Source organism: Pleurodeles waltl, chromosome 4_2 (assembly GCF_031143425.1).
Source record: "Pleurodeles waltl isolate 20211129_DDA chromosome 4_2, aPleWal1.hap1.20221129, whole genome shotgun sequence".
NCBI classification, from domain to species: Eukaryota; Metazoa; Chordata; class Amphibia; order Caudata; family Salamandridae; genus Pleurodeles; species Pleurodeles waltl.
The window spans coordinates 227839883-227911971 of NC_090443.1; positions in this window are offsets into that span (position 1 = coordinate 227839883).

Sequence of the window (72089 nt, forward strand, 5' to 3'; positions counted from 1 at the left end):
AATGATACAAGTGGGCCTGCAGCACTTATTGAGCCACCCACTTAAACTTATTCAGCACTTCAAAATATGTCCAAGGCTTGCCATTATAGCCTGAGTGCAGTATCCCACTGCCATGCAACTTGTCATTTAAAACCCCATCCCAAGCCTTAAACACCCCTTTTATTACATATGTCACCTATACAGTAGACCCTAGGTAGCCCATAGGACAGGGTGCTGTGTAATTAAAGGATAGGGCATATAATTTAAGTTTTACATTTCCTGGTAGTGAAAAAAACCCAGATTCATTTTTCACTACTGCGAGGCCTACACCTCTCATAGGATACCATTTGGATTTCTTATTACATTTAGTAAGCTGCAATTCCTAATTGACAGGAGGTGGATATATCATGTTTGGTACCTATGGAATTGTAATGATAAACCCTCTTTAATAGTAAAGTTGAATTTATCAATACAAATGTTGAAAATGCCACTTTTAAAAAGTTTGCATTTTCCTGCCCTTAGCACTTTGTGTCTGCAGCCTGTTTTGGCTCACATGCCTGGGTGTAGCTGAGAGTCAGACTTTGTGAATTCCTCTCAGACAGTCACATAATAGTCAGAATAGCTTAGCCTCAAAATGCCACCAGCTGGCTTTGAAGCGATCTGTGTCTGTCTCCTTACAACAGGCCTAATGACCTTGCACTGTCAGTGCAGTCAGCTTGGAGCCAGGGGAGGCAGGAAACTCCTTGAACCATTCTAAAACATCTCCTACTTTCTAGGAGCAGGGCACCATGGTTTAAAAATAGTACTCTCAGACCAGCTCTTCAGTTCACTACTGGACCTACGGAAGGACTCTTGGAGGCTTGCCTGCTGCTGTGACATGTTGTGCATTTTTCCACACTACTGCTGTCCCTGGAAGGACTACATTGCTGTCTGGAGCCTCCCTTGAGCTTTGAGAGTTCAGCCCTCCTGTCAAATCCTACATCTTCATCTGCACCCAGGACTTCTAGAAGTGACTCTTAGGGCTAGTTTGCTGGCCTCATGTTCAGAGCTGCAAGGACATAACAGGCTCCTAGCATCTTGAAATGTACACCTGGACCCAGAATGAGTGAGTCCTGAATTGCCAAGAGGTCTCCACACACTCCTGGACCCTAGATTGTGCTAAAGGTGACCATATGTCTGTGGTTGGTGCTTTCAATTTTTAGGTGCTATTTTTTAACCTTATATTTTTAAAACTCCAGTTCTATTGATTACATTTCTTCTTGTTTTTGCATCAAGTAATTATAATTTACTCTATTTTTCAAATCGGTTAAGATGTTTTCTAGTGTTGTGTTTTCACTTTATAACCATTTGTGTGCTACATAAATACTTTAAACAATGCCTCTAAGTTAATCCTCACTGCTTTTTGTGCCAGGCCACACAGGATTAAGCGCAGGTTAATTCAGTGACCTTTTGTGGTTCACGCTGAAAGGCATTGTGGCTCTTGATTGACTGGGGCTCACACAATCCATTTTTTCACAGTATATGTATTAAACAACAGCATATTTATTCTATTAACATAATTTAAATATTATACTTTTTATTGTTTTTAAATAAATTTAAAATAACAAATACTTCAACAATATATTACCAATGGCATTATAATGATCAACCTTCAAAAAAACAACAAAAGTATCATCAAATTTCCAATAAAAATGTTATAAAAGTGTATTATTCTAAAAACATATAATACAACTAACTTTACAAGTTATAACATTATTACATTTAAATTTAGTGTTGTTTCATATTTTCCAAAAATATCTAATTAAAACTATTCTTTTAATATTTACAATAAAAATCCATGTTCAGTGTAATAAAAGATAGCAATATAGTAAAATATGAATGAAACCTAATTCACAATTTATCATTATTAATTTTACAAAATGCATTTATTATTTTTGAATAATAATAAATGTTATCAATATATTACACATAATTATGCAATTATGAAATATTTATAATTTAAGATGAATATTTCAACAAAATGTCTGTTGTAGTTTTCAATATTAATTTGCATATCATACAATATTAGAATTATATATATATATATATATATATATATATATATATATATATATATATATATATATATATGTGTGAATACCAGTTTTTGCTTTGCTAATGACTGGTACCGTTTGACGAATCTTCACAAAATTTTCAGAACTAGTTTGCAACTCACTTCAGCTGCTGTCTTTAAAGTTGTGGTGTGATTTCTTGAGTGGGGTCTGAAAAAAAGGAGGGGTCCCAAAATGCAATTTTTCCCATGCAATTTCCCATAGTGATTTTAGACATGACTACACCTGAAACCGCTAAACGGAACTACACCAACTTTTAAGAAAGCTGGATCTTGGTCCAGAAAGATCTCTTCTTATAATTTGGTGTAAATCGGCTCAGTAGGTTTGGAGGTATTGAAGATTTTTTTTTTAGGTATATTTAGAGACACAAATGTATGTGCCAACAACAGTGCTGTAATTGGCAGTCCACAACTTGAGAGGAAATTGGCAGCTGCTATTTGTTTATCTGCACACAGTCCAAAGGTGGGCAAATAAAACTTACAACTGATAGAAGGGGTCAGGGTAGAGGTACCCTTGCCCCATGGGACTGATGAAGGTGTCTGTGAGGGACCCCTCATCGGCAAGACCTCACCCAAATACGTTTTTTATGGGGTGCACAAGGATCCACGGATCCTCAGCGGAGCTCAGCATGGACCTCGTTGAATAGGCAATGGATCCTTAAATCCAGATCCTAATTAAGAAAAATATGTCCACTCATAGACCTACTCACACTCACTCACACACACTAATCACACACTCACACCTATTCACAGACATACAAAACTACCACCACAGCCAGTCACAGACCCAAACAGCCATTCACACACCCACTCACACACTTACTCACACAGTCACACACCCACTTATATACTAAGACAATCACCCACAGACCCAAACAACCACTCATACACCCACTCAATCTCCCACTTACACACTCGATCACAGATCCACAAAACCACTATCACACCAATTCACATACCCACACAGCCACTCACACACCCCTCACAGACACACACACATACAGTCACTCACACACTCACTCAGACCCACAAACCACTCACAAACCTACTCACACCCACACAGCCACTCATGCATACACCTATATACCCACTCATAAACTTACACCCCCACTTATACACCTACACAACCACTCACACACCAACTCACAGACCCACAAAACCACTCACACCCACATAGCTATTCACACACCTACTCACACACAACCACTCCCACTCACAGACTCACACAGCCAGTCACACATGCACTCACACACCCACCACACACTCATCATGCACACTTACTCACCTACATAACTACTCACACACCCACTCACACATCCAGGTTACTCGGACATATAGTTAAAAAATAGCCATAGAAAGGCATTCAAAAACACAGGTTAAAGGGACATTATAGTCAGGAAATAAAATGTTAAAAACTTTAGAAATTCACTGTAAACATCAAAGGTTTAGTTAGGTTCAGATTTTACACACAGAAAATGATTTAAATTCAACAGTTATTCTTATAGTTATCTCAAGTAATTAAACCTCATGCCTTAAGTTAAATTTAACTTGTGCCCTCACCGTGCCCTGCTAATTATCCCCCATATATTACATCACTCATGACATCTTTTATGACATCATTGATAATATCACTGCAAAATCGAAGATGTAAGGGTTAAACCAGTGGACTTTATGGGCATATTTCTGGTAACTTCACTGCAGTTAGAAGGAAGAAGTCTACTTACATAATGCACAAAGGAAATGGACAGTTGAGATAGTAATCGTCAGGGTTATTTTTAATGAAATGAATACACAGATAAACAACAATAGTGCTAACAAGGCATAATAGAGTGCAGTTTCCTTCTTTATAATAGCAGACAAAAGAATGGCAGGAGCCCAAAGGGCAAGTGAACTTCTAAATAAGGCAAATAAATTGTGAAGGAATACAAGTGGCAAATGAACTGAAGAAAAATTGAGAACTCACAATAAATGTTTTAAAGTACTAGGAAGTACATGGTTATCTGAAGTAAATTACTGGTGGGAGATGACCAAACTGCAAAAATATATTGAACATAAAGGAATACCAAGGGGATTAAGGATTCCAATTATGTCCACCTTGAACAACCAAGATAACAATCTTGTGAAAAGTTGGCAAAATGATCAAACAGAATGCTTTTTCAAACTAATGAGAACTCTTATCACGCATTGTTAGAAATTGGGTCTCTAGGTGGCAGAGGTATGCATTCTGTCCAAGTAGGGATCAGAATCCTAGTCAGGGTAGATCAGGTACACTCACTAAATGAACCTGTGCTTAACCTCTGGTAGCTTGGCACCGAGCTGAGGCACTATGTAAAGAATTTGTGCAACACACTTAAATTACAATAATTCAATGAAAATACCACAAAAAGACTTCAAACAGGTTTGGAAAAATAGATAATATTTACCTGATTATAACAAGACCAAAACAACCAATATCCAATTAGTAGATGTTAAGATATTAATTTTTGAAGATGAAGGGAAATAATGGGATTTATATTTCGGCTCATGGGATATCCATCACCGTCTGGCAATATCTAAATCAGGCCCTTAATTTGAAAACAGTCCTTAGAAGTCAATGGGGTCAAAAGGTTACTTGAGGTCATGAGGGACCAGTGCAAAGTCAAAATCCAGGCCGACCGCGATGGAAGGTATTCCGCTACAGAACCCAAACAGGGTCTGCTGAAACAGTAACTTTGGAGGACCAAAGTATCGTCTACGAAGGTGTGATGTGTTGTTTTTTTAATTGCCGCACTCAGGGCAATGTGTCATCAGTGGACTCCATGAAAAGTTTATGTGCTGCATTGATTCCTTTGGTGCACTCAGAGCGATGCATCGTTTAACGGACCTTGCAGTGTATTGCCATCAGGCCACGCAGTCAATGAATCCACTGTTGTCAGACATTCACTGCGTCACCTGCAAAGATGCAATGTACTGCATTAATTTTTCTGCTGCACTCAGAGCAATGCACTGTTTTTAAAGATTTCAGCTGCACACCCCACTTCTGGGGCCCAGGACTGGAGAGGGGCACCTCAGGCAGGGGTAGGATTCACTAACCCAGCAGCACCAAGACAAGCAGTCTTTGATGTCCCTGAGACTGCACAAGACAAGGAGGCAAGCTAGCAAGCCCTTGGGCACACTCTGGTTCAGCAGGATAGGTCCAGTCTTTGTCCGTACAGCACAGAAGTCTACTTCAGCAGAGTTCTTACCAAGTCCATTAGGGAACTGATTTGTGGTTGTCAGAGACCCTGTTCTTTATACCCCAAAATGTCTTTTATGTGGAGGGTGACTTCAAAGGATCACAGCACAGGTCCCCTTTTCAGCCTAGACCTGGCTCCAGACTATCAGTGGGAGGTAATCAGCCTGTTTATGTGGGCTCAGGCCACTACGCTTTGAAGTGTAAGTGTGAGCCCTTCTTAACCTCCTTCTCAGGAAGACCCATTAGTATGCAGATGAATGCAGATGCAGTTGAGTATCCTTTGTTGTGTGTGTCTGAAGGGAAAGCACAAACATAGCTGTCACCTAGCCAGGTCACATGTGTATTGGAGACAGGCTGTAGGCACACAGGGCAGTGAGAGCAGAGAAGTTCCCACTTTCTAAAAGTGGCATTTCTAAAATACTAATAATAAATCCAACTTTACCAATAAACTGTGTTTACCATTTCAGTTCCACTGATATTAAACATGATCAGCTAGTCCTTTCTGATTAAGAATTACAGCCTAAAAATATGTTAAGATATTCCCAATGTGGCCTATGAAAGGAGCAGGCCTCGCAGTAATAAAAAATGACTTTGGGATATTTTTCATTACCAGGACATGTAAAACTTAAAGGTACATGTCCTGCCTTTTACTTGCATGGCACCTTGCCTCATGGGCTACTAGGGCCTGCCTTTCGGGGTGACTTATATGTAAGACCAGGAGAGTTTAAGGCTTAGCAAGAGGTTTTAAAGGCCAAGTCAAATTGGCAGTGAAATTGCACACAAAGGCTCTTCAGCGGCAGGCCTGATATAGGTTTACAGGGCTATGTAAGTAGGAGGTACAATCAGTGCAGCAGGCCCACTAGTAGCATTTAATATATAGGCCCTGGGTATACAGTACACCACTTTACAACAGACTTAACAGTAAATTAAGCATCCCAATTGTAGCTATACCACTGTTACCATGTTTTAGGGGAGTAGCACATGCCATTTAGCACTGGTTAGCAGTGGTAAAGTGCTCAGAGCCCTAAGGCCAACATAAAGATACAGCTAAATGGGAGATGAAAGGCAAAAAGACTGGGCTAAGACCACCATAAGGTTGTGAGGTCTAACACACATGCTGAAAAACAATTGGAAAAAGTGGTAGAAAAAAACAGAACTAGAACAAGAACTGCAGAAACATAAAACTAACGAAGAGCTAAGGGTGATGCTGGAACAGATGGAAAAGAAAGTGAATAAACATGAGACAGAGGTAAAAATGAGGAAAGCCAGAAAATTCAATAGAGACTGATTAGAATACGGAAATGGGAGGATATACACATTCACAAGGAAATATGACACCATGCGAAAAATATAGACAATGGATATGGCCCTTGCACAAAAGATGATCACGGAGATTGTTGATAGTTAAGAGGTAAGCTCTGCAGTTGAGGACCCCACAACCATCAACTTGGAATTTGCTGAGGAACTGCAGTTGATCCAGATGTGTACGAGACAGAGAGGGTGGGGGAGCAACCATAGGGTTGCAGAGAATGAGGGAGACTAAGAGATGGAGGTATAAGAAAAAGACCCGGAGGCAAAAAGAGAAAGAAAAAATTAATAAGTGAGAATCTTGTCATCAATCTCTCATCAAAGACTCTGAGTGAAGATCAAATGAAGGTGCTAAATAAGGGACTATCTTTTTGTTTCAATGCCTGGCAAACATATGGATAGTTTTTTTATAACTTCTCATAGAAACTCAAAGTTAAAGAATACTTTCTGACACATCCCAAAACAATTGAGAAAAAAAAGAGAAACATGTAAAATAATCCATATTGATGATGGTAAATCTACCAAGATTGAAAGCACTAGTAGGACTGTGAAGAGAACCGGAGGGACTGGAATAAGAAGAGTCCCCACAGGATAGATCAAATATAGAAGCAGCAAAACCTTGGGGAGCACAGCATGTAAGGTTGGAGATAACAGATGTAAACCACAATCAGACTTGGTCCACAAATGCCTGCAGGGAACAAGACTGACCTGTTTCAGGAAATAGTGGCAGGTGAAGTTTACAAAATAAATTAAAAAACAAAGCTGACATTTGCGGAAAAGAAGGTCAGAGGTGAACTTTGAGAAAACAAGGCAGATTGCAGAGGACCCCTAACTTTTTGCCCTAATTTTTCAATTTTTGCTGGTGTTTTCCTGACTCCAATGGTGCCCTGGGTACTGCTAACCTGTCCCAGGCCCTGTGCTCTGTGTAAAATGATTATGCAAATTAGGATAATTATAATTGTCTATGTCAATCTACAAATAGGTCCCTTGTATATAGTGGGGCATGTAGGTTTAGGGACCCCAGCATAGGTAGTGTACCCGTAGGTGCACTGCTGAGGTACCCAGGGTCATTTTGAAGGCAGGGCTGCCTTACTGGCTGCTTAAAATTAAAGTTATATGCAAATTCTACCTTAGAATTAAAAGTACTTCTAAAACTTAAACTACCTTATTTTCATATGTCACCCTAAAGGTGTGCCCTATGTGCCTCTAGGGTTTGTGTTTAACTATAAGCAGGGACCTTATAAAAATTGTTTCATACGTCCTGGTGATGTAAAACAGCCAAATTCATGTTTCCCTCACTGTAGTGAATGGCCTCCATAGGCTAAAACGGAGAGACTTCATTTTAATTAACAAAGTCCCCTTAATTGTCAGATACCTTGAGTTTGGTGTCAAAGTGATTGGTATAATAAACCCCACAACTTAAAACTGTTGGATTTAATATAAGTAGTTCAGGTAAATAGTTTTAAAGCTCTACCGGAAAGTTTCCAACTTCAGCTCTGGAGTTCCCTTCTCTGACTAGCCAGCCTTTGGCAGCCTGGCCAGACTGCCTCAATGAGTTGTGAAGTGGCCTGGGCTGAACACAAAGGATGTGCCTGGGGGAGGAGATCTGCCACAGCAGATGATGAAGCAGGAAGGGGGAGGGCAGCCAAGCTGGTCTCCAAAGGCAGGTGAGGGCATTTGGAGCAGCCCAGCACCTCCCTAACTTCCTGCAACCCCAGACAATTAGGTGCCCTCTTCATTAGATTAGAAGTGGGCAGGAGAGAGGTGTGTGTTTAGAATTTTAGCTACACCAATGTGTGGGCTCAGCCAGTTCTAACCTCCAAAAATCACTTTCATCCATGTTGGATTTTTGAAGAATGTTTCTCTGTTGGGTTTGATTTTTTGCCACACTTCCCAGGAAGTGGTCATCACGGGGGGAGGGAGCCTGCCTCTAATTGGACAACCAGGACCCCTCCTGTTTTCACCCAGGAGCAAGGATAAATAAGGCAGAGCTGCACCCACACCTCAAATCCCTACAGGGTACAAGACAAAGAAGAAAAAGGACTGCCCTTCTGGGCCCCTGACCTGCACCTGAACACTGCACTATGAAGAACTGCACCAGCTACACACTTGGGCTTCATTCAAAAAGGACTTTGCCTTGCTTCAACTGGTTCAACACGGGACTCCCTGTTTGCTACAGGTAGAGAATAGCTAACCAGAGTCCCCTGCATCAAATACTATAGAAACTGACCAGCCGCCCACTATCCAGTGGTTATTTCTGAGTTTGAACCAGGTGCATTATGGGAGTTGGAGTTCTAACTCTCACAGAGCAACTCAGAGCTTCTGGAACCTTGGGGCAAGTGGTGGACTCCTAAAGGACCTTCAAATACTGGAGAACTTATAGTAAAAAACTCCATAAAGGGACCGACCCGATGTCGTGAGTCAAGCTAGCTTACGGCGACCGCAACCCAGCCTGACTTGCAGGTTCGTCCAGCTGAAAAGCTCAAGAGCCCCTAAGTTCCAGGATTTCACTGGGGACTCCTGGAAAGGCAATCCGATGATGTTGACTCAAAATCGATTTGCTTTGGAGGGTCGTCCGGTGTCAGAGAGAAAAAGCTCCAAAAAAGTGACAAAGTCCGAAAGTAAAAAGGTGACCGGGACTTCCCATGCAGCACATTCGAGGAGGGTTCCAGGGACGTCAGATCCAATTTCAAGTTCAGCCTGGACGAATATTTCTGTCACGAAAAATCATCTAAGTCTGAAGGTAGAACTCTTCACCGAGGTCTCCTGTGACACGTATCTGAAGAGGGCTTGAAGGAGATTGGATCGGATTTGTGACTTCATCCCGGTGAGAAAAATCTTCAAAGAAAAGACTAAGGTGGTCATTATGATCCTGGCAGTCTCCTGCCTGGCAGGACAAAGGTGGCGGTTTCACCCGCAATAGGCTGGCTGCCAGGAAGGTTGGAGCCGCGTGGCTGGAGATGAGCATCTCTGACCCGGCGGTCCACAGAAAATCACTGGCGGTATTAGGAGCAACCTTTCCACCAGGGTTTTCGCTGCGGTAGCACCGCCACAAAAACCCTGGCAGAAAGGCTACCGGTGACAGGGAATTTCTTCCATGTCACCGGTAGATGACTCCCCCATCCCCCAGCAAGCACTAAACACCCCCCTTCAGGCAGAGCGCCCACTCCTCCCTCCCCTCTCCCATCTCCTCCCTTCTAGGTGCTGTGCCCCTCCCTCCTCCTCCTGCCCCCTCTAGGTACTGCATATGCCGCGCATACATGCACACACACACAGATAGCCACACGTACCACGCATCCACTCATTGTCCTACACTTACATACATGCATTCACTCACACACATCCATACTCACATTCATCTCAGCACTCATACATGCATTCAACCACGCATTGACACACCCATCTAAACATGCATACTCACACCATCCAAACATGCATACTCACACCCATCCAAACATGCATACTCACACCCATCTAAACACGCATACTCACACCCAACAAAACATGCATACCCACACGCAGACAAACATGCATTCCCCACAACACTCATACTTGCATATACACACACATACACACTTATATGCATACACACACACTCACTTCTACATTCAGACATGCATACAACCACACATTCACACATTCATGCACACACGCAGCCAACACCCACTCACACGCGCACACAGCACCTAATACCCTCCTGCTCCCCCTTCGCTGTTGGACTTACCTGGTCCAGGGAGGAGGTTGTCCGGCAGGGAACGGGAAAAGGCGCGTCCACCTCTGGCAGCGCCCCGCCATCAGGACACCACCAGCCATATTATTTCACATAATGCAGCGGGTGGTGCTCTTCTGGAGGGGCATGGACAGTGGTGGAACCACCAATGCGCCTCTGCCCGCAGCATTACTACTGCTGGATTTCCAGGCAAAGTGTGGCAGAAATCCAGCAGTACCCGTAATATGGTGAGTGGAAGACCCCCAGCACTGGCAGTCTTGCGGCACTTCTCGGCTTTGACGGTCTTCAAGGAAGACCGCCAAAGTCATAATGACCACCTAAGTCAGAAGGTAAACTTTTGACCAAGGCCTCCCGCTTGCTATAGCCAAGCAGGCCTCCATGAAGGCCAGCCTCAAATTTTGACTTTGCCCCATTCGAGTGCTACCAGATGTCCAGATTGGCACTTTTAATTTCTATGCGCTAAAAAACATAAATTCCTTAAAAAATCATATCTCTGGTTCCCCTTATTTGATTGTAATCATTTTGGAGTCATTTTAAAGATAAAAATATAATGTACTTTTATAAATTAGTGTTGGATTTCTATTGTGTTTTGTGTTTTACTTATTTACTGTTTTATGATTTTTAAATGCTTTTCACACCTGTCTCCTAAGTTAAGCATAACTGCTTGTTGCCAAGCTACCAAGGGTTGAGCTGTGATTAAGTTTTTTGAGATCTAACTGGATTTAGTGGGGGCTAGTGGCCTATTGCTAAGGGTAGATACTGACCTGCCCTTACCAATAATCCACTTTCCAACAGTATGAAATTTAATAATGAGGAAGTATATAAGTCTGATACACTAGTCACCAATCTCCAGAATTCTTTTCACCCCCTTTTTAATTATTGTATTAATTTCCTGCCATTTACTGGCAAAATAAGCTATCCTCTTTTCCCTTATGCATGCCTTGTACCTCATTCATTCTTATATTTCGTGTTAGCAGCCTTAGATATAATCATTTTTTACGTGTTGCCTTTTATGGATTGTTCTGTTAAACTCTTTTGCATAAAGTATTTGAATGGAGTCCAAATATGTACACAATCTTCTAGAACCTACAATCTCTAATGGGAGAACTTTATCCAACATGTGTGCCTTCTTACATAGGGCCTGATTTAGATTTTGGTGGAGGGGAATACTCCATCACGTATGTGACGGATTTCCCGTCTGTCCTATTATGATCCCTCTAGGATATAATGAGATCATAATACGGGGGGTGGTATATTAGTCACATTGATGATAGAGTATTCCCCTCCCCCAAGTTCTAAACCAGGCTCTTAGTCTTAGTGAGAGGGACACCTCTATTGCCTGCTGATCACTCCCCTCAGTATGAATGAATGTAATATATCCAATAAGATGTCATCAGTTGTTGTTATAGACAGCAGTTTAGTATTGAAAACCCCTGCCATTACTACAATTGATTCAGATATTCTAACTTTAACCGTTCAATAATTAATCCTGTTTCCTCCATTAGTGTAAATATTGCAGATGTCTGAATCTTATGCACGTAGATATTCAACAAAATCTGAGTTTCATATAACACTGCATTCCTATAAATTACAATTAACTGGGCATATTTTGTATTTACGTCCAACATTGTTAAATCCTTCGTAATTGTTGTTAAGGCAGCATGAGTAAACCTCTGGTCTTCTGCTACCAGACTGACAACCATTCACATAGAAAGCAGCAAAGCCTTCCACCTTGTCTTTCTCCTGCAACCAAGTTTCCTGGAGCAATAGAATGTGATATTGATTTAACATTTCTAATGTATTATGTTCCTTGATTATTTGCTCAAAAGCATGAACACTCCAGCTCACTAATTTATTATGGCATAGGTAGATAGTTGCAAGCAATCATTTTGTTGAGATAAAATATTATAACACTTGAAAGTAGGACACTTATGTGGTGACTCTATCCAAACATTATTAGTTTCATTACTCATTACTATGCAAAGTTGGTGTAAATCTGATAGTTCATTTGTCTAACTTGCCATTCATTCTTTCCCCTTGGATCAAAATTAAATCCACAAAAAGCTACTTGAACTGATATTCTGCAAACATTATGGCTCGCTGGGACTGTTCTTGATTTTTGCTGCCACTTCAAAACTCTGTTTTATTTCAAAATCAATCTCATTTAACGTATGTGATGCTTTTAAAACCCTATTATTTGCAAAAGGACAAAAAAGATAGAATTTAGTTACCTCTCCATCATTCGGAATGTTGATGAAATCTCATATCTTTTTTGTGTATTTCTGCAAAGTCAGGATTTGTTTGACTAGGTTACTGGAGCTGCCTTACTTGTTTCCCTTTTCTGGGAAATATCACAGTAGATGTCCAGGTATACACTACAAGCCCTTCCATTATGTTCAAATATGGTGGGTCACCCCCTTTCATTGAGATATTATACTTGTTACCTTGCTAGCTCACTGTATTACAACTCAATTGTTTTCCTTGTTCGTAACATACTTCTTGTCATCACTTTGTTTAACCAGCTAGTTGTTGCAAACATTCTCAGTTTTTAGGTGAATGTTTTGGTTTATCTTTGATTGTACTTTTCCTAATGACCAATTAGCTTTGCTTATTAGTAGATTAGTGGTGTTCTAGCAGCTTAGGCTGATAGAGGTAGCTATAGCAGAGCAGCTTAGGCTGAACTAGGAGACATGCAAAGCTCCTACTATACCACATATCACATAGCACTATATCATAAGAATCACAATACTCTGAGTTACAAAAAATAAATGTACTTTATTTTAGTGACAATGTGCCAAAAATATCTCTGAGGATATACTCCCTTAGGGGGTAAGTAAAATACACAACATATAGACACGAACCAAAATCAGGTAAGTAAACAGTTAGAAAAGTAGTGCAAGCACTGTAGAATCCAAAAGGATGCAATAGGCCTAGGGGCAAAACAAACCATATACTAAGAAAGTGGAATGCGAACCACTTAGGGACCCCAGGCCTAGTGTAGTGTGTAGAGGGTCGCTGGGAGTGTAAGAAAACACTAAGGGTGTCCAAGATACCCCCACCCCAAGACCCTGAAAAGTAGGAGAAAAGTGACCCTACTTCCCCTGAAAACACACTAAAGTCGTGATAGGAGATTCTGCAAAAGATCACAACTGACTGTAAAGCACTGAAGATGGAATCCTGGACCTGAGGACCTGTAAAGGAAGGGGACCAAGTCCAAGAGTCACAAAAGTGTCCAAGGGGGGGCAGGAGCCCACTAAACCCTGGATGAAGGTGCAAAATGGCTGCCTCCGGGTGGAAGAAGCTGAAGACTCTGCAACAACGGAAGAAGCCTGGAACCTCTCCTTTGCACAGAAGATGTCCCACGGTGCGCTGGAGGATGAAGAGTTATTTCTATGCAAAAAGATTACAAACAAGCCTTGCTAGCTGCAAAGATCACAGCTGAAGAAAAAGAGATCTGCCTGGGCCCAGGAAGGACCAGGAGGTCGCCACTTAGACGGGGAGACAGAAGGGGCGCTCAGCAGCACAGAGAGCCCACGCACAAGCAGACAGCACCCGCCAAAGTACTTGAACAAAGGTTCAAGAAAACTGTGCATGGTGGTCATCTCAAACCTACAAAAGAGGGACCCACGAAGTCGGTGGTCAACTCAGGGAGTAGAGCAATGCAGGACAGAGTGCTGGGAACCTGGGCTGTGCTGTGCATTAAGAATTCCTTGCAAAAGTGCTAAGAAGCTCTAGCAGCTGCAGTTCACGCAGTACACAGGATTACTGTCTGGTGTGGGGAGGCAAGGACTTACTTCCACCAAATTTTGACAGATGGACCACTGGACGGTCGGGGTCACTTGGATCCAGCTCCAATGACCCAGGGACCATGCTTGTCATGATGCGAGGGGACCCAGGAGATCGGTCAAGCAGAAGTTTGGTGCCTGCGTTAGCAGGGGGAAGATTCCGTCAACCCACAGGATATTTCTTCTTGGCTTCCAGCGCAGGGTGAAGGCAGACAGCCCCCAGAGCATGCCCCTCCAGGAAACATTCGAAAAAGCCAGCAGGATTAGGCGCTACGATGTCACTGGTATTCTTCTTGCTACTTTGTTGCAGTTTTGCAGGCGTCCTGGAGCAGTCAGCGGTCGATCCTTTGCAGATCCTTTGCAGAAGTCAAAGAGGGAGATGCAGAGGAACTTTCTGGTGAGCTCTTGCATTCGTTATCTGAAGAGAAGACCACAGGAGAGACCCTAAATAGCCCTCAGAGGAGGATTGGCCACCTAGTCAGGTAAGCATCTATCAGGAGGGGTCTCTGACATCACCTGCTGGCACGGGCCACTCAGAGGCCTCCATTGTGCCCTCACACCTCTGGATTCAAGATGGCAGAGGTCTGGGACACACTGGAGGAGCTCTGGGCACCACCAATGGGGTGGTGATGGACACGGGAGTGGCCACTCCCCTTTCTTTCGTCCAGTTTCACGCCAGAGCAGGGGCAGGGGGATCCCTGAACTGGTGTAGACTGTTTTATGCAAGGAGGGAACCATCTGTGCCCTTCAAAGCATTTCCAGAGGCCAGGAGAGGCTACTCTTCTCAGGCCCTTAACGCCTATTTCCAAACAACACCCTCTCTCAGAGGAAATCCTTTGTTCTGCCTTCCTGGGACTGGGCTGCCCAGACCCCAGGAGGGCAGAAGCCTGTCTGTGGGTTGGCAGCAGCGGTAGCTGCAGTGAAAACCCCAGAGAGCTGATTTGGCAGTACCCGGGGTCCATGCTGGAGCCCCGGGGATGCATGAGATTGGCACCCCAATACCATATTTGGCATGGGGGACAATTCCATCATCTTAGACATGTTACATGGCCATATTCGGAGTTACCTTTGTGAAGCTACATATAGGTATTGAGCTATATATAGTGCATGCGTGTAATGGGGTCCTCACACTCACAAAGTCTGGGGAAATTACCCTGACATATACGGGGTCATCTTGGCTAGTGCCAGGGTGCCCTCACACTTAGTAACTTTGCACCTAACCTTCACCAAGTGAGGGTTAGACACATAGATGACTTATAAGTTACTTAAGTGCAGTGTAAAATGGCTGTGAAATAATGTGGACGTTATTTAAGCAGGCTGCAGTGGCAGTCCTGTGTAAGATTTGTCTGAGCTCCCTATGGGTGGCAAAAGAAATGCACCAATACCTTGGGTACCTAGGTACCATATACTAGGGAATAATAATAAGGGTGTTCCAGTGTGCCAATTAGAATTGGTGAAAATGGTCACTAGCCTACAGTGACAATTTTAAAGGCAGAGAGAGCATAAGCACTGAGGTTCTGATTTGCACAGCCTCAGTGACACAGTTAGGCACTACAAAGGGATACACCTACAGGCCACAAACTATGAGCACTGGGGTCCTGGCTAGCAGGATCCCAGTGAGACATATAAAACACACTGACAAATAGCGTTTCCACTATGAGCACTGTGGTCCTGGCTACCAGGAATCCCAGTTAGACAGTAAAAACACCCTGACATTAACTCACAAACAGGCCAAAAGTGGGGGTAACAATGCTAGAAAGAGGCTACCTTCCGACAATCATAGTTTTGTGAAACCATAATTATATAATCTTCTCTTTATCATTGTTAGAAATGGGTCCTCTGGTTGACAGTCAGTTTGCTCTCTGTCCAAAGAGGAACCCTCACTATTGTCAGGGTAAGCTAGTTACGCACCTAGGATAACCACTGGTCACTCTCTTGGTAGCTTGGCACAAGCAGTCAGTCTTATCTCAAAGGTAATGTGTAGAGTATTTGTACCAACACACACAGTAACACAGTGAAAACATCACAAAAGGACTGAACACCTGCCTAGAAAAATAGGCAATATTTATCTAAATCAAACAAGACTGAAACAACAAAAAACTAACATAAACAAGCAAAGATATGGATTTTTAAATTAAAGAGTCTTAAATCATAGAAATCAATGGGTGCATTGTTTTCATTTTTACACAAAGCACCTGGTATGCATCAAAAATAAAGCTGCATGGGTGCGCGTGCATCAGAAAAGTAAGCAATGCATTGATTCCTGATTCACAAGTGAGGCTGTGCGTTGATTCTTCTCCGGTCGGGTAGGCAATGTGTTGTTTTCTCTCCCCTGCAAAAGACTGATGCATTGATTTCTGGACAAGCAGCCTCATGTCGGTGCAGGTTCACTGTGGTTTTGACTCCCAGTGACGATGCATGAGAATTCCAGATGCACAATGGTGAAGAGCTGCGCTGCGTGGGTGATGCATTGATTTTTCAACCATGAAGCAGGTGATGCATCGATTTTTCTCCCACTTTGCTCTGTTGCATGGATTTCAGTCTTGGTTTCACCAGCTTCACCTTTCAAGGGCCCACTTGGCATGGTAGGAGTCTCAGCAAGAGAGTCCAGATGCTGGCAGAGGAAGTCTTTGATGGCCCTGATACTTCAGAACAGGGATCAAACCCAGTCTAAGCCCTTGGAGACACTTCACAAGCAGGAAAACACAGCAAAGTCCAGTCTTTGTCCTCTGTAAGGCAGAAGCAGCAATTCCAGGTCCTCCCAGCAAAGCACACTCACAGGCAAAGGGGCAGTACTCCTCCTCCAGCTCTTCTGCTCTTCTCCTTGGCAAAGGTTCCTCCTGATCCAGAAGTAATCTAAAAGTCTGGGGTTTTGAGTTCACTACTTATATTCATTTCTGCATTTGAAGTAGACAAATTTTAAAGGAAAGTCTCTTTTGTTCACAAGATCCTGTCTTGCCCAGGCATGGCCGGAGTCACACAAAAGGGGGTTGGAGACTGCATTGTGTGAGGACAGGAACATCCCTTTCAGTTGTACGTGTCAGCTCCTCCCTCCCCACTCTAGCCCAGGAGACTCATCAGGATATGCAGGACACTCCTCAGCTCACTCTGTGTCACTGTCTAGAGGGAATTAACAAACCGTTATTCAGTCTGACCCATACATGTATTCCACAGGCAAGCAGATGTACAGAATGGTTAAGCATGAAAATGCCCACTTTCTAAAAGTGGCATTTTCAAACAGACAATCTTAAGACCAGCTCTACCAAAAGATGTATTTTTAAATTGTGAGTTCAGTGACTCCAAATTCCATATCTCTATCTGCTCCCAGTGTGAAACTGACCTTCAGGACATGTACTTCATGACATCAGGAAATGTAAAACACACAAGTATATGCCCTACCTTTAAAACACACTGCACCCTGCCCACTGTGCTACCTAGGGCCTACCTTAGGGGTGACTTACATGTAGTAAAAGGGAAGGTTTGGGCCTGGCAAGTGGGAACACTTGCCAGGTTGAATTGGCAGTGCCTTACTGCACACACAGACACTGCAGTGGCAGGTCTGAGACATGTTGACAGGTCTACTTATGTGAGTGACACAGTCAGTGCTACAGACCCACTAGTAGCATTTGATTTACAGGCCCTGGGCACCTCCAGTGCACTTTACTAGGGACTTACTAGTAAATCAAATATTCCAATCAGGGATAACCAATCACCAATAAAATTTAGACAGAGAGCATATGCACTTTAGCAGTAGTAAAGTGCCCAGAGTCCTAGAGCCAACAAAACTGGCCAGAAAAAAAATAGGAGGAAGGAGGCAGAAAGTTTGGGGATGACCCTGTAAAAAGGGCCAGAGCAGACAGTCATCATTAGTTTCCCTGAACTATAGGCCAATTGTGATTCTGGTGCCTCAGCTAAATCAGTTCAATATATTTTCCTTATATTTGTTTCAGGTTCGTACTGACATCTCCTGTGGGCTGACTTTGTAAGTTTCTCATACCTTCTTCATTCTTAATTGTGTCATTTTTCTTGGGTGACCACTGGAAGTGGACGGCATAGCACTTTTGGTAGACAACTGTGTACTTTTTGTAATTCCAAAGATTTATCCTTAAAATGACCAGATGGGTTCTGATGATTCTTGCCTTGCTTACCACAATAAGTGCTTCTAATAAGCTATGAAGTATTCTCTGCATCAAAAGTTGAACATCTAGCAGCTGTAAAGCGGAAGAAAGGCCAATATCCATATTTGTTGGGGATGTATTGCATTGCTGATCCTGTTCCCCATCATCTACATTGTCAATTGAGCTCAAAGTCTGACTACAGACATCATACTGACCCGAGGTATTACTTGATCTTTGATCTAATGGAGCATTTATCTTGACATGACTTTCCCCTGATTCAGGTATACAATCATTTGAATTTAAATAAAGAAATTCAGACGATATCCAAGATCCTATTTGATTTGGTGATTCTACTGGAGACTTATTTTGCAAAAACTTTCACTTCCTCTTGTTTTATGATTTACCATTCAAATGCCTAAATAGTTACCATTTTCACATTATCCTACTGTGCTGCCACGTTACCTTTTAAATATTTATTTACAGAGTTCCAAGTGGACTTTGATACTAGAAAAGATGTGATTTTTGTCTGAGTAAACTCTACTCCCAAGATGAGCTCTCTATCTTTATCTGTGCATCATGGCAGATTCAATTAAAATATATATATATATATATACAAAAAATGTTGTAAGTTGATATGTCTTTGTATATCCATGCCTAGAAGACACCCATTTCTTTTACATTTTGAAATATATGTGTAGAGAATCCAAACTATTTGTTTTACCCTTGCCTCTTAAATATAGAAATATATGCAGTGGCCCATTCTTCTTTGCATTTTACATATTTAAGGCTATCAAATCTGAAAAAAATATGTTTTGTTTGAGACTGTACATATCACTGCAGCTGTAATAACTAGAGGAACTAGCTATATGGTAAGATTGGTTTATTTATTTTGAAAGTTTATTAGTGCACTATGTAAATTAAGTGGTTTTAATTGTTCAGTAGAAAGGCCTGTGGATTAAAAGATGTACTTGCACTGTTTTGTAACAGATAAAATGTGGGCAAACATTGCTGTTCACTATTAGGATGTTATTATTTTAGCAGATTCTCTGTCACAATTTGGCAGATAGCCTGTCTTTGTATTACAAGGGTTGTAGGCTATAATGCACTTGTGATGCTGTGAATAGGGCATCCACCATGTTTGTGACAGAGTCTCTGGCTTTCCAAGTTTGCTTACCTATAGAAAATCTGAAGGAACTATATTTCTGATAGAGGAGAAGAACCCCACTCAGTTTACATGAAAACTCATTGCCACTCAGATTAGAGGTGCTTGTTTGGTGCACGGATAATGAGAAGGGGCCAAAATCTACAATTACAACTGGTATACTCCCCTAAATAACAGGTATTTTAAGTGATCAACACCATAATGGTGAATAACATGCAGACTTGGCATCACAAAGTACATTGCCACATGTCAAACCAGATTCTGGGGCCAAAAACAGGCTTGTTCCGGTCCCATTGACCACCTGCTCTTTGCAACTGGTAAATAGAATCAGGCAAACTGCTTTGGTCAGTGGCAGGAGGTTGGGGAGGTACTCAGCACAAGGGGACACATATATGAGAATTGTCTGTCTGTTTTCCCTGTGATGCTGAAGAGGGCAGTCAGGGTCCAAGATGGGTCTGTGCATGATGCTGCTGTCTGTCTCTCTGCATAGTTTTATCAAGTGAGGACGTGCACCTAATAAAATTAGGCCTTGTTTTTCTGGACCCCATAATTTCACACCTAGAAATACTAGGCTGCTCATAGTATGGCAGAACAGTATTCTTTCCCAGGATTTGTCTCCATTATACTCATAATGAGGCCCTGGGTATTTGGAAGTGAGACTCTTTTCCTTGTTGGCTGAAGTAGCTCTCTAAACATGAACATCAACATGGCTCTCAATGAACAATGTAGAGTAACTTACTCTCAGGGAAATTTCAGAGGGATTGATATGCTTGCTCATTTAATCAAAGGTTTGAAACTTAGTAGAGACACTGTTAGAAGCTCTGGAGGAAATTTAATATATAGAGATATGTTGTGGTTAAAAGAAGGAACACCAATAATCCTCTTTAAGATTTCGAGCTGGAACACACACACATAGGACCCGGCGATAATATGTATACCAAGCTTATCTTAAATCGGAGTATCAATCACAAGTTCCCTGGGATGCTCATAGCTGAGGCCAAGGAAATTATGGTGAACAATGTAAAAGGAGAATACTCAACTTTTTTCAGTGTTTAATCCAAGTGCCCTATTTTGCATTTAAGTCCAGATTGTCAATTGGCAAGGTATGTAGGGAAATAATAGGTCACAACACGAAAAAATAATTAAATGTAATGTAGAAGGGAGTGGTAACTGGAATGATAGCATTCATCTTTAAAACCAAAAAGGAGAGTGGGAAAATCGAACAAAAGCGAGCCCCTTCAAATTCTAAAGCACAACCTGCACTCTTCCAAGCCCACAAATAATTATCCAAAGGATGATAAGTACCATTTTTTTTTGCCTAAAGCAATTCGATGATTCAGTATAATTTTCCCAATTGACAGACAAAAGTCACTTTACTATCTAATAGCGGTTCAAAAAATCTTCTTAACTGATATAGTTAAATTATAATACAAAAAACATTTTATTAACCAAAAAGCCAAAAAAGAAACGCAAAATACCTGATCACAGTCATTCAATCAATTCTTTATTCAGCCAAAAGAAAAGGCCAGAAAAGAAACATCACAGTTTAAAATACGTGGTAGATACTATCATAATTACTTGTACTCGGTTACTCAGACCCAACAAAGCAGATAAAAGCACAACACATAAAAAAAGGAAATGATTAAAATTCAAAATTAAGATTTACATCAAAAGAGCATTTCTGCTACAAAATTTAGGCCCATATTTATACTTTTTGACGCACAACTGCGCCAACCCAGTTGTGCGTCAAAAGTTTTACCGCCGGCTAACGCCATTCCAACGCGCCATGCGGGCGTCTTATTTATGGAATGACGTTAGCCGGCGCTGCGGACTGGTGTGCGTCAAAACAAATGACTCACGCCAGGCAGCGGCGGCGTATGGGAAAATGGGGGTTGTGCGTCAAAAAATGGGGCAAGTCAGGTCTGAGGCAAAATTCAGGCCTCAAACCGAATTTGCGCCATTTTTTTTGACGCCCAACCTCCATTGACATGACTCCTGTCTTAGCAAAGACAGGAGTCATGCCCCCTTGCCCAATGGCCATGCCCAGGGGACTTATGACCCCTGGGCATTGTCATTGGGCATAGTGGCATGTAGAGGGGCCCAAATCAGGCCCCCCTATGCCACAAAAAAAACGAAAAGAATACTTACCCCAACTTACCTCAACTTCCCTGGGATGGTCCCTCCATCCTTGGGTGTCCTCCTGGGGTGGGCAAGGGTGGCAGGGGGTGTCCCTGGGGGCAGGGGAGGGCACCTCTGGGCTCCTTCTGAGCCCACAGGTCCCTTAACGCCTGCCCTGACCCAGGTGTTAAAAAACGTCGCCCATCAGGCTGTGCGCCGTTTTTTAAGGCCTGCCCCCTCCTGTGCGTCAAAATGACGCCAGAGTATAAATATGGGGCACAGGCCTTAAAGTCATTTTTTGGAAGGGAACACCTACCTTGCTTATAATTAACGCAAGGCTGGTTCCCCCTTCCAAAAAATGACGCACATGGTGGAATTTTGACGCCCGCGGGGTCGGACGTCAAAGTATAAATATGGGGCAGGGTTTGCGCCGATTGTGCATCAAAAATTTTGACGCACATTCGGCGCAAACAGAGTGTAAATATGCCCCTTAATATCATAAATAACAAACTGCTAAAAAGTTCTACTACTGGCATATTAGTTAGAAAAAGTCAAAGTTTGTTCATCAGAAAGTGCAAATGTACAAACGTGCAAATATGCTAATAACATATCCAAATATAAGACAGGAACTTCACATATCTTATTGCAGCTAAACAGAAATTCCAAAAATCACATTGACATGTTGTAGCTGATAAAAAAAAGAATAGACATAACTCTCTGCTAAAATGATATGGTACAGCATCCTGACTGGTGGTGTGATAGGTGGGAAAATCACAGTAACCCGACAGCTGATCTATAGTTAAGGAAGCAGAGATTAAATCTGAAGCAGACAAAAACAATTTCACAGGCGCCAGACCACCATAAAGAAACAACTCACTGCAAACACAACAAGATCTGAGGTATCAGTTTTTAAAATCCTGTAGGGCACAAGATAACAAGTTGATCCAAGACATAGGCATACAGGACGGATCTCACGTCTGTCTAAAGATAGGGTATGCCTAACAGAAAAAAAAATATGTTCTTCAGTCTTTGGACCTACCCGACAGCTTGGGCTAAACAGCCAAAACTGATGGCAGACCAAGCTTTCAGGAAGAGGTGAAGGATCGCAACGGCAAAAAACCAAATTGAAAACAGGCGTATAGAATCCTGGCCTCAAAAGATGGCAAGAGTTTTGATTCTAAAAATTGATTTGTTAAATGCCTGTTTGTCGTATTCACAAAAGGTTTGCTCATGAACATAATTCCAGTAATGAGATTTCATTGTATTTATATAATCTTTGCATGTAGAATCTGGGTCATTCCAAAATCGCTGTAAGCACAGTTTCTTGAACCAGTCCTAAAGAAATTTGAGCCAAGGTATCTGCAAGGCATTGGGCACAGCAACAAATTCATAAAGTGAGTCCCTCTATTCCTGCAACTCAGGTGTGATCCACAAACAGATCTAATACCTCAGGGGATTTATTACTGCTAAGTTCGAAAGACATTTCAAGCCCAGTTCAGAAAAAAGTGGTACCATGGGAGTACTAGCTGGGCATGCAATGAGCTCTTTCTCTAAACAGTTTTCGGCAGTAGCAAAGTGTCTAGGGTTCACATAGCCCTCTATCTACACCTCAAATAAAGCAGCACTCTGTACTTTTGTACTTTCCCGCAAAATACCTCATTAGCTGGTGCCACTGATTGAGAAAGAGTACCTTTAAATAGATGCAACATGTCCCTAGATTTATGCTGATTAAGAAGCACAATCATATTGAGTTAAGGATCCCATGTTAGGCTCTCAGAAAACCTTACCCCCAAACAGTCAATGTAATTGACTCTCTCCAGAAATTCTCCCCCAACGTTCACATCATATATATTTTTTTGGTCCGCCTGCCAAACAACTTAAATTTAGTTTTTATTGTATTCAACTCCAGGCCTTGGAACCTACAAAAACACAGATAAACATTTCGCTTTATAGCCTTGGACCATTTCTTTGACAGACTTAGAGGGAAGGTTCCTTATGAATTTGAAAATTGTCTCCTTGCTTCTGGTGAAATTGACTGCCATTATATGGCCTAGTGGCTTCTATGTTCCAAGATCGTCACATAATACCCCCCAAATATGGTAAAGTCATAACAGGCATAGCCTTAGACCTGTTTACCAAAAAGGATTCATTCTTGTCCATGGGTCATATACCATGATATGTGTCTTTGACTTGCGCACTGACTGTTCTAGATGAGACATAAAAGTGATCAATTTGTCCAACAGTTTCTGGAGGACAGCTTCAGTTCTGGCAATTAGCACTACATTTTCTGCTTAAACCTGCACAGGGACTTAACGAGTCCCAACCTTCAAGATATCCCTATTGAGATGACTTTCTGTCTTTCCAAACCATTAATGTTTAGTGTGAATATGAATGGTGCCAACACATAGCCCTCTTGCACTCTTCTGGCTAAAAAAATGGCAGGGTTATCTTACCCTTTAAGCCAAACCTCAAATGTGCTGTTACCTGGCTATAAATTTGCCTAACAAAAAAACGTAATAACATTGACTTCTAGCCGAAGACCCCCATGAATTCCCAGAGCTTGGAACAGTTTACATTGTTGAAGGCTGAACTGACATCCTTGAAAGCAAGACATACTTTAATTGGCCTTGGAAACAGTGTATTTGTTGATTAACAGGTATACATTGAGGCATGGTTCGATGTTCCCTGGTCCTGCATGAAAACCAACCTGCAAGTCCATGATAATATTGTTTTCCTGGTCCCAAGTTCAAACAGTTCCAATAGAATTCTACCCATAATTTTTTATGTTGAGTTAATTAATGGGATATGAGAGTAGCATTTGTGTTTATTTCTCTTTCCCTTTTTAAATATGGGTATCAATCTGTAACAAGACAAGGTCTTCGATGGACTGGTCCTACAAAACACATTCAGAACATTTGTTATCAAAGTTTCACATAATTCAGTATTAACCCTAAATAGATATGAAGGTACTCCATCTGATCCAGGGCTCTAACTATCAGGAATCTATTAATGGCAGCAATCACCTTACATAACTCAACCTTCAGCCCTAGCAGTAGTCAAATTGGCCACCCTCATGTAGATCAAGAGCAACAAGTATTACCATGTACCACTTTAAAGTGGGTAACCCAAACATCAGGTGCAATCACCTTCTCAATCCCAGATACAGGACTATTATGAAAAAAAAAGTTTGAATAATCACCTGCCAAAAAGCCTGGGAATCTTTTAGTGAACTAAGTAGTAATACGGGTTCACAAACATTGGTTCTTGGTTTATTTTTCCTACTAGCAATAGCTTTCTTGTAGGTTCTCCAACATTTGTAGACAAGGTCGACATCATGTGGGATTGTTTTGATGACTTTTAAAAAGTCAGCATTTGTTTTTAAATATAGAGAGTTGAACTCATTATGAGTTTGGGGATTACCAGGAAGGACTAAAACATCTTGTAATGTCAGCCACCCGCTGCTTTATTCAATCACTTATACAATTCCACTCTGTTAACAATATTAGAATTTATCAACAAGTTCCCATTTCTGCAACAGACCCTTGTTTTTTGCAGTGAATAGGGGTATAAGAGCATTTCGAGCTTTGGTAAAATTTGGAATTGGCAAAATGAAAAATAAAATGCTAGTACATTGTGGTCGCTCAATTCATTGCAAGAACATCATTGGAAAACAGGATGAAATCTATGATAATATAATGCTCTCTGCTAATATGAGTTGGCTTTAAGATAGAGGATGTTGCAAAACAATCAAGGACAAACTGTAAACCATATTTGGCAATAAGGAAATGAAGACCTACACTTTGTGAGTTATGGATAAAAAGTGTGATTGGTACACCATTAGGGTCTGTCAGATCATAAGCAATAAAACCTAACCACTCCCAGTATCCTGCATTAAAATCACCAATCCGTGATAGTGAGGTGTATTGTCCAAATTTTGAACCACCCCCCCTTAAATTTCTCCACTCAAAGCATTAACAACTTGGTGTCATTGGTGTCAAAGCAGTTATTATAAAAAAAAAATTAATATGAGCTTCTTGGATCTTAGCGCCAAAGAAGTTGAAAGTGGGGAAAGGCTTGTTTTGACCAGAAAACTCATCTTGAGAATGCAATAGAAACTAGAATTGTAAGCCTACTGTTTGCTCTTCCTGAGTTCGCCAGTATGCACTAGTGTAAAGTAAGTTGTGAAACCCTGAAAACCAAAGGGGATTGTGACCCATGTCTCTTGTCTCTTGCAATGCAACAACTTCAAATCCATCAATAAATTCCAACCACTGTGGGTTATTAATGTTGGCACACAAACCTGCCAGGTTCCAACTTGCAGTCTTTGCCTCTGCTTTGGATAAGGTTGAAAAGGTATGCAGGCAAAGGGACTAAATTATAACATCATGCTTGGTGGCAGAGTCAGAGCCAGCACTATTGGGTTCATGTATTGGGCCAATAAAGCCTTGCGGACAAGATGGATCATCAGTAGTATTGGCAGTGGCTGTGGTGGTGATGGCATCACCTGAGTCAGTGCTACTATGGTGGCAAGATAGGCCATTCACAACCCTACGGATTTAAAGACATTCTCTTCTAGTTAGTGGTCTGCTTAAACCACAGTGAGGAGTATGCCAATCTACATTATCAAGGTAAGCCTCGGCAGCAAAATTAGTTTGAAGAAGTGTTGATAAGCTGGCAAAGAGGGGGGATCTTGACCTACTACCTTAGGTGGAGCAAGTGGGGAAGGGACAGCGAGACAACGTCAATTTGCAATTCTTCATAACATTAAAATAAAGTCTAGAGATGCCAGTTACAGATTACAATCAATCAATTTAGTCCATCATATATTAAAACAAAGTCCCTTTTGCAGAGATCCTGAAGCACATGTCATAGTCAAAGCCCCACATAGTGGGAGAAAGATGTGTGGCATTCACATAAGTACCTAGAAACAGTGGTTAAAGGCAGAGCACTGTAAGAAATTGGGTTATTGGTTGAGGGGGCAGTGGAAGCACCACTCATGCAATGACCATAATACTTGTCAGAGTGAACAAGAAAAGTCACTGAACTAACCTGTGCTTAACCCCCTGGTAACTTAGCACAAACATGGTCAGGCTTCACTTAGAGAAAATGTGTCAACTATTTATGCAGTGCACAAACAGTAATAAAGCAAAAAGAGAGCAGAAGAAAATCCCAAACCAATTCAGAAAAATAGAGTGAATTGTATTAAATAAACTGCTACCAGAGAACAAAAATCCAAACAGTATAACCAGAGATATGTAATTTTGAATTATGAAGTACAAATGGTACCTAAAAGCACAAAGCAACACTCATTGCCATCTGATTAGACTAGATTGGGGTACAGTCAAAAGTTGAGGCTGACACTGCTGGAGTGAGGGATGGATACAAGGATCAGTTTAGTCCAGTTGAAAAAGTTACCTTCTCAAGGTGCAAGCAGGTACCATTGCAACACGTCAGCTGGGCTGTTACAGGGAGCACTGTGAAGCATGTTATGTCACGTTACTCCAACAGGAGGTCAGCCACTGATCCTTGAATACTCAGATTGGCCTGGGATGAATGCAAGCTGCTCCAGTCTTCCTTCTCAGACATCAAGGAAGTCCTAAAGTAGCAGTCCTCTGGCAGCAGGGTAGTCCTGCTTCTCAGGGTCCATGTGTCCAGGAGTTATCTGAAGAGTGGACTTGGAGGTACAATATTTATACCTGGTGCCAGCCATTATGGTTGGGGACTTCTACCAGTACATCTAGTTCTGAAATATTCTCCCCCTTCCCCTATCTGGGCTCTAAACTGTGGTGACAAAGGATTGCTCTTTCTGTCCACACTTAGCCCCCTTTGTGTCACTGTCTGTGAGCAGTACACAAGCCCCAAAAGCAGAGCCATTCACAGTCATGTGAAATAGGACACTGGAAGAAGGCACACATAGTTAGTAAAAAAAAATGCCAACTTTGTAAAAATAGTACTTCAGAATTATGATTTAAATCTGACTTTACCATTAACAATGAGTTTAAATTACAGTTTATTTGAGTGTAAGCAGCATATCCCTATCTTCTCCCATGTATTACATGTAATAAGGTAACCCAGTGTTAGTCAATTAGAGAAATAGGCCTTATAATAGTGAAAAACAACTTTAGGAGTTTCTCATTGCAAGGACATGTAAAATCTAAACACACATGTCCTATGTTTTAGATGTGCTATGAGGACCTACCTTAGGGGTGACATATATGTGTTGAAAAGCCAGTTTAGGCCTTGCAAAATGTTTGGTGGCAGCCCTGAGGCATGTTTTCAAATGTTCTGTTAGTGAGTGGCACAACGAGTGCTGTATGCCCACTATTGACATTCAATTTAAAGGCCCAGGGTACATGTAGTACTATTTACTAAAAATATATAAGTACATTAAAAGTACAGATTATGTGTAAGTCAATTGCAACATATTTTACAGAGACAACACAAGGAACCTTACCACTGGTTAGCAGGGAAAAAGTGCAGAGGGCCCTAATTCCAACAAAAATGAATTCAGCAATGGTAATGAAATGTCTCTTTTTGCATGTTCACCCCCCATATTTTTGACTGATGTAGTTGGTTTTTCAACTCCGAGGGTGCACCAAGGCATGCTGACCAGACCTCAGTGCCAGTGTTCTAACCGCTTTCCAAGTAAATTTTGAATTGGCCATGCCCTGTGTGTGACCAAGTGCACAATCGCTCCCAGCCTGCCACTGTAGACTAGAAGACCACTGTTCACACTGCCAGTTTGACTTTCATTCAAACCAATGACAAAACCTACACCTCCCTTAACGGTATATTTAACTCTCCATCAAGGAAGGCCTGTAGAGACTTTTGGCAGAGAGCTGCAGATTATTTAGTGAGACATATGTTTTTCGAATGTCTCAGCAGCAACACTTCCCAAAAGTTGTTTTGCTGTGGAAAAGTTAGTAGCCCATTGGCTAGTGCATGGTTACTGGTAGGCATCCCATCTTGGCTAACCTTTGAATGGAACTACCTACCTAGGTACTGTGAGGTATCAATTTAATAGTAGTATTAAACCTGATCTGATGCACAAGTCAAATTTTAATGTCACTATTATAGTAATGCAAATTTTAGAAATTTGTCACTTTGGGACTCTGCTGGCCCAGTGGCTTCAGAAGGGCACTGGCAAACAGATAAGTGTCTGCCCACCTGGGGAGTCAAGTGAACAACTCCCAGGCTTAGGAACATAAGCATCCAACAGAAAGGTTTTACCTCCCGTTAGTAGGAAACCACTTAGGGTGTTAGCCCAAAAGGGGAAGCAGCCTTTGGTGGGCAAACAATGATAACACTCCAGATAACCTGCCCTTTGTTCAGGTAGACAAGCTGGAGACAGGGTCGGAGACAGAGGACCACTGCCCAAACTAATTTTCCTGTGGGTGCATCGACCCAAGGTAGCCACACTTCTAGAGTGGGTTTACCAACCCTGTTACAGTTGAGAGAAGGTTCAGACATCTTGAGAGTGGGAAGAATGGTGCACACAGGGATTGCCACATGCCACACTTTAACCAGAAATTTCCTGGCATAATTACACCACCCCTGGCACCCTGAACCGCAGATCACATGGGAACTGGAACAAAGGCCAAAGAAGGACTGCCCTGCTGCTTTTGGATCTGCAAAGAGAGAGGCTGCACTGCCTGCTGGATTGCACCTGCTGCACATTGGGATAGTGAAGTTGGAACGGTACCCAGTGGCGTAACAAAACTTGAGGGAGCCCCCCTGGAAGTGTACTGTTCTGAGGGCCGGGGGCCACCCAAAGTGCTGGGGCTGTGGGGGCTGCTGGGTCTATTGTTGCATCCCTGACAATAAGTGTGGCTCCTGGCATGGGGAAAAGTTGTGCTCCAGCCCTAGGCCACAGCATTGACTCCAAAGTTCAGTTGGCTGATCCCCTGGAATCAGCTCCAGGGACAGAGGAAAAAGCAAAAAAAAAGCCCAAACCGGCATGTTGGTAGCCATCACAGAAGATCTACAGCTAACAGCCACTGGGAGCCCCAAGAGACCAATCCTTGACAGCCAAAAGTTGCACCCAAGTCAGCCATACCAAGGAGTGTCATACAAGTCAAGTTTGTTTATCCCAGTGGCACACCAGGCTCCACCAAAGGTTTTCACTCCAAGTGAGGTGTCTAGAGACCAGTAGCTCAGCAGCAGCTGTCCCTCTAATGGCTCAAATAAGACTTTGTGAGACTCTGACCTCTGTGAAGGTCGCCCCACATCACCCGTAGACAAAGGAATCACCACATAGGCATCCCCATTGACAGCACAGCAACTGGAGCATCCTTGAGCATCTTTTCATCCAGCATCCCCTATATCAGAACCACACCATATAATCTATGGTGGTCATGTTGTAAACTTTGGAACTGGACTGGAAAATGCTCTGGTGGCCAGGTAACTGTCCAAATCTAACCCATTGGCCTCCCCAGACCTCCATCCTGTCGGATTTGGTAATCCATGCCCGAACAGAGTAGCCAAACTAGCTTTAACAAACTTTTTAAATGTTTCCAAACATTTTGCGACCAGTGCTTGTTTGCAGTGGGATTATTAAGTGGTACTATCTTTAACACTCCGTATCTCCAGTGTATTTTGCTCAACAAGGTCACTAAAAAATTCTTTAAAATATAGACCCTATTACAACATTGGCGGCAAAAGCCGTTTACCGCCGTGCAGAAGACGGCCAACACACCACCATGGCAGCGGAATTCTGCCACGGTCATTATGACCCACTGCTCGGAATCCGCCAAAATTCAGACACCCACACCAGTTCGCCACACCAAAGGTCAGTGATATACTGGCGAAAACAAAACCTCCACCATCACGCCAACAGAAATACGCCCTCACTATCATGACACACGAATCCACGCGGCGGTCTTTCAACTGCTGTATTCCATTGGCAGTACAGCGATGCGCTCAAAATACACACACTCATACAAAACATAGCCACATTGGACAATTTGAAATACACACACCTGATACACATACACACACCACACCCACACACCCAATACAATATAAAACACACACCCACATCACCCACAAACCCCCACGACAAAAATACCGAAAGAAGGCCAGAGAGAGACACTACAAACTACTACCAAGCATCCAAAGGCACACAATACCATAACCCATATAACGTCCACGCACCTCACACAACACACCACTAAATATCACTGCACTTATCACTACACACACCACCCCACACATCACCCACACCACCCCATGGCACGGCAAAGACACCCCAGGTTCTTTGAGGAGGAGCTCAGGGTCATGGTGGAGGAAATCGTCCGGGTAGAGCCACAGCTATTTCGGATCACAGGTGCAGCACACCTCTGTAGCTAGGAAGATGGGGCTATGGCAAAGAATAGTGGACAGGGTTAATGTAGTGGGACAGCACCCAAGAAATAGGGATGACATCAGGAAGAGGTGAAACGACCTACGGGGGAAGGTGCGTTCCGTGGTCTCAAGACACCACCTTGCGGTTCAGTAGACTGGCGGGCCGGACCCCCACCTCCTCCCCCACAACTAACAACATGGGAGGAGCAAGTCTTGGCGATTCTGCATCCTGAGGGCCTCGCAGGAGTAGATACAGGAATGGACTCTGGTAAGTCAACTCTTAACTATTACATCCCCCACCCTACTTGTAGGCTATCACATACCCCGCCCTCACCCTCACCCCCATTACTCCAACTCCTCACAAGTGTCCCAACATCACAAACCACACATCCCAACACCAACCCCTGCATGCAACAACAAAGCATGGACACCCATCACCAAAGCATGGCCACAGCACATACCCATACACCCCCCTAAACCACCATCACACAAGGTCCCACACAGGAATGCAAGCACTGGGGTCACCCACCCATTGCACACCATGGCACACACAGATGTAATAAACATCCTTTTATACCCCTGCAGGACCCCTACCCAACGTCACCGGACAGGAGGGTCCACACATGTCCACACCACCAACAGAAGAGGCCCACAGTGATGACAGCAGCTCTGTCCAACTGGATCTAGATGACCAGCATGGCCCATCTGGGACCTCGGGACAGTTGGTTCCCCTCACACTGGCACAGGCCACCACAGAGCTTCCCCTCTCTGGAAACACCAGCACAGCACCCACCCAGAGGGCCCATACCTCTGTCCCCAGGACACGTCAATCAGCAGTGTGTCCACCACTACAGGGAACCCAGGCTAACCCACCACCCCAACAACAACAGGGACCTGGGGGCAGTGGGCACACAGTCCAGGGGACGGAGGCCCAGGAACACAGGGGAACTGGGCGGGCTGCTGTGCGACAGGGGGAGGACAGGCCCAGGGAACCCACTCTCCACGAGGCCCTCTCCAACATCATGGGAGCCTACCACCATTCCCAGGAGACGATGGCAACTGTACTGGACAAGTTTCAGGAGACCCAGCAGCTGCAGGAGGAACAGTATTTGGGCTTCAGGGAGGAACTCAGATCCATCAATTCCACCCTGGGCACCATCGTAGGGGTGCTGAAGGAAGTACTCAACACCAGGAGGGACACTGTGGCACAACAAAGGGCCCCTGACACTAGCCTGGCGCTAGTGGACAGGAGGCACCGCCACAGGACCACCACACCAGCACCCCACCCCCTGCAGAGGGAGAACCACCCCACAAACGGTCCCTGAGATCCAGGCGATGCGTCATTTCTTTCGATGCTGCAAGGTGATGTGTCGATTTCTTTGATGCAAGTTGACATAAAAGTAAAACCCCAAATAGGGACTGCAAGAGCAGTGGTAAGTATTTATGGTTCTTCATCTGCTATTACCCAGCCAGATGCTGAGTTGATTCATATTTGTTTTATTTGAAAACCTTCACTGACACAGCATACATCTTTTAGGATCCACTGGCCTACCCCTCAAAACTAGCCTCTCCAGAGATCCCCCAATGAATATGTCTGACCCTGATAATGGGCATTGTATATTCTTAAGCACCAGGGCTGAAATGTTATCAACCTACCACATTTATTGACATCAACAACGAATTAAATGAATATCTTCACTCACAGTAAAATGTCTTTATAATCCAGGAGGCTCATCACTGTATGATATTGCATTTATACAATTTGTATTTTGCTGCCATTTGCACCACTTTTACTAGGTAATGCTCTGTTTCACTGGTCCCCTGTATTAAAGACATTACTACTTCAATTATGATTATCAATTAAATAGCAGTGACTAATCTAATGGACTGACTAATTTAAGTGATAATCAAGTATGTCTACTGTCTGATCATTTCTCAATTTATTTTGACAAAGGGATTTTACCACTGAATCTTTGTATTTATAGAACTATCCCAATAGAACATTGATAACTTGCTCCATCCAAAACATTTTGCAACACTAAATACCCCACATAGCAATGCTGACTGTGTCATAATATTGGCATGTGTGTTTCTAATGGCTTATTATTTTATTATATTCTCTTTTAATACCGTTAGGGACATATTTAAACTCCATTAGGGCAGAATTTGCATCATTTTTTAACTCAAATTCAGTGCAAAACTAACTCCATATTTATATTGTGATGTTAGACATGTTTAACTTCAAAATAATGGAGTTTGTACCATTTTTTAGATGCGTTAACCTACCTTGCATCAATGAGATGCAAGGTAGGTGTTCCCATCTAAAAAATTGTGCTAACCGCATAGCCCCATATTTATCCTTCTGTGCTAAAATGAGACACGATAGGGAGGAGGGGCTAAATGATGGTTCAAAGCTTGCTTTGCACCATTATTTCACGCCTGGGTCAGACCAGGCATTAGGGGACCTGTGGACCCATTTCCATGGTTGAATCCATAGGTGCCCTCCTCAAGCGCCAGGAACACCCCCATCCACACCAGAGGGACACCGGTGCTGGCCTTTGGGGTGGTGGGCATGAGTCCTGCCTTTTCTAAGATAGGAGTCATGTGGTATGGATGATTTTGCATCAGAAAATGATGCTAGGCTGGTTAGAGGCATTTTTTTTGTTTGCCTCTAACCAGGCTAACATCATTTTTTTGGTGTAAAACCCCCTTCTCCTATACCGCCAACCCCACCCGGGTAACGTCATTTTTTTTTTATGCTAGCCCACCCTTGCACCGGCCTGCGCCTTTTCACAAATATGGTGCCCGGCTGTCACGTAGGAATGCGCAAGCCGGTGCTTAACTTTTTGATGCAAAACCGCGTTAGTGCAGTTTTGCATCAAATAGTATAAATATGCCCCTTAGTTTTCTAGAGTAATTTGGACTGAACTAGCTGTTTTGACCTGCAGTGGCTGTGTCTATATGTACATTATTTAAGCAACGCTTTAAACCATCTCTAAAAATGGTTGTGTTTCCATGGTTTACATTTTTAGCATAAAAACAATATTCTTTCCATATGACCAAACACGGTCCTTCCCATATACAGCGAAAGAAATGAGTGTTGACAGAAATAGAACATTCGCTTCCTCAACACTGGACCATTTCAGACACCGGCTACGTTATTCATTGAAGCGTCTTGCTGAGGCACGCCCGTGCCACCGGAAGCTTTATTGAACGTTCCATGCCCATCTTTCTGGATTAAAAAAGCTTCTCAGGAACCCAGGCTCTTGCTAATAAGTGCATTCACTGTGGACAGCAAATTGTGCCTTCAGAAAGCTCTTTGAAAGTAATTGCCAGGCAGTCTCAAAAGAACCAACGTGGCTGTTTCAGGTCACAGCAGCCAGACACTCAGGACTGTGTCTCAAGAGCCCCTGAAAGATTTCTGATAACATCTGTTCTTCTTACAAATGTGACATGCTGATCCGGCTCCTTTAGCCAAGGGCAAACACTACCTCAGCGAGGAAACGAACTAGCAGGGGAACAGCACTGCAATAGTTCTTATCTACAGGCTATCAGTGTTCCAGGAGTACATTACAGGCTGAAGCTCGCCGCTTCCCACTTTTGAATAATCAAACACCTCCTAGGCTGTTCTGCAGAATGAAACAATTATACATGCCAAGGGAAAAATAAACTCAGATTGGGCTCTCTGGCAGCTAAGTAAAACAGCTGAAGGTTAGAATTTGCTCTAATATACACTGTTAAGCACATATGTTTGTGCATTTTTTGTTAAATATTATGAAGTATCTTGTTTCCAACGTATCTGGTTGATTTTTAAAACACATTCACAAATATAGTTAGTTCTTAGGTGTAGATCAAAGAGGCATTTTAAAATTAAAATGAAACAGGAGTAACATGGTTTGGTGCCATTAAGGATCTGATTCCAACAATAGAGAAGACTTCCAATTACTGTCTAAACTGGTTAGAGATACAAAAATGTAATGTCGAAAATATTGTTAGCAGAAATATTGTGATCCTGTACTTATACTGTAAAAAAAACAACCATATCATAAAAACAAATTGTTGACAGGAATATCGTCCAAAAACTGATTTAGAATCTGTGTTGCAGTACTAATGCCAATAAAGTCGCAATCAACGGTCAATTGCCTCCATCGTGGAAGGAGGCTGTAATAGTACCTATTTTCAGAAAGGGGAATAGAGATCTCCCGAGCTACTATGGCACGATATCGTGTATAGATGGCACTGCAAAAAGTTTAAGGAGTGTACTATTGCAAGTGCTATTGCAAAGGATGGAGGAGTGGGCCGAACAGCATAAGCACCTGTCGGATTTCTAGTATGGATTGTGCCTGGAGATGGGCACGGTTGATAAAAGTTTAAACTTGAACTTAACAATTGGTAAATATGTAAAGGGCAGGACAGGGACCATCCACTTGGCCTTTATGGACATCTCCTGTGGCTTTGATATGGTCCATTGCTCCAAGCTGTGGGACATAAGGGAGATGCTGGGCTTTGAAAAAGGGCTGACCAATTTACATCACCTTTGCACTAGCACACCTTGGCAAAATTGCAGTTTGGGATTAATGGGAAATTGACACTAAGGGCCATATTTACAAGAAAGTGGCGCATCACTAGTGATACAACACTTTTCTTGCGCCCCCCCTTGCATCCCGTAACGTCACTATGTTAGTGCTGTATTTATAATACGGCACACCATGACGTGTGTTATGGACAATAGTGTCATTTTTAGGACTCCATTGTAACCCTATACCGGATTAGCATTTAAAACATGACGCTAATCCAGTATAATATTAAGAGGCCCATTAAAATCAATCGGAGTCTCATTTTAACGCCTGCTTTAAGCAGGCATTAAAAATGGCACTAGAAAATGCCACAATGGAATCTTGTAGATTTTATTGTACCACTTTAGTGACCCTCTAATGAGGGAATGCCCCCTTTGCACACATCATGCATATATTATGCATGATGTCGTGCAAAGGGTTTACGCCACCTTGTAAATATGGTGCTATGGTAGTGGCCCTTTAGCGTCACATTTGCTGCAAAAAAGGTTGCCACAAATGTGGTGCTCAGGGGCATTAGGGCCTTGTAAATCTGGCCCTAAGTATGAATTCAAGAAGGGTCCACTAAGGATGTCATTGATCCTTTCTTATTCCTTGTTTACACTTAGGAGCTGTCTAATTTTTTAAACAAGGCAGGGAAAGACACGTTCAGACAGGATAAATACATTGGCAGTTCTTTTAAGTGTGGATGATGCTGTTCCCTTTGCCAGAACTGCTAATGGCCTCCAAACACCTTTGGACACATTGGTTTCATTATGTTAGACTTGGAGCTACAGATAAATTCTTCCAAATCTTACATATTAACCCTCTGGGTACCTGAGGCGAGGCCACATCCCCCAGTTGGGGATGGAAGGGGAATCGCTTCCCCTTCCACCCGACACCCACTTGGCAATCTGATGATAACAGCATGCTCACAGCGCACCAATGTCATCAAATGCTGCCGGAACGCACTGGAAGTCACTTGCTTCCAGCGCATCCTTCGGAGAGGACAGAGAAGAGGTGAGTCCTTCTCCTGATGGGGGTCTAGGGGGAGAAAACATACAAAACTCTTTCTTTTCCCCGTGCCTGTTTAGAGTGGATTCCTGCTCTGCGATCGCAGACGAGGCCCGCAATCTTGGAGCAGGAATCTACCCACCAGACACAAGGGACTGTTTGTGTGTGTATTTTGGGAAGCAACCCCTTAGGCAAGGGTAGCTCCCCTCGAGGCAATAATGTATTCCTGTTTTGACCCCCCGGTGGGCCAGATAGGACATTTTTCTGGGCGATATAACTCCCGGGAGGGTTGAAACCCATTATACTCCAGGGATTTCCTGATTTTTAATTGTTTTTGACAGCACCCCTTGGGGAATGGTCACTGCCCTGGGGGCATGATTTTTTTGTATGTTTTGGCCTCCCTGTGGCTAGATCTTATTACTGATGGCCATTTCTCAGCCTATTTTTTTAGGCCCATCTGCCTCCTAGGGGTGCTGAATCGACTTAGGCACCAAGAAAAATGTCTAAATGCTTGGTGGCGGGGTGTTTGTCAACTCAGGAGGTATTTGCATTTGTGATTATAACAGTTTATTTCCTCTTTTTTCTAGTTTAAAGCATTTCCTTCCTTTGCTGTGGCTCCTTGGGGTTTTGGTAGTACTTGACCTGTGGTTTGCGTAGTTGCATGTTTCGCTCATTAGGTTGTTGGCATGCTTTTTGAGTCATCTTCTGACCATGATTATGAGACCGACTCTGCATTTGAGGCAGAGGAGGAAGTGAGTGATTCTGCCAGTAAGTTTTCTATCCAAGAGGAATCTTCTGATAAGGAAACCACTCTCAGTCCAGATGAAGGGCCTGTTCTAGAGGAGGACACTGATATAACAATGGTGCAGCAGCCTGGGGCTGGAAGGTTTCCCATTGGAAGACCTGACACCTGGGTTGCCCCAGACATGGAGAAGCCACAGTTGCCTGCCTTTATGGGTGTCCCAGGGTGTGAGTGAATATGAAAAACTTTTTGCCTGTCAATTTCTTTCAGTTGATTATGGACGATGTATTTTTGGAAGAGATTGTTGAGCAGACTAAGTTGTATGCAGAGCAGTATTTGAGGGACAACGCTGCCAGACTTAGGCCTCAGTCTAAAGCTACCCAGTGGATTGCCACAAATCAGGAAGAGTTGAAAAAGTTCCTGGGTTTGACTTTTTTGATGGGGTTGATAAGTAAGCCATCACTGTCTTCTTATTGGTCTACTAGTCCCTTGATGGCAAAGGCTATATTTCCTGCAACCATGACTCGTAATCAGTATTTGCTTCTTCTTCGGATGCTGCATTTTGTTGACAATGCTTTAGCCTTGCCATGAGATCACCCTGATTGTGACTGTCTTTTTAAGATTAGGCCTGTCCTTAATAATTTTGTAGATCATTTTACGGAGGTGTATGTTCCAGGCGAAGAAATAAGTGTGGACGAGTCTTTGGTCCTGTTCAAAGGGCGTTTGGTTTTAAAACAGTACATTCCTAGCAAGAGGGCACGGTATGGAATTAAGATGTATATGCAATCTGAAAGTAGTACAGGATATGTGTATAATTTCCAGGTCTACATTGGTAGGGATTAGAGTATTGACCCCCTGGTTCTCCCCCAGTGTTGGAGTTAATGAGAAAATTGTGTAGGAACTTGGTAGACAACTGTTTAACACAGGTCACCATTTGTACGTAGATAACTTCTACACTGGAGTGCAGTTGTTCAAGGAATTGTTCAGAGTGGACACTGTTGCTTGTGGCACAATCCTTTTTAATCAGAAAGGCTATTCAAGGGAGCTTGACTGTAAAAAACGTGAGAGGGGACAGTGCAGTGCCTTGAATAATAATGAGCTGCTAGCTGTGAAATTTGCAGTCAGGAGGGATGTGTACATGCTAACATCCATGATGAGAGTACTTCCCGTGTGACTGGGGTCAGTTTGCAGAAGTGCTCAAACCTGCGTGCATTTTGGACTACAGTAAGCACATGGGTGGTGTTGATACAGTATATCAGAGGTAGGAACCTTACACTGCTCTACATAAGTCTTACGTGTGGTATAAAAAGTTGGCCATCCATTTGTTTCATTTGGCAACTCTTAATGCTTTTATTGTGTTCAAGGATTGTTCCCCTGAATCAAGCATGAAATTGATTACATTTCAGGAGTCAGTGAATGAGAGCCTTATTGTGGTGGAACAAGCAAGAGTTCCTAGAGTAGCAATGGTGGAGGATGTGGCTAGATTGAAAGATCACCACATTCCTGATCACATTCCTCCCACTCCCAAAAAGACTTGCCCACTAAGAAATGTAGGGCCATATTTATACTTTTTGACGCAAAACTGCGCAGGCGCAGTTTTGCCTCAAAAATAATACCACCTGTTAACGCCATTTTGGTGCGCCGTGCGGGCGTCAAATTTATACTTTGACGCATGGCGGTGCAAACCACAGGTGTGAGTCATTTTTTTATGCACACCACAGCGTCAAGTCGTAAAGCAAAACGACGCTAACAAGGCGGAAATGACTGTGGGTCGATTTACGACCCCGCAAAACGGATATGCGGTGTTTTTTGACACAATAGCGTCAAAAATCCCTGCAAACACTGCCATTTCAGGAGAGGAGAGCCAAAATGAATCCCAGATGCCTCTACAGACCCCAGGAAGATGACAACAGACCAGGAACCAGCCAGGAGGACAACCCACACAAGAAACAGGACACTTTTAAGAAGAAAAGAAAGTGTTGCTTCAGTGCAGAGGAGCAGGAAATTCTGGTTAAAGAGGTGACGGAACACCAGCACCAACTGTTTGTCACCTCAAAATTGCCAATTAGTAGGAGAGAGGCTATATGGCAACAAATTGTCGACAAGATCAACAGTGTGGCATAAGTACGCAGAACAGTCATCGAGTGCAAGAAACGCTGGCATGACTGCAAGCGCACAACCAAGGAAAAGATGGCCAGGAACAGGAAGGCAGCACTGCAGACTGGAGGTGGGAGTCCAGCACACCAGGAGGCCCTGGACCACATAGAGGAGATGGTCTCAGCCGTCATCCCTGAGGAGATTATCACAGGGATTCAAGGACAGGAGAGCGCAGACTACCAGGAGACAACACACATGCAGGGTAAGTCGCATGGGGAATTAAAATGCACTAACGTCAACTACAACTGGGGGGGGAATACTGACCACAAAATGCATGGAAGTCATCATATACATGGAGTGGCATGGGTAAAGGGGGATGGCATGGGGGCATGGCCTGCACAGACGAAGCTGGGGCACACCATTACACTACATCAACAACAGTCCCATGGAGACATGCTGCCATGCCAACGATGGAGCAAAGGGAAAGCCACGCCAGGAGGGAACGGCACAACATTAAACTGACATCCTGGCACACGTCAGCCACCATACCCCCTACATTAACTAGGGCCCTATTAACAACCTCTAGCCATACCGACAACTGGAATGTAACTGCGACAACAGTCGCCACTACCACCTCCGCTCTGTGTGCAGCTCAAGTAGCCAATGGCAGTAACTTCCCCATGGATCATACACACCTAAATTAGAGGGTTGAGGATGACAGCTCCAGTAATCCCCTGAAAAAAGACAAAGTCCCCAGTACTGTCAAATGTCAATGCCCATAGCTGTCGCAAACATCAGCCAATGTCAACAACAATAGGAGGTACACAGCACTAAGGACATACCCATGCTGCATATGTCAGGGTCCATCCTGTGCCTGGGTCACAATGTCACATCCCGAATGTCATACTGCTCAGACAACAGCATTGAGGGGGAGGACACATGTAACTGGTCACTGAAATACACCTGCACAGTCAGAGGAGGAAATAGGACACTGCTACGATTATCAGGGCAATCCAATGTACCACACATTCCCAACATCAGCTGTACACATTACCAATGCCAACATCCATATTGTGCCGTAACAATGCTATGCATAGGATATGCTACATGTTAACTACATTTAAGTGGATGTGAAAGATCAGAGACTGGGGCAGGTCCAGATTGTTAAGTGTGCTGCCAGTGCCATCAGAACACCCACAGCCAGTGAAGGACCTCACCATGAGAATGGATGTAGACGGAGGGTTGAGTAGGACAAGAAGGTGGCAATTCACTATTTGGCCTAAAACAATACTAGAGGAGATGATGAAGAGAAGTCCAATAACTTAATACTATACATGTGACGTGCAGGTGGGCCATAGGCCTGGGAGAATGCCCATCTGAAAGACTGGAGCAATGAACACGAAACAAGATCACAATGTGAATTCATCACAAGGCAGGCATGTCACTTCACTAATGCCACAACACAGACCCACTAATTGTACCCCGTTTTATTGCAGAGGAAGATGGATCTCCTGCAGATATGCCTGTCCCAGAATACCCTGATGACATGGATGACGAGCTGACAAACATTCCCCAGGAAACCATCCAAGAGGTCCTTGGAACCCTCCAGACCCCACCTTCAGTCACGTGGAGGAGCACAGAACAAGCAGCCATCACAGAGGACCCACCCACCACCCCAATTGTAAGACCTGTCAGCTCCAATGCAGCTGAAGACTCAGACGACACAGGCACCAGCTTTGAGAGAACTGTAGTCGGAGTACAGCGGGAGCTGGCCAATGAGGTGCGGGTAGGGATGCAAACTATGGCAGCCAGCCTGGAGGGGGTGCACTAGTGCATGATGTCATCTGCAGATCAGCCAACAGCTATGCAAGCACTAACATATATCTTGCAGGAACAGCAAAAGAGCCTGAAGGAAATCAGCACAGCTGTAATGTAGTTGACCCAACACCTACAACAGCAATCCTGTCAACGCGTGCACGAATGCAACATTGAACCCCTCAGTGCCGACCTGGCTGCCTACCATCGTGATGTGGCTGCTATTCTTAAGAATCAGCAGATCCTCCTTGCAGCAGTACTGCCCTTAAGACCTTCACAGGTAGGAGCGACTGGGATGTCTGACTCCACGTCTTCTAACACTGAGGTGTGTGTTGCCCCTTCACAACTACCACCAACAAGGACAGAGGAGGCAACACACACATCAGAAGAAGAAGACATGGAACAGATCACATTCACATGGAAAAGTACCCGGAAGCACTAGTCCCTGCCACATGGCCAACTATTACCAAGGTCCTGCGTTTTGTAACATGCCAGTCTTACAACTCTACTCAATGACTGTTCTGCTAACCACTGTATATCTTGTCAGCCTGCCCAGTGATTGTCTCTCTCTTACTCATTGGCAAATACTGTCCCTCTGCACTGTCTGAAACATCACCCCAGCATGTCAAAGGCATTTCCTTAACCCCTTGTGTAGGATCACAATGTAAGATGTCACTATAATGGACTCACAATCATGGACAATGTACATATAGCACTACAGCACTTTTCAATCAATAGCACTTACACAACAAATCTGTCTCTGGGTAATGTGACACATCAACTGTGCAGTAGATAACTGAAATGTGCCTACCGTCAAATTACGCAGCTTGTCAATACAACTGTCCTGATATTATGTAGTCAGATAAATCAGCACAGTGCCATGATTGCATCATACTCTGCCCTTCCAGAGGGTAATATCTGATGAAGTAAGAAACCATACACCATCATGCTGTGTTGGACAGAATAATGCTTCCTCAAGGGATATCTAAGTCATCAAATAGTGGCACCAAAATGTTGTCACCATGCAATACTAACACATATAAAAGTGCACACAAATCTAAGCAAACACTACAAAAACTGCATGAATGAAGCTGTCACAAATGATCTATGTGAGTCACGAAGACAAGAATACAAGAGTGCTTACAAGAACTCATCTTATAAGGGTGTCCTTGAACATCACACTGCAGTCAGACCTAAAACTGTTCCCCCAGTACCAAGTCTGGAAGCACTGTTTGTGATGTAGAAAACATACTTATCAACAAAAACACGTTGGGATCCATATTAACTGTGATTGGTGGTTGCAACGAATGGTGGAATCTTTGCAAAGTAGCTCTGGGGTAGCTGCCAATCTTACAGCTCAGTTTGGATTTGTTTATAGCATATGACACAAATGTAATAGAACAAAATTCATGTACACTAATGCCAAGGCCATGATCAAGTAGCATTTAACACAAGCAGCATTTAACACATACTGTAAAAGGTTAACTATATATTTATTAAATTGTAATCACAGAAGAGGAAACTGAGGGAAAAGTCTTATCCACCCTAATCTACCCTGACTACTCATTACCCACTAACTAACCTAAGCTAAACTTACTTATCACATGTAACGAAACGTTCTAAACATCAACCCCAACCCCCCTTATGAGACGGGACACATGGAGGACAACACATACTAACCTAAACACATACTATACTATCCTAAACAAATATATATATATTTTTGTTTTTTGTTGTTGTTTTTTTGTTTGTTTTTTTATTAAACACACAAGAACCACAACATAGCCACCCACCCACACACTTAATAAGTAAAAATAGAAAGAATCAGGACCCCCCACCACCCACCCACTAACACTAACTGAACTAACAGACTATATTAACCTAACACTAAGCCCCCTAAGCCCACTAAGTATGAGAACAAGAAAAGAGGAGGGAGGGGAGGGAATCATGTCCATTGTCACCAAAGTCTAGAGGTTGGCCCTCCGGAGGGTCCGCTTTATGGACTTCACACTCCTGTTAATGTGGCGAATAACCCCGCTCAGATTGCTTATCTTCCTCAAGACACGGTCCATCTTCCGTTTCATTTAGTGGAATGCTGCAGGGTCAACTGATGGAGCTGGGGCAGTCTGGGTACCGGCGGAGGAGGTTTGTGCGTGTGTGAAGCCAAGGCCAGTGGGCTGTCCTGCAGCTGTTGCAATGCTGGGGCCTGGAAGTACAGCAGATGTAGGGACAACTGTCCCAGCTGTGGGTGGGGCCACCTGGGTAGAACTGGTGGTTGTGCTGGTGGTGGCTGTGGTGGGCAAAGTAGGGCCACCCTGTGGGAAGGCCCTCCATGCCGCGGAGGCCCGTTCATGGCGGTATCGACGGGCCACCCTCCTGAACCCCGACTCTACCAGCAGGATATGCTGGTATCTCATGGCCCGCCGCTGGAACTCACAGGCCTGGTTGGGAGTCATGTTTGCAGCTGTGAAGACAAATGCAAGTAATTTACATTAGGAACTGCATTGTGTGAAGCACCGGTGGGCTGACCTCATCACCAGGGAGCAGGATCTCTTGGACCACCTGGGAATCGTAATTGGTGGCCCTGTTGGTGATTACTAATCATGTAAATGTGCCCAATTAAATGCTCTGTAGTGACATCAGATGATTTGTACAATATCTGCCAGCTAACTTGCTGACTGTGTGTAATGCTGTGGAAACATACAGGGTATTTGATGCACTATGGGAAGGATCACAATTGCTAGCTGTCAGGAAGCACGTGCTCTGCAAACTTACAGGATACTTCACACAATGAAGTTCCTAATGTAAATTACTTGCATTTGTCTTCAGCTGGTGGTCACTCCTCTGGCTGGCATACACGCGCTGCAGGTGATGCAGCACCTTTCCCCACCAGATTCTGCGCGCCTCAGTGTGATACCCCTGTATCATCCTGCCTCGATCATCAGTGGTAAGAATTGGCACACAAGCCAAATGAAACCCCCAACTCCTCTTCACCCTTCCTGCCAAGACGTGGCCTACCAGACATCTTGCAAATGAGAAGGGGAATAGGGGTTAAAGAAATATAAAGGGGAAAAGGGGGAAAGTAGGGGTACCAAACAGATGAAAAGTAAACTTAACCACTAAAAGAGCCCAACTATCCCCAAACTAGCCCTACCCACAACAGACTACCGCAAACAACAAAAACACTAGAAATACTGGACAAATGTAAACAAAACACAGTAGGACACTATACACCAACAATATTTATTTCACAAAATGACAATTGACACAGGACACAAAAGCACAAAATCACTGGACACCACTCAGTACACAGCCACACAGTCTAGAAGATTCACAGACTGCAAAGTGAAAGTTATAGTACACCAACTGTACATGCTCTGTAAACAGGATATCCTATTACATCACTTCCTGCATAAAATGGCTGCCGTTTTTCGCGTTATGCATCAAATCTTTTTCACGCAAACAGTTTGTGCATCATATTTTTGCACAGGAGTGAAAATTAGCCCGCATCCACATAATAGTAAATAGTCTGCACAATTATTTGGATGCGGCCTAATTTTCACTCCTGTGCATCAAAAATTATGACGCACAAACAGTATCTGTGGAAAAAAAATGACGCATAACGCTAGCAACGTCAAAATTTCAGTGCATGAACTGGTTTTGGCCATTTCTTCTGTTTTTATGTTATGGTACATTTGGGACACATCAGAGATAGGCTGATTGTACCCATTATGGTGTTGATGGTGTATGTTCACATGTGAGACATCATACTGCAGCGGACCAGGACCCGCTACTTCCTTAACAGGATTTTGACGGTTGGCTGATGCACTAGATGGCCATATGTGTGGCCACATATATGTATTGCACAATTTGGGCATGTTTGGCATCAGGAGAGGCTAGCAATGTGGCGCACATATGTACAATACCTCAATGCCTATGGCTCAATGTGTGTGCATGGGCAACTAATGTAATTGTTGACCAAGTGTGTGTGCATCACATGATGCATTATTGAACATATGCTTGTATGAATGTGAAGTCAATGTGTCCAAACCTTAGATGTAAAGTCATTGTGGAACTGAGAGAGGATATGTGTTAGTCATACATGTAGCAAAATCTGTTCTGTGCACTTCCAAGATTTTGGGTAACATAGACACCACAGATGACAAAGCATGCACCAGATAGATGGCAGACGCTTGTACATGTCAATGGTCCAAATTTTTACCATCCTATGTCCTAGATTTTTGGTAACAGCTTCCTAGGCACTTGTTGGTGAGTCAGACACTTGAATTGAGGGAGTGGGTACCATGTAGTTGGCCCAGACAGCCAAAGGTGAACCACAAATGTATGATGACGCCACAGTTGAGGTCATATAACTGAGCCACAACTCTCCAGTGGCTGTGGTGGACCAGCAGACGAGGCAGCACGTGTCCACATATTTCCAGTGATCAATTGCACAGAGGTGTCTTGTTCATGTGTGTGGTCTAATGTTGAGCCTGTATATTTTAAGGGGTGTAATTTGGCACAGTTAGGTCCAGGTCTCATCATGAGTCAGTGGCAGCTATTCCTGTATCTACTGAGTATCCTTTGTTGATCAATGTGAGTAAAGTGGATGTGGACATGAGAACCTACATGGGGATGGTCCCACCCTGTCACCGAAGACGTGTAATGAGACTGTCAACAGGGCAGCCTTGGTGTGCTGAGTGAGATAATGTCTCAGGTGTCATGTTCCGGCAGGTGTCATTACAACATTTGTACACAGGTTAGCCTCTGCAATTCCCACTGCATCTGGGAACATCATAGCCTCTGTGCTGATTATTCTTGCAGCTATTCACCACACACAGCCCATCAAAATGTTGTGAGCAATGTAATTCTGTGTGTGAACTGTCAGGGTCCTGACATGTGTGGATTTTTCATGGACATTATCGGAGGTTGCTGGTTCTGCTGAATGCCCCGTACCCAATCCCTGCATACGGCCCTGGGACACTCTCACACTTTGTCATTCATGCATAAATGAGACCCAGACAAGGGATGGGCCATGAATTTTGGTATTCACACGGGATTTAACTCATATGGTACAATTAAAAGGCAGATGATGCTATACAATGTATTTGGGTATGCATTGATGAAGCACATGCCCAATACCCTCCAAGGAATGAGAGGTTTGATAACGCAAGTGTGGTACATATGTAGCCACAGGGAAACTTTAGGGTGCTGCACAGACAGATGCTAGTCAGGCTGACAGGATGCAGGGTGAATCAGGATCCAGCAATTAAACAAGTTACATAATCAGTGGTCTGACTACGACTGTTTGGAGGATGAACTAGGCAGTTGACATGTAAAACTGTGTATGTCCTGTGTTTTTGAAGGTGACAAATGAACCCAAGGGCTGTGTTACACGGCTTAATTAGTAGCAATGCTTAACAATGCATTTTAAAAAATGGCAAATCCTATGCTGTTCCAGGCATCAGCCGGGGCAGTGCTTGTTGAAATGGGTGGTGTGCATGGAGGTGATCACAGGTGTGGGCTGCATCAGTTTCTTACAAGTCCTGTAGGTGGGATTTGCATTCTAATGGCCAACAGACATTTTCACACGGGAAGCAATCTACAGATGCTAACAGGGCTTGGAAACTAGAAGCCAGTGTATTAATTGACCTGACGTCCATGCAGTCAGATGTTCTATGACAATGGTATACCATAGGAAAGGGTGTAGCACACTGGCTTGCTATTGACAAGCTGTGTGTGTAGAGGAGGGAATATCAGGGTTCACATCTTACTATTCCAGGGACCACTTCAGACAGGTGGGTTGTGACCAGGTGCATGGGTGTGTCATGAGTTAGGAAATGGGCTGACATGTACATGGAATGTCATGTGCGCAATGCTGCTCATATGTGTGGCACTTGTGCTGTCTATGTTCTGCTTATAAGGAACTCTAGTCACAGATAGTCCTTGCAAAGATTGGATGCAGTTGGACTTACTGCTGTCAAGGGTCTGGTCAGACATTCCTGTTACTGATGCAAAAGCACATCAACTGCCTCATGTATGAGCTTTGTTTCCCCCTTATTGAGTGATGGTGTTTTAGTTGTGAGCCATATGCTGCGATGAACCATGTTTCCAACATGTATGTGTGAAATAGGTGTGGTCCTCTGCTATTGCCCTTCAAAGGTGAAATGTACAGGATATATGTCATTTACTGTGTGTGTGTATGTGACCGTTGTATTGTACGCATCAGATTTGCTCTTGGATTTTCAGTGTCCTAATCGGTATATCAGCAATGCTCCATGAGGCAACACTCTTAATCTGATAGTTAGAGATAAAGGTGTGCAAAAATGAATAGCCAAACCATGATATGGTGATTATTATAGGTGTTTATTTAAATTAGTTCATAAAGTGGTGATGGTGATTATATTTAAAAGAAAGTGTTCATGATATGTTGCCGCCTACGTAAACCAGCGGCGGTGTTTTGCTGTTCCCCCTCATGTTGCAGACCACCATTATCCTCTTCCTCCTCTTCAGGCATGTGTGGCTCGGGTTCCAGGAGGGGAATGTTCCTTTTTATGCAAATGTTGTGCAGAATAGCACATGTTAGGATGATCTTACAGACCATTTCTGGGGAATATAGGAGGCTACCACCAGTGATGTCGAGGCACCGGAACCTCGACTTGAGGATGCCGAAGGACCTCTCGACTACGGTGCGTGTCCTCCTATGTGCGTCATTGTAGGCACGCTCTGCTGCAGTACTCGGGTTGCCAATAGGTGTCATTATCCATAGTTGGATGCCATACCCCTGATCAGTTGTAAGAGAAAATGAATGGGATCATGTTGATGTAGCTAGCCCCATTGAAATCACCTTTCATGGCAGTAGTTGTCTGTTGTTGTCTGTGACTCTTTTGTGTTGTTATGTCGCATCCTAGGCTAGTAGGATGTACCATCTACATTGTGTTGTTTCCTTGGCTGAACGAGTGTTTGGCTGCTAACCAGTTGTCAGCAGTATGTTTTGGGATTTGCAGTACAGTGTGCCCTCCCTAGCATTGTGACTTGTGATACAGGTGTCCCTGTGTCTTCACTGGGGGTGAGATGATAGTTCCATACACAGGTTAAAATTGACAGTGGTGGTAACACATTCATATCAATGTACCCTGGACATCCCATGCCTTTAGACTTATGCAATGGATTAATGTAAACATTAGTGAGACGCTTACAATTTGCAAGGTGACATTTAGGCAACACACTCCAAACGTTGTGATCATTGACGTCTTAACATTAGGCTGTACAGTAATTTCAGATGTGTGACAGGTTCAATGGTAACCTAAAGAACATGGCTAGCGGTGTCACAACCTCAGTGTGTTCCTGTCGACATGTTGCTGTTGTGGTGTATGTGTTGTGTGTCCTAGAGTGTTGCTATGCAGTGTGTATATAAGTAGGTTTTTGTACTTACCAACAAGTAGTCCATTGCCATACCGTCCGTCCTGGAAGTGTTCATTGATGGTGCTGTGACGGAAGATGAATGAGTCATGGACACTGCCAGGATATTTTGCCACGACAATGGCCTGCACATTGATGGAATGTGTGTGCTTCCTGTTGCAGTAAATGTGTTCAGTTGCAGCAGGTGGCACAAGGCGTACATGTGTGCAGTCGATTGCACCAAGGACATGTGGGAAGCCACTAATGAGGTAGAACCCCTGTTTTGTTTCCTGCTGCTTCTGCAGTGTGTTAGGGAAGCAGATGTGGCGGGGTGTGAGTCCAATGATGGCATCCAGTACTTTGTGCAAAAAGGCAGAGGTGATGGCTGTGATATTCCGGCAACCAGGGCACCAGTTGTTTTGAAAAGAGCCCCTTGCCAGCATGTGAAGTACGGCAAGCAGCTTGGTTTCTGTTGGGATGGTGCGGGTGTCAGCAAGGTTGGTGCCAACTGCGGCTCCATGTTGCGCAGCAGCTGCTGTATGGCCTGCCAGTTCAACCTGTACCTCTGGATGATGTCATGTTCCCTGAGGCCATGAAGGGTTGTTCAGGGGCAGAATATCTTCTCCTGCCTTCTGCACTGCCTTTGGAGTCCCTGCTGGTGTTGTGGTAGCTGCTGTGGGCTCTGCGTCTGCGTGCACGCTGGATGAGAAGCACCTCCATGTCTCCCTTTTGCTGCTCTGCTGCTCTGCGGTTGCTTCTGTGTTTTCTGATTAAATACAGGTGTGTTTGCCCCATTTTAATGCCTGCCCTAACCCAGGCGTTACATTTTGACGCAAATCGGGCTGTGCGTCCTTTTCAGGCTCCGCCTCCTGCCTGTGCATCTTTTTTGCCCGAAAGCATAAATACGACGCACGGCCGTTTAAGTCATTTTTGGGACGGGAACACCTACCTTGTATATAATTAATGCAAGGCAGGTTGCCGCATCCAAAAAATGACGCACACGGCGGAATTTTGTCATCCGCTGGCTCGGGTGTCAAAGTTTAAATATGGGGCAAGGTTTGCGCTGAATGTGCGTCAACATTTTTTGGACGCACATTCGGCGCAGACAGAGTATAAATATGCCCTGTAGTGTTTGTGCCCGAAGAGTTATCCGGAGGGAGAGCCAGATGTACTGTCAAAACTGTCCTTAAAAGCCTGGGCTGTGTGTGGCTGGCTGATTCAGGAGTTACCACACCCAGACGAATTACTGGGAAGTACAGTGAACGTAATCTGCCTGTTTAATATTTTCATATGTTCAGTGTCATGGTTGGCATTTCTGTCATGTATTTAGTTAGAGCTTTTGTGTTTGAAGTTTTGTACTTATTTCTAATCAGTTAGTGGTTTCTTTGTTTAAAAAAAGTGATGGTGATGTGCATGGAGTGGCACTTGGCTGGCAGTGTGCGTGGAGTAGTGCTTAGCTGGAGGTGTGCGTGGAGTGGCGTTTGCCAGCCAAACGCCAGTCCACACACTCACATCAGCTGGTGTGATTGCTGTACCAGGCATGTGTACGTATGAAAGTGATGGGCCCTAGAATGGCGCTGTCTGTTAATGCGAGTGTTATAATGTGCTGGGCCTGCGGCTGGCAGCGTGAATGGTCTTGTGCATGTCATGTATGAAAGGTGTGTGAATGGACTGAAAGCGGTTGGTGCCATGATGCGGCTTTACATTGGTTCAGTTTTTGGGCCTTTCAGTTTTAAATGCGCATTTCATTTTTGTGAAATCTCTTGTTAATAAAATTTGATCTAATGAACCATCACTCACCCTTGTGCCAAATCCAACCAGTATGTGTGGTAAAAATGACAAAACCTGCTTCACTGCAATCAGGCGTCGCAGCATACCTGTGACATGCTAGGTGTCTCGGGTGGGACCCCGATAATGAAGCATGCCACCAACTTGGTTAGTGGGTGAGGGGTCTTTTTAACATAACCTAAGTGCATTTATTTTCACAATTTTTGTGTTTGGAACATCACAGAAGGATGTGGATACATCAAAATGATCTATTACAAAACTACCTCTTTTTCCGGGGGGGGGAGGGGAGGCCCCTGCATTTTTAGTCCTAGGTGCAGCCTTCATTTAGGGAAACCTACCAAACACTTGTTCTTCTATTCCATGTTCCCCCAAGTCTCCCCAAAAAAATGGTCCTTACTTGTGTGGGTAGACCTAGTGCGCATGACAGGAAACACCCCAAAACACAACATGGACACATCACATTTTTACATTGAAATCTGTTGTGTTTTTTGGAAAGTCGATATAGGCCTCTGGCTCAGCCGGAACCTAGGTAACCTAGCAAACCTGTGTATTTTTTAAAACTAGATACCTTGGGAAATTTAGAATGGGGTGACTTCTGGGGGTCTCACCATGTTGTGTTATCCAGAATCCTTTGCAAACCTCAAAATTTGCCTAAAAAACATTTTCCCCTCACATTTCGGTGCTGCAAAGTTCTGGAATCTGGGAGGAGCCACAAACGTTCTTCCAACCAGCCTTCCCCCAAGTGTGTCAATAAAAAAATGGTACCTCACTTGTGTTGGTAGTCCTAGTGCCAGCAACAGGAAAAAAAAAAAAAACACAACAAGGACACATCACATTTAAAACTGACCTGTTTTTTTGCGAAGTGCCTAGCTGTAGATTTTGGCCTCTAGCTCAGTGGGCACCTAGAGAAACCTAGCAAACCTCTACATTTTTGAAAAGTAGACACCTTGAGATATTCAGAATGGGGTGACTTGTGGTGCTCTCACCAGGTTCTAGCACCTAGAATATTTTGAAAACTTCAAAATCTGGCAAAAAAAACACTTTTACCTCACATTTTGGTGCTGGAAAGTTCTGGAATCTGAGAGGAGCCTCACATTCCCTTCCACCAAGCATTTCCCAAAGTCTCCCAATAAAAATAGTACATCACTTGTGTGGGTAGGCCTAGTACACGTGACAGGGAAGGATTCAAAACAAAACATGGGCATATCAAAATTATCTATTACAAAACTACCTGTTTTTGCCAGAGGGGGACCTGCGTCTTTCCTCCTGGGCTCAGTAGCCATCTAGGGAAACCTAGCAAACCCAGACACTTCTGAAAACTAGACACCTGAGAGAGTCCAAGGAGGTGTGACTTGCATGAATCCCCCAGTGTTTTCTTACCCAAAATCCTCAGCAAACCACAAATTTAGCTAAAAAAAAATCACATATTCTTCACTGAATGTACCAAATCTCGGAAGTGCTAAGCAGGGTCAGGCCTGGCCAGCTAGCTCCAACCCTGCTTAGCGCTTCTGAGATCAGGTGCATTCAGGAGCACCCTAGGAAGTGAAAGCTGCAGTTTCAGGCCTTTTGCGCACTCGCCTGTCCTGTGCACTGTGCACACGGAGCAGGCCGGTGCACAGGAGGCATGAAACAGCACCTTTCACTGCTTACGGCCCTGTCCTGAATTCAGGCCAGAGCCATAGGAAGCGAAAGAAAGCTGCCATTTCAGCCATCCTGTGCAGCAAAAGATACTGTTTCAGTCCTTGTTTGTGCACCATTGTGCACAAACAACAGCAAAAAAAGAAAGAGACGAGGACTTATCTGGGTCTTCCTGGGGGTACTCCTCTCCTCGTCATCCGATGGCAATGAGTCAGCAGCGGCTGCCTCCCTCTGGCCTCTGCTCCGGTGCATGCTGCAGCTCAGTTATGGCTACACAGCGCAAGTGTGTCTGCGTTTGCGTGGTGCAGCCCATATTGGGCTGCAGTGCGCACCGGGTGAACTCTTCTCTGCTGGGGAGCAAGTGGAGTTTTTGGATAACTCCTCACTTCAAGCGGAGCGCAGAGTTCCAAAAACACCATTAACTACACCAGCAGACGGAGCTCCCCGCACACACCTAGTGAAGAGTCATTTTGAATTGGATAAAAACTTGTCAAGAGGATAGGACACAAGGATTTATTACACGCCAAAATGCAAAACTTGTGGTATAAGTGTAAATAAAAAGAAGAGGATTCAAGAGGTAGACCATTCAAAATGATTTAGAGAATCACCTGTAAAACAAACTATGTGATATATGTTTTGGAATGCAAATTTGGCATGAAATATGTGGAAAGCACAACATTCAAATAAAAAAACGAATGCTTGAACACATAAGAATTGTTCAGAGAAATGGTCCAAGCTATGTCATTGCCAGACACTATGCACCCAACCACAATAGTGAGTGGAAAACATTGCAATATTATGGAGTAGCCCATGAACCAACAAACAAGCGAGAACAATCTGAATGTAACCCTTGCAAACTGATTTAAGTTTTCAATTAGCTTCAATATGTACAATTAATCTTTTATAATTCTCTGTAACCACTAGAAAATATGAGTAACAAAACCTCCCAACCTAAATATCAATGTTGGCAATATTGATTATAGGATGTAATGTAACAAGATGAAATCACTTTGGTACAACACGATCATGGTTTAATACTTGTCAATACTACAATCTCCACAATGCATTGTGAAAGGGATGGTGGATTCACACTATTTATAATGAGACAAAGAAAGGACACAATATCCATGAGGAACACTAGTAATTAGTTGAAACACATCGGTGGTGGAACAGCTACTTGTGCACAATAAATACAATTTGGGGATAACGTTTCCTGGAGTGCGATGACACATCTGTTGTTTTCTGAAACTAACATTGGAAAGTTTGGTTACCCCTTCTTTCTCAGCACTGGCAGCTAGAGAGCACCAGAATGAATGTAGCCCTATTGACAGATTGTGTGTATATATATATATATATATATATATATATATATATATATATATATATATATATATATATATATTTTTTTTTTTTTACCAAAGCAATTTTTGTTTTGCCAACAACTTTGGCATTGTTTCACAAATCTTCATGTGCGGGTTACTGGTTGACTGCAGTGTGAGCCCTGGTCAAGCAGCAACCACAATCCTATTCAGGGTAAGGCACAAACAAACCCCAAATTAACCTCTGCTACCTCCTTGGTAGATTGGCACCAGGCAGTCAGGCTTAACTCAGAGGCAAAGTGTAAATTATTTTTGCAGCACAAAAAGAACCACACATGAGGATAGAGCTTAATTTAGGAAATAAAACAAGACCATAACAACAAAAATCCTATCTGTACAACTGGAGTTGTGCATTTCTAAAGAATAAACTGCAATATAGCATCTAAAATATAAAGCACCAACCGTTGCTATCTGGTGGCACTGGACTGGGTCAAAGTCAAAAGTGTGGGCTGATGGCAATAGTGAGTAGGTCGGAAAAAGTCCTAGATTAGTTCTGCTGAAGGTTTACTTTCTCAGGTTTTGTGCCAAGAGTCCCGTTAATGTTTGAAAGAGCTGCAGCTGCAGTCAGCATGGTGAAAAGAGCAGGCAGGGAATCAATGATGGGTGGGCTGAAGCTTCACATTGGCGGTCCCCCGCAGCCTGTAGATGCCGCTGCGCCAAGAAACAGGTTGTGGGTGGCTTGTTCTGATTTTCAGTGCAAGCGGACCAATTCCGGTGCAAACAGCCCATTCCTGGTCATGAAGAGCCCAAAAGCTTGACTTCAAGAGCTTGAGAGCTACACCAAGGGTCCAGTACCTGAGAAGTGCCACTTGGGAATCCACAATTCACTGAAGATGGGTATAGGAGCCTTTTATCTCCCTAAGACTAGCTGAGTACCCCTTTGAGTCACTGTGAGGTCCTGAGCTCAAGATCAGTTGTAGGTCTAGTTCTTCTTCTCCAGACAAGAGGCCAGTAGGCAGCAGGTGTGAGAAGCTGGCCTGGTTTGTAGTGGGTACAAGCGGTACTTACACCTTACACCAGGTCCAATGACCCACCTTAGTGAAATGTAGGCAGTGTCTAGCAGCTTAGGCTGTCTAGAGGTAGCTGTAGCAGAGCAGCCAAGGCTGAACTAGGAGACATGCAAAGCTCTTCCAATACTACTATAGTCAAACAGTACTTATACACAACAAAAGACAATACTCAGTGTTACCAAAAATAAAGGTACTTTATTTTAGTGACACAAGGCCAAAAATATCTTAGAGACAATACTCCTACTCCTAATTGAGGTACGTATTATACACAATATATACACTAGTAGCCAAAATCAGGTAAGTACACAGTTAGAAAATAGTGCAAACAGTGAAAAACACAATAGGTTGCAATAGGCCTAGGTGTAACTCAAACCATATACTAAAATAGTGGAATGCGTATGTTGAATTCCCCCCTAAGCAAGTGTAGTGTGTAGAGGGGTGCTGGGGGTGTAAGTAAACACCAAAGGTAAGTAAAATACCCAACCCCAGAGCCCAGGAAAACAGGAGTAAAGTATAGCAAGTTTCCTCAGAACACACTAGAAATTGTGATGAAGGATTATGCAAGAAGCAAGTAAGACTATAAGAAACCACCGATGGATTCCTGGATCTATATACCTGTGGAGAGAGGAGACCAAGTCCAGAAGTCAATGAAGAGTCCAGGAAGAACAGGAGCCCCTGCCCACCTGGAAGAAGGTGCAAAAGTGGATTTTCAGATTGGAAGAAAAGTACAGAAATGCACCAAAGAAGATAGCTGCGGGTTCCTGTCTGGTGCAGGAGTTCGTTGGATGCAGGCTGTTTGAGTTGCTGGATTCCACCAACATGCCTTGGTTCACCCAAGAACGTATTTTGCATCAAAGTGGAGCAGCCTGGACCCAGGAGGGACCTGGGGGCTCAACTCAGGCTGAGGAGACAGAGGGGGCTCTCAGCACTTCAGAGAGCACCCAGAAGACCAGGCAGCCCCCACGGGAGTCCCAGGACACAGTTGTCACAGCACTACACAAAGGGATCCCAAGCCCAAGGCAGAGAACAGTAGTTCTTCCTATTTATTACATGGTTCATTCAAGCAGAGATGTGAAAGAGCGTGAAATGTCTTACTCATTGGTGTCATTCAGTCTTAGAGACTTCAGCAAAATAGAGTTCAAATAATTGTAATAGTAATTGTATTTATATAGCTCTTACTACCCCTGACAAGGCGTCAAAGCATTTTTGGTGAGTAGTACGCTACTCTGGAACCCAAGAGGAATTAGTGGTGGATTAGTATAGGGAAATGTGAGTACAGTATCAGTATTATTATGAGTTAATTTGAGCAGAGGATATATGAGTTTGTTAGTTGGACTGACTAGAGTAATGTAAGGATCGAGGAAGGAAGAATCCAGAAGTGTTAATTGGGAGTTTATAGTAATAGGATGAGGATTGGGATGAGTAAAGGAGAGATGAAGGAGGGAAGAGCCTGTGGAAGAGTTAGGGAGATCATAGTAGCAGGAGGGGTTTTGGATGAGTCAAAGGAGTGATAAATGAGGGAGAATTTAGAAGGGTTGTTTGGGAGATCATGGTAGTAAACTGAGGTTTGAGGTGAGCTAGATGCGACAGAGGAAGAAAGAGTTTGGACAGGGTTATTTTGGAGAAGAAAGTAGTAGAATGGGTTTGGGATGAGCAGAGTGGGGATGGAGGATAGATTGATAGAGCCATAGAGTGATGGGGAGAGAGAGTAAAGCTTACAAGAGAGTAAATTTAGATTATTTGTATTTATTTATACATATATGTGTAGATAGATTTATATACATATATATATATATATATATATATATATATATATATATATATATGATTTTTTATTTTTATTTTTCTTGTATTTATTTATTTATTAATAAATATTTTTTATTTAATTATTGATAATTTGATTGTTATTTATTGATTTTGTTTTATTCATTTTTATAGAATTTTTCTCTAGTACAGTAGGATTAGATTAATAAAGAAATAGATATGTAAATACATAGTAAGGGAATATATGTGCAAGAAATATGATAATGGGTATAATATTACGAGAAGAAACTTTCAAGATTTTAATATTTGAAGTTAATTAATAAATGTACTTTTCTAACATTCATTTATCTTTCCTCAACTTTTGAATAGCGAACTGCTTATGATAATAAAACATTTGATCATTGTGATATAAAAACGAAAGCAGGGACTCATAGGTATCAAATAAAACAACTTATCTAGGAGCTATGCAATGACCTATGAACATGTTAAGTATAGAATAATATACCCATATATAAGTATAGACACACACATATATACATACACACATGCACACACACACACACACACACATATATATATATATATATATATATATATATATATAAATATATATATATATATATATATATGTTAAACCGGTTTAAAGAGTATGTGTATAATTTATTATTATAAAATAGTAACAATACATATTTCTCAAAGAACTATACATATCTAGAACATCCATAAAATTAGATTGTAATATTTATTAGCACAGGCATATGCAGTCCATTCCTGTTTGAATATGGTGGTTATGAAGGAAAGAACCAACACTTGAGTATTCTTCTGAAGGCAATATAGTTATCCGTGGATCTTATATTTAGGGGTAATGAATTCCATAGCTTCGCTGCTTGAATGGAGAAGAATATACCACCTATTGTCTCTTTCTTGTATGGTGGTGTTCTAAGGCGCGGGTGCCAATCTTGAGCAGAGCTTTGTTTGTTGAATGTATTTGGTTATTTTGATTCTAATGAAAAGTGGTCCTGTTCCATGTATAGCTTTGTTGGTCATATAAAGCAGCTTGAAGGTGGATCTTCTGGCAATGGGTAACCAGTGTAGTGCTCTCAAGGCAGGGGAGATGTGGTCTTGTGGCTTTATAGGCAATATTAGCCTGGGAGCTGAGTTCTGTATATGTTGTAGTTTTTTCATATTAGATAGAGATGATCCATGGTAGAGGCCCATTGTCATAATCCAGTTTGGCTAGTGCTCTGAGGTGGGGGAAGAGGCGTCACAGACTCTTCAAGGTGATGATGCTTGATAGTGCTAATTTGTCCCCTTGGGCATTCATTTTTAATTTAGAGTCTATGGTAATTCCAAGGTTCTTAACTTCCTTGGATACTTGAGGAGGTAACCCTAGATACCGTCAGGTCAGGTGCACTGTTGGTCATCATTTTTCCAGTCACCACATGTGAGTATTTCCATTTTGGAAGCATTTCGGGGCATTTTTATACTTGTTTTGCGCTGAATTTGCATCATTTGTTTTACGCAATTTCGGTGCAAAACTAACTCCATATTTATTCTTTGGCTCTAGACCCATCTAGCTCCAAATTTATGGAGTTAAAGTCATTTTTTGCATGTGGAAACCTATTTGCGTCAATGAGATGCAAAGTAGACGTTCCTGTGCAAAAAATTACTCTATGGCCTTAGCGCCATATTTATCCCCCTATTCTAAAATCACACACGGGAGGGAGAAGGGGTCAAAAAATGGCACCATTTTTCAACCTCTGGGTGAGGGCAGGTGTTAGGGGTCCTATGGGCCTATTTCCATGATGGAACATCATGAACAAACCCACAGGTGCCTTCCCCAGGCCACAGGGACTCTCCCACGTACACCATAGGGACAAAGGAGGATGTGGGACCCTATCCCTGGTAAGTATAGTTAAGTACAGGTAAATATATATTATTTTTTAAGTGCCATTGGGGACCCTGAAATGGGCCCCCCTACGTGGCACTGGGTGCAATGGCCATGCCCAGGGACCCTGGTCCCCTGTGCTGGCCATTGGGGTGGCGGACATGACTTCTGTCTTTTCTAAGACAGGAGTCATGTGGTATGGATGGTTTTGCATCAGAAAATGACTCTAGGCAGGTTAGAGTAATAGTTTTTTACTCTAACCTACCTAACATCATTTTTTGGTGAAAAACCCCTTTCTTCCATGCCACCAGCCCCACCCGACTAACATCATTTCGTTTTACACTAGCCTACCCTTTGCACCGGCTTGCACCATTCCAAAAAATATGGTGCCCGGCTGGTGCACAGAAATGGTGTAAGTCAGTGTTAAACGTTTTGGTGCAAAACTGTGTTAGTGCAGTTTTTCAACAAAAAGTATTATTAAGGGCCTTAGTTTGAGATGGCTCCAAGTCATCCACTGATCAACAGCTCTGAGGCAACAGAATATTTGTGAGTTTTCAATATCTTTGGGGCATTCCAATTTATGTAGTATTTGTGTGTCATCTGCATAGTTGTAGCATGTGAGTTGAAAACATTGATCAATTATGGTAATGATATCATGTAGATGTTGAAAAGCATAGGTGTGATGATTCATCATCATCATCATCAGCTTTATTCGATCAATTGACCATAAAAGCAACATAAAAACAATAAATAGTAAATAGTACATGAATAAATAGTCACTTTTTAAATACAGCATCTACACATCTATGAATTAGTTTAAGATCATTAATACAATAGTAAGATCAAATTACACATAAAACTCTGAAACTTATCTATAAAAATTGAACCTTATGTTGCTTTTGGAGATGGCAACGTATGCGCCATGCTGCCAATAAGTACTTGCTTACTGGAAGAATTACATCGACTGAGTTATGACTTTTTAACACCCATAGAGCCAAGGAACAGTTCTAAAATCCCATAGCCCTACAAGTATTGTGAATCTATTTTGATAGCGGAATCGCGTAAGCTGGACAGAAGAACATAAAATGTTCGATGGTTTCAAAAGTGCTGCCACAGGCGGGGCATATATCAGGAAGGCTGATCGGGCCCCACCTATGAATCAATGACATCAGGGGCAAAGAGCCGAACCGAAACCTTGCATATAAACTTTTGCCCTGCAAATCCGGGATAATGTCCAGATAAGATTCAAACGTTGGAGACCATTTAAGATCAATAAAAGAATTAGTTAAACAACCGTGTGATTTACAGGTTATATTGTTATCCCTAACATAAGACCAATAAGTTAGCTTTTTAAACATTTTTATGCTGTGTCTCTAGTTTGTGGGGATTTTCCCAGTAATCACCCAAACCCAGCAAACGAAACCAGTGAGACACATGACGAATCCAAGGAAGAGTATTAACATTTTGACATTTTAGTAGGTCGAGTAATGAGGTCTTATATATATCTAATTCAGGGGTAGTCCATAGCCTGATCCAATAAAGGAGGGGTCTTATGATAACTAGATCTGCTACTCGACTTAACCCCAAATCTAAGAATAATGAAAAAAGGGGTGTGGTGCGTGAACACGCAATCAAAGCCCTTGCAAAATTGTTTTCCCCCACTGAGATCTTGGTACAATTGGAGAAACCCCATACTTCCGCTCCATACAGGGCTGCTCCTTGTGCCTTAGCTATATAGTTTTTTATTGCTGGGGATACAACTTTTGTAAAGGAACTTTGATAAAGCGCAGTATGGATGAAGCTCTGTGTTGTAGCAGCCCTGCGCTTTTTATGATCTGCTCTTCCCATGATAGTTTACTAGTTAGCCTGACTCCCAGGTAGTCTATAGAGCTAACTTCCTTCAAGGGAACTCTGTCAATGTAGATGGAACATCTTTTACTAGGTCCTTTGGATAACACCATCAATTTAGTTTTGTTAATATAAGCCCCCTTGGTGTCTTAGAAATGAGGAGCGAATCATCAGCAAAAAGGAGGATAGGAATTTGTTTATGTATTCAAGGAGGGAGCATCATTCTGGCATGTGGTCACAGCATTCACTACTTCATTGATAAATAAAGTAAATAATAGGGCGGCTAGCACACAACCTTAGCGAACTCCCCTTCTAATTGGAATCTGTTCTATCAGTTCGCCATGTTCACCCCACCTCACTTGGGCATAGGTATTTTCATGTAATCGTTTTAACAGGAGTAATAAGTCCTCTGGGACTCCCAATCTACCCAGCACTTCCCACAGTTTAGCTCTTGGGACCAGCTCAAAAGCAGATCGCAGGTCTATAAATACTACATATAGACGCTGCTTGGCGATAAGAACATATTTCCAATACAATATGACCAATCGAAAGACCTGGTCTACCATGCTAGTTTTAGCACGGAACCCTCCCTGTAGTTGGGAAAGAATTTGGTGCTCCTCAACCCAGCTAGTTAGCCTCTGTAGAATTTGTTTAGCGAAGATCTTTTGTAAGTTATCTATAAGGCTAATTGGCCTGTAATTAGCTGGAAGATTAGCATTTCCTTTTTTATAGATAGGTATAATTTCAGCCCCCTTCCATGTACCTGGGATTTGTCCCCCTGCAGCTATACTGTTTGAGATGGCATTGATATACCAGGACCAGATATTTGGTTCCGATCTATAAAGATCTCCAGGAAGTTTATCCGGTCCGGGTGCTTTGCAAGGTTTCAGGCTGTTTATGGCCTCAAGAGTTTCTTCTATTTTGAAGATAAGGTGACCCTTAAGGACACACTGTGCCCCCACTTGGAGGGGCGGGCTGGGGATCAGATCCAATAGCATTGGTGGAGAGTGGACTACATTAGTGTCCATTAGGCCCTCTGGTAGGGCATAAAGGGTGGAAAAAGGCTCTACCCAGCTTTCTGGTTGTATGTAATTGCTAGGGCAGCTCCTACCTCCATTTTCTCTTTTAGACAGAAGTTCCCAAAAACGCTTGTTGTTCTTCTCTCTAGAGGCATCTAATAATTCCTGCCACAGTGAATCCTCCCACCGCTTTTTCGCGTTAGACAGGATTCCTTTATATATAGACCTAGCTTGTTTAATCAACCCCTGGGAACCAGACATTACTACTGCTTTTAGCCCAGACTTAGCATTTAAGCACCTCTCATCAAACCATCCCTTACGTGCCCCTTTTCCTTCACAGGACTTTTACCGCCTTGCTTTATAGAAAAACCCCTGTAGCTGAATAGCCATACTGTCATGTATTTTAAGAATCAGAATATTCCCCACAGCTTTATCTTCGTACTCAGCCAAACTATTTAAAAAAATTGATATATTGCTCTAATCTGATATGGGTTAGACATCACTTTTGGCCAAGTAATCTTAGTGAATTTATTGTTCCAGCATGGTGGCGGAATTATTGTAACATGATTATTAAGTGTTCTCCTGAACATTTCTCCGGACAAAGTAAGAAGCAGGGGGAAGTGATCACTATCACACCTCACTTCTACTTTCATGTCTTCCAAGTGGGGCCACAACCTAACATCAACCAAAAAATAATCAGTAGTGCTTGTGGACACAATAGGTGTGATGATTGATCCTTGGGGGACCCCTGCTTTTGCAAGGTAGGGTTGGGATGAGAAAGGGGGAGAATAGATAATGTTAGTTCTGTTTTGAAGGTAGGATGTAATCCAGTCGAGAGCAGTCCCTTCTATGCCGGCTTCGTGGAGTCTTTGAATTAGAGTGTCATGGTCAACAGTATCAAAGGCAGCCGAGAGGTCCAAGAGAAGTAGTGCAGCAACTCCATTGTGGTCGACTGTGTTTTTAAGATCATCCCAGAATGCTGTGAGTGCTGATTCAGTGCTTCTTCCTGGGTGTAATCCAGTTTGGTAGTTTGAAAGTATGAAATTGTCTTCAATGAAACTTGACATCTGGGTGAATGCTGCTCTTTCTATCAGTTTGCTGAGGAAAGGTCCATTTGTGATTGGTCTGTAGTTGTTGGGGTCCTGCGGGTCTAGGTTTGTTTTCTTTAATAATGGACATATGTATGCCTTTTTCAGGACTTCAGGAAAAGTTGTTGTAGCTAAAGAGGTATTGATGATTCTTCTTACAGGTGTGGCAGCAGAAGTAGATAAAAGAATGTTGTTGAAGATGTCTGACAAGGGTCAGAAGGGCAACGAAAGGCCTGCTTGCTTTGACCAAATCCATAAATTCACCTTGTGATATTTTGAAGGAGTGCAGAGGCTGGGTTGATTCATTCTTGGAGGGGATTTTGGGAAAGGGGTTGGTTCTGATGGTTTCCTTCTGTTTTGAATAGGAGTCCAATGTGTCTGCCTTGGTTGTGTAATGAGTTGCCAGTTTGTCTGTGAAATCTTGAGTAGTGGGATGACTTCCTTCCATGCCTTTAGGTTTTTGAAATTCATTGAGAATTTTATTAAATTACTTGGTTGCAGATTTAGCATGTAGAATTCTGTCTAAGTAGTACCTTTTTTTAGCTTTTTTGATTGATGATTTGTATATTCTGTTAAGTTTGTGTAGCTGAAGTTTGTCTTGAATGTTGTTTGTTTTGAGCCAGGTCCTTTGCAACCTTCGGATATTTTACTTTATTGTTTTTTGTTCTGTGTTTCTCTAAGGTGTTGGTTTTCTTTTGTCCTGTTTAGTTTTTCTGAGTGGTATTCAGATATCAAAAGCTTCCTGTGGCCATTCATCAAGTTTTGGAAAAGAATTGATTGTATCTAAATCTGTGTTGGCTGTTAGTGGTGTTTCTAAGTCTTCAAAATTGGGTTTGCTCCATGGTCGATGCTATGGGGTGTGTTGATTTGTGGTGTTCTGTGTCGGAAAGTTATCAAATGGTGGTCTGACCATGTGATTGGCGTCATGCTATGAACAGTAACTATTTCAAGCTTTGCTAAGTTAACATCTAGGATGTGTCCAGCAATGTGTGTGGGATTGTGTACAATCTGATGTAGGTTCAATGCGACTATGCCAGTGGTGATAGCTTTTGGATGGATCATATTGGGTTTGTTAAACCAAATATTTAGAATGTATAGGTTTGAGTATAATGTTATAAGGTTTAAGACTGTATCTAGAAAATTGTCTGGGAATGTTGAGTTGCTAGGTGGAGCTCTGTAAAGGAGGAGAAAGTTACAGGAGGAAGTTGGTTTAGGGTTGCATCTGGTGAGGAATGTTGTCTGTTTTACTAAGATTTATTGCTTGTATGAATATAGTAGCTACTCCACCTCCTCTCTTGCCTATACGGTTTTGTGATGGTTTGATAGCCCAGAGGAATGGCTTCATGCAACACTGGGGCCATTTCATCTCCCAACCAAGATTCTGTTACAAACATCAAGTCATGTTGTGTGTCCGTGAGCAGGTCATAAATGTGGTGCTTGTTTATTTAGAGTGATCGAGCATTTATGATCTTGCAGTTTAGAAAATGTGTGTTAGTGGCAATGTTGTTTTGTTTTGGAGAGGGGTGGGCAATCTATTTTGAGCTTGTAGCAGGTGTGTTGTTAGTTGTGATAACTGTGGGAGGGTTACAATAGTCCTGTTATTCAATACAGTGTTCCTCTTCCAGCAGGCTTAGGAGGCATTTTGTTGGATCTGTGTGTGTTGGTGGTAGACTTGGTGGCTGAGAGAGACATGAAGAGTGTACTTTTTTGAAGACTAGCCTTATTATGTAATAGACAAGGGGATGCAAAGTTGTTAAGAGTGGCATATTGTTCATTTTGTTTACATCTGTTTAGTGTGGAAAGAGTATGGGTTAGGGGTGGTGGAGGAGCACGTGGATCATAATGTAGGACTCAAATTGTGCAATGGATGAGAGGCGGGTGAATGAATGTTGCTGTGTTGGAATGCTTGTGGTAGATCTTTGTGAAGAGTGTGAATGTAGGGGTAAAGATTGGTCAGGATTTGTATTCTTTATGCAGTCATCAGGGTGGGAGGTGGTGTGACGAACGTATTATGAAAGTTTGTGTTATTTTGATGTGCTGAATTGTGCGGTCTGTTTTGTTTTTGTGGAATAGTGAGAGGAGATATAGATGTAGTGATTTTCTGTGAAGGATTTGTATGTGAGTTAGTGCTGGTGAGTGGTATTAGAATTTTACAGGGGTGTTGATGTGTTTTGGAGAAGAGTGTATGAGTTGTGTAAGAGGAGATGGATGTGGGTTAGTGATGTTTGTGTTAGTTGTGATGACTGGAAGAGGTAATATGTGTGGTGGAGTGTAAGGATTGCATGCTTGTATGTAATTGGTGAAGAGATTGGAAGGGTATTTGTAGATGGTGTTTTGGAAGATTGGGTTTAGGTAGTGTCATGTTAAAAGGGGGTCTGGCGGGAGCAAATAGAAGATATTGCTGTTTGCCTGAACAGGGAGTGTGTATCTGGATGGCTGAAAGTAATGTATAATGTGGTTTTGTGATGTGTGGGCGATGGCAGGTTGTATTAGTGGGAATGGACATAGTAGTGTTTGCTGTGAGAATGAAGGTGTTTTACTGTTGTAGGTGTGGAGGATATGTGTATATGTGTGATATGTGGGGTTTTGTGTTGGTGCATGAGAAATTGCAATGTGTATGAGGTTAGTTTGTGATGCAAGAGTTGGGTTTCTTTGCTGGTAATGTGTTTGGGTGTTGATGGATGAGTAAGGAGTAAGGTCTTTTCTGCTAATTGGAAAATTAGGCAGCATTTCTGGCCCTAGGCCTGACCCGGCACAAACAGGCCCAAACAGGCAAATGTCCTTGTCCTCTCCACTCTTAGCCTCGATGCCCGGGCTGAGACGCACTGAGCCCGAGGCTAAAATATCCCTATTGGCTAATAGAAACCTAGTCCCAACCCTAACCAATCAGATTTGTAACCCTAAACCCCACAACCATTGGGAGACCCAGTCCTATTCACCAACCACACCCCTAATCCTGATAACCAAACACAAAACTAACCCTAAAACCACAAACCAATAGGAATCCCAACCCTAGTACCAATCACAACACTAACCCTAAAGGCATGAACCAATAAGAATCCCAACCCTAGTACAAATCACAACACTAACCCTAAAATGATGAACCAATAGTCATCCCAGCCCTAGTTCCAATCACAACACCAACCCTAAAAACATGAACCAATAGTAATCTCAGCCCTAGTACCAATCACAACTCCAAACCTAAAAACATGAACCAATAAGAATCCCAACCCTAGTACCAATCACAACACCAACCCTAAAAACGTGAACCAAGACGAATCCTAACCCTAGTACAAATCACAACACCTACCCTAAAATGATGAACCAATAGTCATCCCAATCCTAATTCCAATCACAACACCAACCCTAAAAACATAAACCAATAGTAATCTTAGCCCTAGAACCAATTACAATAACAACCCTAAAACCATGAACCAATAGGAATTTCAAACAAAGTACCAATCACACCACCAACCCTAAATTCATGAACCAATATGAATCTCAATCCTAGTACAATCACAACCAATGTTCCCTGTAAGGTGCGCGCGCGAGCGCGCGCGCCTACCTTTCCTTCCCCCAGCGCGCAGGCCCCTTTGGCAAGCGCACACGTTCTTGCAACGTCGCTCCCTGCATCGTGCGGCAGAGAGGATGTCCACGCTGCGTCTACAAAACAGACACAGCGCGAGGACAGGGTCACTCTTTGCCGCCGACGACCAGGAAGGACATCTTCAGGACGCAGGTTTGCAGGTAAGGTATTATCACTTTCTCAGCTCAAATAAGCCTTTTAGAGAGATAGTCGTGCTCTCCTATTGCAGAAAATGCTCATATTTGAATCTGGATTGAAGTCAATGAAAACAGCGTTTAAAGGCCGCGGGGAGTGTTTTAAACATTTGGCGTACTTTAGCATACAAGCGAGCAAGTGATATTTATGTTGAAAAGGAATGGTTAGTGAGCTAGGAAATGCTTCAGAACAGTAGAAAATGTGCTGTTATCAACTTTTCCATCATTGTCATACTTCATAGTTGTTTATATGCATTATCACTTTCTCAGCGCAAATAAGCCTTTTAGAGCGATAGTCGTGCTCTCCTATTGCAGAAAATGCTCATATTTGAATCTGGATTGAAGTCAATGAAAACAGCGTTTAAAGGCCGCGGGGAGTGTTTTAAACATAATTTGGCGTACTTTAGCATACAAGCGAGCAAGTGATATTTATGTTGAAAATGAATGGTTAGTGAGCTAGGAAATGCTTCAGAACAGTAGAAAATGTGCTGTTATCAACTTTTCCATCATTGTCATACTTCATAGTTGTTTATATGCATTATCACTTTCTCAGCGCAAATAAGCCTTTTAGAGCGATAGTCGTGCTCTCCTATTGCAGAAAATACTCATATTTGAATCTGGATTGAAGTCAATGAAAACAGCGTTTAAAGGCTGCGGGCAATGTTCCCTGTAAGGCGCGCGCGCACCTTTCCTCCCCCCATCGCGCAGGCCCCTTTGGCAAGCGCGCACGTTGCAACGTTCTTGCAACGTCGCTCCCTGCATTATGCACAGCAAATGTGACAAGACAACAACAAGACGTAAAGGCACCTTCATTGCTCATTCACCGTCTGAATGGACAGAACACTTTTTTTTGTCCGCTTGCCAGAACGAGCCAGTAGGCCTAAAAATGGCTCACCCTTATAAATCCGATTAGTCATAGCGAGTGGCTGAGCAGATAACTTGAGGCCTGTAAAGGCCGCATCATCGAACGGCTAACGCATGATGTAGGTTTCCAAACAGAAGATAATATGGAACCAGAGTTCATCTAAACTGAAAGCCCAGGTAACTACTCAATTGCTCTGGAACTGTCATGCATAATGTTTTTGTAACTCCTATAGCCTAAGCTAAATATCCTCTTTCCAATTACAGCCAGTCACCATTTGCATTTGAACAGGCAGGCGTGAGTACCAAGGAAGACCAGGTAAATCTGTAGACGTTCCAGGTGGGATTAAGGGTCTCTACATAAATCCAGTTCATGATCCACACCTTTGCTTCTATTACAGGTTTGTCGGACCGAGCAAGTTAAAGATTTGAATGGACCGACATGTGTAGAAGCATAAGGACCAGGTAATTATTTGGTAGGTACCCCATCTGGGTCACCTGGCACATTATAATATGACAACATGATGTAACCAACTGTTAACCATCTTTTCTTTTGCTGCAGGCATCTCAGACAGTACTGGTCATTATTTGGTAGATTTCACTTGTGATGCACCTAGTACATTATAAAATGAAAATATTCTTAAACCCTTGTTTTTGTTCTTTTGCAGGCTTCTTAGACAGTTCTAACATTGGTTAGAAAAGGCAGACGTGACTACAAGCAGAAAGACGAGGTAAATATTTAGTAGTTTTCCCTTGCAGTACATCTTGTACACAAGCATGTGCTGTAACCCTGTTTTTTCTTCTATTGCAGACATCTTAGACAGTGTTACATCAACAGGCAGGTGTGAGATCAAACAGAAAGGCCCAGGTAATTGCTTGCTACATTTTCCAAGAGATAGCTAAGTCTTGTCTGGTAGATTGCATTCAATAGCATAAAAACCAACTTTAAATAATGTTCCTCACTTTAATTAATGTCCTTTTTTTTTTAAGGATTTGCAGCACAGTAGGCTCAGACTGATTGCCACCAAAATATTCAAGCGCAAAGCTGTGACTTCATCAGAGAGCAGTGCTTCACCACAAAGGAAGAAATGCTGTCTTGTGTTCAAAGAAGAATGGCTGAAAGAAATTGTGGAGACTGAGACACAGAAGTCCAGGAGCAAGGTTTGCGTACAACTGGGAGAGCTATTTCTATACAATCCAGAAATAGGCCTGATTTGCAAAGTATGTGCAGAAGCAAAGATCGCAGGGGACTTTTCTACTGGGAAGAAATGGAGTGATGGCTGGAAGCTGGACTACTTGAAACGCCATTTATGTAGCAGAGTTCATGAATCTGCTTTGGTGACACTGAGAAATAAAAGTGCTGCTGCCAGGCTGGGTTTTGGAGTACGCACCATGCTAATGGAAACCGCCAGTGACAGAGCAAACAGACTAGAAGTAGTTGAACGGCAAAGATCCCTGCCTGAAGAGATAAAGATTCTCATCAACAATGTGTTGCTAGCAGTCAAAATGAACACATCAATGTTATCTGTTCAAGACATCCATGATCACGTCGCATTGTATGTGAAGATACCAGACAGCTGGAGGAGCAAGAACTATGCCTTTGAGTTTTTGGAGGCCATCAACAGCGTAATACGCTCTGACCTCATGGCAGAACTTCGCAGTGCTCGGTATCACACATTGATAATTGATGAGAGCACAGATATTTCAGTTACATAAATGCTCATCCTCTACTTCAAGTTCTGATCTGTAACATCAACAGAGCACAAAACAGTGTTTGGGGGAATTGTAACTCCGAGTGCATGCAATGCGGAGGCTATCACTACAGCTGTAAAAGAGTTCTACACTGCCAATAAGCTGGACCTTATGAAAATGGTCATGTTTACATCAGATGGTGCATCAGTGATGCTGGGAAAGAACAATGGTGTTGCTATCCGCCTCAAACAATCCATTCCTCATCTAGTTGAGCAGCACTCTGTTGCGCACAGAGAAGATTTGGGAGTTGATGATGCCTGGAAAAAAGTGCCGATGATCAGGGAAATGGAAACATTACTGAGGACTGTCTACACTGTGTTCTCCTGCTCACCTTTAAGAAAGTCCAAGCTGGACAAAATTGCTTTGGTCACTGAATGTGAAGCGGTCTCCTTTCGGCCACTCAATGAGGTGCGGTGGCTTTCAAGGCATTTTGCTGTTGGTGCACTCTTGCGTAATTATGAGGTTGTTCTCAAATACTTTGATCATGAAAGAGTTGAGGAGAATGACCCATTGCTAAATATTGCTACAAAAAACTATCGGATTCAAACTACCATATTTCCTTTGTAGCACTGAATAACATTCTGGGTGAACTTGCATCTTTGTGCAAGTTGTTTCAGAAAAGCTCTTTGACCACCGTTGAAGCTGTACAGTATGCAAGAGCAAAAATTACCCAAATAAAGGAACAGTACTTGGGCGACACTGTCTTTCGGAGCGACACAGTAAGAGATCTGATGGCTTTGTGCAGAGAGGACCGAGAGTATGATAGTGAGCCGATGTTATCTTTCATTAAACTTCTTTGTGAGCACATGGAAAGAAGGTTCCCAGAAGATGAATTGAAGGAATGGACAAGCTTTGATTTCCATACAGTAACAACACAATCACAGTTTGATTTTGGGACTGAGAATGTACAAAGACTTGTTGAGAAGTATAAGAAGGTCTTGGTCCTGGGTGATTGTGACACCCCTGGTGATGTTGTTCGGCAGTACAGAGATTATAAATATGTGGTGGCAGCGCATATAAAAAACGGATTGTTTAGGACCTTTCACGACATGGTGAATTTCACTCTGCGGAATGCTGCACAGTATAGTGTTGTATCTAAGCTTGTTGATATCTGTGCAACTTTCCAGGCTTCAAGTGCAGACTGCGAACGAGGATTCAGCCTCATGAACTCAATCAAGTCCAAATTAAGAAACAGACTAGAGGAGAGTCACCTAGATATGCTGATGATGACAAAGGCTTACCTCTCAAGTGGGAAAGTTGATTTAGACCGAGTTTATCAGCACTGGAAAAATGGCAAGGACCGGCGAGAAAAACAAACATGTCACAAATCTAACGTTTACACTTGACTTGTCTAAACTCTGATGCGGCTTTTCCTACAGTCCGTGTGTGGGTGGGGTAGGAACATTTCTCAGCCTGTATCTTGGCAGGGGCATCATGGCATTCATCAGCAGTGTGTTCATCAAACTGTAAATGTTAACCAATTGTACAACTGGCTGTATTTGATGTGCGGGGTCCTCTGCAGCACTCTGAGAGTATTCATTAAAGTTTCATAATTTTTCAACCTCCTGATTTCTGTTTTCTCTAACTGGGGTGTAGGTGGCACTTAACAGGTCATGTCCTTGGGGTGTGCATCCAGGTCACAAAACTGCCTTGATGCCCTATTGCATGGAGCAATGATATCCCTTTTTTGCTTTAGTGGTATGGAGAGGCTAATGCCAAAGATCTTGGCTAGTTATGCGCTGCGCGTGCGTGAATGGTCACGTATCCTTGGCTGCAGCGCACAGAGACTGCACACTGCCGCACACAGTGGAAAAAAATTAGAGGGAACATTGATCACAACACCAACCCTGATCCTTAATCCATAGAAATACTAATCCCAACAACCAACAACCAATCACAACAGCATATTGCAGAACCAGTAGAAACTTATATAAGGGCCAAGTTAACTGAAGCCCAAGCCTCTGTGGGAAGAGAGGAGGGAGCTGCTGCTCTATTTTGAATCTCCTTGGATACAGACAAGCTAAATCCACACTTCCAAGCTAGCAATGTCTACTTTCCAGGTTAAAGAGAGATTTTAAAAACGCAGAGACACTGCTTATGGTGCTCTCAGATATGTGGCTTTTTCAAGGCAAAAACAGGTGTCTTTTGCCACAAGCTAGGAGGGAAATTTCAAACAGCCACAGCTAAAAAAAACAGCAGTTGAAAAAGGTCAAGCGGCCTGAACCACAGGGAGCCTACAGTATACAGGCACAGGTAGCAGTACAAAACACTTTTTAACAAATAACAAGATTTCCCAGAAAAGTCTGGAGCTCCTTACCTAGGTCTTCTAGGATTCCTTGATCACTGAGCTGTATGAGGGTGCAGGGAAAAAGTTGGGCTCACAAAATGGAGATGGCTGTCTTGGGGTTCCCTTCACAAACTTAAAGCCTCAGTGCAGGTGTTAGAGGAGGGCTCGCTCAAGTTGCCAGGGAGTTATAGAGCCAATCAGCAAGTCCAAGCCCCTGTGGGAATCGAGGAGGAAGCTGCTGCTCTATTCAGAATCTCCTTGGATACAGACAGGCTGAATCCACACATCCAAGCTAGTAATGTCTACTTTCCAGGTAAGAGAGAGAGATTGTAAAAGCATAGAAATACTGCTTGTCACGCACTCAGATATTTGTCTTTTTCAAGGCAAAAACAGGCCATGTGGACACTTTCTAAACACTGTTTTAACCACAGAGACTGATTAAGCAGTCTCCTAAACACACTCTGGTTAGCCACTGAGGTGTATGTAGCCTTTTTACTTAAAAAAGAGGGAGGGCTTTATGCACTCTTTTGCCACAAACTAGGAGGAACATTTCAAACAGTCACAGCTAAAAAACAGCAGTTTATAAAGGCCAAGTTGCCTGAAACACAGGAAGCCTACAGTAAACAGGAAGGGGTAGCAGTACAAAACACTTTTTAACAAATAACAATATTTACCTGAAAGGTCTGGGGCTCCTTACCTAGGATTCCTTGATCACTGGGCTGTATTATGGCACAGGGAAAAAGCTGGGCTCACAAAGTGGAGGTGGTTCTCAGATGAAAATACTATCAGAACAAACATTACAAGACTCGCCTGCCAGAACTGGTGTCTTCGTTCATAATTTTCTCACTTCCTCTTCCCATTCACCTTGGATTTCTACCTACCGTGTACCACATAGGAGCTAGAACGCTGGAATAAGGGCCATGGTCAGAAGATTTTTCAGGACTAATGATGGTCCTGTACTCGAACACAAGGCACGTTAACAGTGACATATTAACCATAGGTAAGGAAAGTCCTCCTTTTCATGATAAACATACAAAAGGCAGCAATAAACACAGTATGAGCAGAGTTTTGGGCCTGCTGTGTGTCAATGTTATAATAGAAATCTTATTGGCTCCCCACCTGATTAGTTCATGATTTGAAAGTGCTTCATCGCTTTGTAGAGGAATGTTTATGCCAATGGTGTGCTTCCCATCCAAAGCATACTGAAAGAGAGGTTTCTGACTATAAGGGTTAGAGTATTCTTCACATGCGAATTGCAGGCTTTGGCTTCATGGCTAGTGAAAAGAGTTCTACTGATGGAAGCTGAGGAAAACAAAGCTAATATACACTGCCTTCAACACAAGGCCTAGTACAGTGCAGTTTTGATGTATTAAAGTGTTACAGATAGCAGAAAAATCCATTCAGGTAAGAGCCTGTAGGCTATAGGCAGCAGGTGAGTAGATTGAAGTGATAATCGTGATCACCAAGTTGAACTAGAATTGATAGTAGTAGTGAATGCC